Source organism: Abrus precatorius, unplaced genomic scaffold (genome assembly GCF_003935025.1).
Source record: "Abrus precatorius isolate BTA unplaced genomic scaffold, Abrus_2018 Scaffold8, whole genome shotgun sequence".
NCBI lineage: Eukaryota > Viridiplantae > Streptophyta > Magnoliopsida > Fabales > Fabaceae > Abrus > Abrus precatorius.
The window spans coordinates 9949908-10021996 of NW_020874428.1; the positions used below are offsets into that span (position 1 = coordinate 9949908).

Below are 72089 nucleotides of genomic sequence, written 5' to 3' on the forward strand. Positions count from 1 at the left end.
CTGATACCAAAATTGTAATGCCTTAATTTTATTTTCAAATAATTAAATTTCGCAAAAATAGGGATAATAAAAATTTTCATTAAAACAATTCCCAACATATGGTTTTATCAAAGTATTTCAAAATAAAGGAAAAGGTTACAAGTTTATATCAAATAACTGTTACAAGACCAATTCAAATACATCATAATTCAAAATAATATTCTAAGTCTTATAACAGCTCCATCCGTCCCTTCACTTAGCCCGATGCTGATTGTCTTGGTCACCTGAAAAATAAATGTAAGGTTGAGTACTCTACACTATCACACACAAGCACAGAGACTCACTTTGCATGTTCCAAACATTACATAATTTAGTATAAATCATTCATCATACAAACATAAGCAATAATTTTAACATTTCATTCTTATTCATACACAGGTGTGCTCACTGCACCATCAAACAATTCACACCCACGTGCACTCATTGCATGCTAGTCATGCTCACTGTGGCATTGTGATAACAGTTTCTTGATGCCCTCAATCTCAGGGACTTACTTAGTTTCCTGATGTTCATTGTGGCATTGTGATCACAGTTTTTGGATAACTTCCGCCTCACGGGCCCCTTAGCAAAGGTGTTAGCCAGAGGCCGAGTTAGGAGGAGAGTGTGTGGCCTGTTGTGCACCCACGCTCACTGTTAGTGTTACTACCACCCTTTCTTCCCCAAGGTATCTTTACCGCCCCTATCTTCCACACCCCAATGTATCGCTGAACCATTCATAGCTTTCCAACATATTCAACCACAATCACAATCAACATCGACATGTCATTTCAACACATATTCAACCATTTCACATTATTCAATATCAATCAATGACATGTAACCACGCACAGTCACCCACAATGGGTTCAACCATTTCATCACACATTATATTCAACAACAATCACATTGTATTCAAACACACAACTTTTCCCATCACAAACCATACCAATCAATGCATTCCATCATAAGCACTATTCAACATCCACCACTATCTCATGGCAAATAATGTCATTTCATCACAAACATATTATCCAATGTCTACCGCATCATAACTAGCATGAAATTTCCATCAATACACACAGTTCTTACATTTTATCTCAATCGCAATCCATTACATAGCATTATAAACAAAATTTAAACACAATAGATAGGGTAGAGTCCTCCTTACCTCGAGTTGAAGACCAAAACACGAAATCTACATTAGAATAGCTCCTCACACGAATTTTCATCCCTAAAATATGAAAATCCCTATGAGAAACTGAGAATACAAGGAAGAGAAACGAAAAACCAAAAATCCTAACTCATAAACTTACCTCCAAGTGCCCCAAACTCGATTTCAACCTTCAGTCTAGTTTTCAAATGGCTTTGGAGGCAATTTAATCGCTAAGAACGAGTTTTGTGTAGAGTGAATCAAAGGAATACCAAAGGAAGGAATGAGAAATAAATTTTCCAAACCTTAAACCCCTCAAATACCCCTCTGGTCGCGACATTCTCACTACAAAGAGCCATTTCTCACTACAGCGAAAATCTCAGACGATTCTGTACTCTGGTTTCTGCAGAATCTTGCTACAATGAGACATTCTCGCTACAGCTAGACTGCAACCCAGAATGCACCCTTCTCTGTTACCTTCTTGCTACAGCAAGACCCCTTCTCGCTACAGCAAAAATATCAGACGATTATGTACTCTAGTTTCTGTAGAATCTCGCTATAGCGAGACACTCTCGTTGCAGTTAGACTGCAACCCAAAATGCACTATTCTCTGTTGCCTTCTCACTACAGCGAGAATGCAACAATTGTACCCCTTCATTCAAGACATTCTTGCTGCAGCAAGAATGCCTCTATAGTTCACACTCACTTAACCTATTCTCTAATTCCACAAAGTCAATCACAATTCAATCATCCTCGTCCAATTCACATATACTCTTACACTTATTCACATTATAACACAGTTAAGTACGCATATCCACATCACATTTCAATGACATTATACAAATGCACATTCAATTATCAATTTACACATATATGTTAATAATTAAACAATATTACAAAATTTGGGGCGTTACAGAGTATATTCTAATGGTGAGGGACTTCTTGGAAGTTTTCCCTGATGATGTGTTTGAGTTACAATCGGAGAGAGAAATAGAGTTCACAATTGACCCCATTCTGGGAGCAAGCCTGATTTGTGGTACCATATAGGATGTCACTGGTAGAGTTGGCAGAGGTCAAGAAACAAGTGGAGGACTTATTGCAAAAATAGTTTGTAAGGCCAAGTGTGTCGCTATTGGGAGCACCAGTTCTCTTGGTGAAAAAAATGATAAGAGTATAAGGATGTGTGTAGATTACAGGCAACTGAATAAGGTGATAATAAAGAATAAGTACCCTCTTTCCAGAATTGACGATTTGATAGACCAGTTAAGGAGAGCTTCAATATTTTTGAAGATTGGCTTGAGATTAGGGTACCATCAAATCAAGGTGAAGGATAAGGATATGCCCAAGAAGACTTTTAAGATGCGTTATGGTCACTACGATAATGCGCAGACTCACTCCTTGTGTGTGACTACTATTTTAAAAGAATTTGATCACGCGTAAACCCTGATGTTCTTTTACTCATGTGTGTGGCTACTTTTTCTAACCAAAGGAGTAACGCGCATATTCTTACCTCAATCTTACCTGCGTATGGTCACTTTTTTCAAGAAAAGTAGTTGTTCTAGAGATAGGATCCTTCCTTAGACTTTTGTGTGATCATTTTTTTAAAGTAAAGTGATAATTCCAGAAGGCAACGTCACTTTTGAGCCTCTGTATGGCCACTTTTATTTAGTAAAGTGATTGTTCTAGACAACAACTTCTCTTCTAGGTCTCTAAATAGCTCCTTTATTGAAAAATAATCATTACTTTCATTAATCAAAACTCTTTAAAACTCACATGGCTCACTTATTCAATTCTAATCTTTTCATCATACACACACAATAAAAAATTCAGTTTATTCAACATATTGACATCTGAATGTAGAATAATGCAGAATTAAAAAGATAAAATTTCAAAGTGAAATGGAATTAATATCAAAATTCAATAACAGTCAAAATTAATGAAAATAGTTCAGATGTGTGAGTTGCCTCTCACAAAACACTTTTTTAATGTCACTAGTCTGACGTTAAATGTTCCTCACTGCTGAGAAACCAAGTTAATGCAAGAATTGTTTCTTTTGACTTCTCTTCCATGATAGATTTTTAACCTTTGGCCATTGATTTTAAATTCTCTCCCTTCCTTCTGGTCTTCAATTAACACTGCACCAAAGGGAGAAACTTCTTTTACCATGAAAGGTCCTGACCAACTTGACTTGAGCTTTCTAGGAAATAGCTTTAGTCTTGAGTTGAATAGCAGAACCAGCTGTCCTACTTTGAACTCTCTTAGTCCTTTCTTTATACAATTTTGCATTCTCATATGCAGCTTGTCTGAATTCATCTAGCTCACGTAATTGAAGTATTCTTTTTTCTCCAGCATTGGTTAAATAAAAATTTAACCATTTAGTAGCCCAATATGCCTTGTGCTCAAGTTCCATAGGAAGATGACATGTCTTTCCAAACACTAATTGATATGGTGACATACCAATTGGTGTTTTGAATGCAGTCCTATATGCCCACAATGTGTTATCTAGTTTCCTTGACCAATCCTTCCTTGAGCTATAAGCCAATTTCTCCAGAATTTTCTTGATTTCTCTGTTGAAAATTTCAACTTGTCCACTAGTTTGAGGATGGTAGGGAATTGTTATTCTGTGTTTAACTCCATACTTTTTTAGGACATATTCAAGATATCTGTTGCAAAAGTGAGATCCTCCATCACTTATCAGAATTCTTGGTACTCCAAATCTTGCAAATATGTTCTTCTTTATAAATGAAATCACTACTTTAGCTTCATTTGTCCTGGTTGGTATAACTTCTACCACTTAGACACATAGTCCACTGCCATTAATATGTATTAATGAGCAAAAGAGGTTAGAATATGTCCCATAAAGTCTATTCCCCAGACATCAAATAGTTCCACCTCTAAAATGTTGTTCAAAGGCATTTCATGTCTTCTAGAAATGTTGCCTACTCTTTGATACTTGTCACAGCTCTCTACATAAATCTTTGCATCTTTGAACAAAGTAGGCCAAAAGAAACCTACTTGTAAAACTTTAGCAGCAGTCCTAGAACTTCCATGATAACCTCCATAATCCGAATTATGGCAGTGCCACAAGATATCAGCTTGCTCTTTTTGTAGAATGCATCTTCTCAACAAACCATCTACTCTAATTTTGAATAGATGAGGATCCTCCCAAATGTAGAACTTGCTGTCATGAAGAAATTTCTTTCTTTGCTGCCAACTCATTCTCTTTGAAATATGCTGAGTGACTTTAAAGTTTGCTATATCAGCAAACCAAGGTAACTCCTCCATAGCTAGCAGTTTTTCATCAGGAAACTCCTCATTAATGTCCAGGTAATTTGATTGTAGTGTTTCTAAAGGTATTCTGGATAGATGGTCTGTAACACCATTGTCCTTCCCTTTCTTGTCCTTGATTTTCAGGTCAAATTCTTGCAGCAGAAGGATCCTTCTCAGCAGTCTTGGTTTAGCATCTTGTTTAGAAAGCAAGTATTTTAAAGCAACATGCTCAGTATATACCATAACCTTAGATCCTACCAAATAAGATATGAACTTATCAAAAGCAAAGACTATAGCTAGCAGCTCTTTTTCAATGGTTGTATAGTTAATTTGTGTAGATTTCAGGACTCTACTAGCATAGTAAATCACATGCAATCTTTTATCTTTTTCTGTCCTAATACAGCATTTACTGCATTGTCACTTGCATCACACATTAACTCAAATGGTAAAGTCGAATCAGGCTTCACAAGTATTGGAGCAGAAATCAATTTTCTTTTAAAGTAGAAAAAGCATGCAAACATGATTCATCAAATACAAATTCTGCATCCTTCATAAGCAAATGACTAAGAGGTTTAGCAATTTTAGAAAAATCCTTGAAGAACCTCCTATAAAACCCTGCATGGCCTAAGAAACTTCTAATTCTTTTTACATTCACAAGTGGAAGTAATTTACTAATCACTTCTATTTTAGCTTGATCAACCTCTATCCCTTTCATAGAAATCTTACGGCCAAGTACTATGCCTTCTTGAACCATAAAGTGGTATTTTTCCCAATTCAACACCAAATTAGTGTCTTGACACCTCTGCAAAATAATGGACAAATTAGATAAGCAATCATCAAATGAATCTCCAAATACAAAAAAATCATCCATGAATACTTCAATGATTTTCTCAACTAAATTAGAAAAAATAGTAAGCATATACCTTTGAAATGTGGCTAGAGCATTGCAAATCCCAAAAGGTATCCTTCTATATGCAAATATCCCAAATGGACAAGTAAATGCAGTTTTTTCTTGGTCAATTGGATCCACAGCAATTTGGTTATAGCCAGAATATCCATCTAGAAAGCAATAAAACGCATGACCAGCTAATTTTTCTAACATTTGATCCGCAAAAGGCAATGAAAAATGATCTTTTTTGGTCACTTTATTTAATCTCCTATAGTCTATACACATCCTCCAGCATATAACTGTCCTTGTAGGTATTAATTCATTTTTTTCATTTGGTACCTGATGAATCCATATTTTTACTGATATTTTAGCATAATTCTAGCTCATTTAATAAGGAAAATATATGAAGAAAGCAGAAAAACTCAGAAAAAGAGAATGATTGAAAGTTTTATTTCAATTTGTAGTTATTTTCGCATTTGTAGAATTTATGCTTAGTTCTTAAGGAATTTATCTTGTTTTTGAAGGAATAATCTGAGCAAAAGTCATGGAAATGGATTATCAATGGAAAGGAAGAGGAAGAATGGCAATGTTGGACTCCAAAATACAAGAATTATGGGTTGCAGCCTGGGCATGATCACTATTGTTAGTGAAAGTGATCATTCCAGAGCCTAAAGGAGAAGAAGAGCCTGTGCGTAATCACTTTTATTTATAAGAGTGAGCGTTGCCAGTGTGCGTTATCACTTTCGCCAACGAAAGTGAACGTTCCAAAGAGACTTCATTCCTGATGAGCTGCGCGTTGTCACTTCGCCAACGAAAGTGAGCGTTCCAGAGACACTTGTATCAGGACAGCTTGCGCGTGGTCACTATTACTCACGAAAGTGATCACGCGCAGCCCTTGACCTCCTGCGTTGCCACTATTATGAATAAAAGTGAATGTTCCAGAGAAGCCTTCAACTCTGCAAGTTGTGCGTGGTTACTCTTGCTCTTGGAAGTGAACACGCGCACTACATAAAGCTTCTGCGTGGTTACGCTTGTGAAGAAAAGTGACAACGCACAGAATTGGGGTTTCTATATATACATGATTGAAGCGCGAAAACTGGGATCTTTTGCTCATTTTCTGTTTTGTTAGTTAGATTCTCGTTGAGAGAGAGTGGAGAGAAGATTGGGGTCGAAGCTTGAAGCTCCAAGAAGAGGGATTGGATTGGAGCTCGTGGCCATGGCTGCTCTGCATCCTTCTTCATCTTCTTCTTCTTCTTTCTCTGTTTTTGTTGCAATGTGTGCTTAATTTCCCATAGTTAGGGGTTTATAGAACTCGAATTGATGTGTTGATTCGACTTTATCTTATGAACTTTAAGTTCTTGGATTTATTGAGTTGTTAATTCTACTTTTCATGCAATCTTTGAATGGAAATTCATTTGATTAATCAAGAGGAATCTTTACCAATGGGAATTGGATTGTTTGCTCCGATCTGAATTAGCAACCAGAGTTTAGGGATTCTTAGGGATAAGGAGACCTAATTCTGCAATCTTATAGTTCTAATTCTTAATGCAACTTGAAATTGAATCTCACCTACGGGATTAGGGAGGTTTAGTGGATTGTTAGGGTCAATGAGTTAAGGAATTAACCTTTGGCTATTACTATGCAAAACTGATTGTCAATTAACCAAGTTCTTGAATGTTCAGAGGCGTAATTGAATTAATACTAATATTCTTGTGAAGTAAATTCCTAACTATTCTTCATTCCTATCTCATTTCATTACATACTCTATTTTTCTGCAAGTTCTTTACTTTAATTGCTTTTGTTTACTGCTGTTATATGTTACAAATCTCATTCCAAAATTCATATGGCTCAAATGGTTATAATTCTGTGAAGTGGTACTTGAAACCTAAATTCCCTGTGGAGACGATATTCTAATCTTAAATTTACTCATCACTTGCTGCAATCCTAGTGCACTTGCTAGTGTTAGATTGCAAACAACAAGTTTTTGGCGCCGTTGCCGGGGAATTAGAGTTTCAATATCATTAGTAACATAAGAATAGCTAGATTGAGTATTTTGTTTCTCTGAATTTCTGTAGTATTAGTCTGTAGTTAGACATTTTGTCCATTCTGCATAATTCTGCAACTTTTAAACTTGTGGTTCAATTACTTTTACTGATATTTGCTGCATAATTTTCGCGGTGCAGTTCTGAATACTAACTTGTAGTTTACTTTTGCTTTATTTTGATTTGTATATGCATGGCAAAAACAAAAACAAATCAACTCTAGTCTTTGATCCTGACATAGACATAACCTTAAGGAGATTGAGAAAAGAGTCTAGACCAGAAAAAGTCATAGGGAGTGATAGTGAATTAGAAGCTGTCCATTCTCCAGAATTTCAGAACAATCCTAGAGTGAAAAGAACACCTACATCTTTGAGACAACTAAATTCAGAAATAGAGATGGCAGAACAAAATAGAATTAGAACATTAGGGGACTATACAATTCCTAACATGCAAGGTTTTAACTCTTCTATAATCAGGCCAACTATTCAAGCCAACCATTTTGAGATTAAACCTGCTTTATTACACTTAGTCCAACAAGATCAGTTTTCTGGTGGAAATTCTGATGATCCTAACCTACATATTTCAAATTTTCTATAGCTATGTGACACCATAAGAATAAATGGGGTTAGTGAAGAAGCCATCAGACTGAGACTATTTCCTTTTTCCTTGAGAGATAGAGCAAAATACTGGTTACAAGCTCAACCACAAGGAAGCATTACAACTTGGACAGAACTTGTGAACAGGTTTCTAACCAAGTACTTCCCTCCATCCAAAGCTGCTAAACTGAGAGGAGAAATTACATCCTTTGTTCAGCAAGATGGAGAATCATTGTATGAAGCTTGGGAAAGATACAAAGAATTGCTAAGAAGGTGTCCACATCATTGTATTCCAGATTGGATGCAATTGGAAACTTTTTATAATGGGAAGAATGCAGTAACAAGAACAATGGTTGATGCTACTGCTGGAGGTTCATTAAATACAAAGTCCTTGGAAGAAGCTCAGAGGATTATTGACATGATGGCATCTTCAATGTATCAGAATTCAAACTCAAGGAATCAAGGAAGAAACTTTGGTCATGAAGCTAAGGTTCTGGAAACTTTTCTTGCACAAAATCAGCTACAAAATCAAATGTTTTCAGAACAATTAGCTGCCTTAACACAACAAATCAACAATCTGCAAACAGGGAGTATGCCTACCACTCAGCTAAGTTGTGATTTTTGTGGAGGAAACCATGTGAATGATGCATGTGAGGCATCCACAAGTGAACCACAAGAGCAAGTGAATTATATGAATAATTTTCAGAGACAACAGCCATCATATCCCCCTGGATTTCAATTTTCGAATAATAGAACTTAGCAGTATTCTAATTGGAATAATCAATATTCTGCTGCAAAGAATTCTAACTCAAATTTTCCTTTTTTTAATGCAAGTCCAGCAACACAACAGCCTTATTTTCAGAGGAATTCATCCACTCAATCTCAAGGAAATCAGAAATTTTTCAGACCTATGAATGAGAGGTTGACTGAGATGGAAGAAACTATGCTACAATTCATGAAGGTGACTCAAACAAGCTTCAAAAACCAAGAAGCCTCCATGAAGAAACTAGAGACACAGATCGGACAATTAGCTGAACAACTATCCAGCAGGGATGAGGGAAGATTTCCAAGCAATACAGTAATCAATCCTAAAGAGCAATGTCAAGCAGTAACTACAAGGAGTGGAGCTGTAGTTACAAGCCCTAAACCAGCAGAAAAGAAAGTGAATGATGCAGCAGAAAGAAACATTGAACAAGATCTGCAACAAGGAAATTTTAAGCTATTGAAGAAAGACCATTCAGAAGAAAAAGAAAAAGTTCCCATGAATTCTGAAAGGAAAACCAAAAAGCAACTCTTTGAGGAAGCTTGTAAGCCAATAGACCCAGAAAAATACAAGAGGATGCCTTATCCTCAAAGAGTCCAAAATCCTAAACAAGAGGAACAATTTGAAAGGTTTATGAATGTCTTTAAGAAATTACAAATTAACATTCCTTTTGCAGAAGCTTTGGAGCAAATGCCTTCATATGCAAAGTTCATGAAAGAACTACTTTCCAGAAAAAGGAAGCTAGAGCATGACAAAACAGTACCTTTGACAGAGGAGTGCAGTGCCATTCTTAAGAGAAAGCTTCCCCAAAAGTTGAAAGATCCTGGATCATTTAGCATTCCTTGTGAAATAGGAAACTGCACTGTGGGAAGAGCATTGTGTGACTTAGGAGTAAGCATAAATCTGATGCCATTAGCTGTTCTACCGAAACTTGGCATAGAGGAAGTGAAGCCTACCAACATTACACTGCAGCTAGCTGATAGATCATACACTTATCCATATGGAGTTGTTGAAGATTTATTAGTTAAAGTTGATAAGTTCATTTTTCCTGCAGATTTTGTAATTCTGGACATGGAGGTGGATTCTAACATTCCTTTGATCCTAGGGAGGCCATTTCTTGCAACTGGGAGAGCTTTAATAGATGTGCAAAAAGGTGAACTTATACTTCGAGTTCAAGATGAGAAGGTAATATTTAATGTGTTTGAAGCTTTAAAATATCCAGTTGAAGATAATACATGTATGAAGATAGATATACTGGATACTTTTATTACACAACACCATATGAAAGAATTTGATGAAACTACTGTGTTAGAAGAGATAATATCTGCAGGGAATGACAAATCTGAAACTCTGAATGAAGAAGATATCATGGAAATGCAGCAGCAATTGGAAGCTCTGCCGATCCAAAAACCTGCAGAAAATTTAGTGAAAGAAGAGCTGAAAAAGGACGCTAAAGAAGAAGAAAAGCAGAAGTTAGAACTGAAACAACTCCCTTCACACTTGCGGTATGTATTTTTGGATGAGAAACATGAAAATCCAGTCATCATCAACAATGAACTTAAAGAAGAACAAGAGGAAAAATTGTTAAGAATCTTAAGAGAACACAAATCTGCAATTGGCTGGAGTATTGCAGATCTGAAAGGTATAAATCCTTCATTTTGTAAGCACAGAATTTTATTTGAAGAGAATTTTAAACCTGTTGTGCAGCCACAAAGGAGGTTAAACCCAGCCATGAAAGAGGTGGTTAAAAAAGAGGTCATAAAGCTGTTAGATGCAGGAATAATATACTCTATTTCTGACAGCAATTGGGTAAGTCCAGTCCAAGTTGTTCCAAAGAAAGGTGGTATGACAGTTGTACCTAATGAAAAGAATGAACTTGTCCCTACTAGGACTGTGACTGGATGAAGAATGTGCATAGACTATAGGAAATTATATAATGCAACCAGAAAAGACCATTTCCCACTACCATTTGCAGATCAAATGCTAGAAAGACTTGCTGGACATTCATTTTATTGTTTTCTTGATGGGTATTCAGGATATAATCAAATAGCTATGGATCCTTTGGATCAAGAGAAAACTGCATTTACATGTCCATTTGGAGTCTTTGCATATAGGAGAATGCCATTTGGTTTGTGTAATGCCCCTGCCACTTTCCAAAGATGCATGCTTTCTATTTTTTCTGATTTGGTAGAAAACATCATAGAAGTGTTCATGGACGATTTCTCTGTTTTTTGTGATTCTTTTGATGATTGTTTAGCTAATCTATCCACTGTTTTGCAGAGGTGTCAAGAACTAACCTTGTGTTGAATTGGGAGAAGTGCCATTTCATGGTACAAGAAGGCATTGTCCTTGGTCACAAAATTTTAGAGAAAGGAATGGAGGTGGACCAAGCTAAGATAGAAGTCATTAGTGAATTGCCTCCACCCATCAATGTTAAGGGAGTTAGAAGTTTTTTAGGACATGCTGGTTTTTATAGAAGATTCATAAAAGATTTTTCCAAGATTGCTAAACCCTTGAGTAATTTACTTGTAAAAGATGCAGATTTCATATTTGATGATAATTGTTTGCATGCATTTTCTATTTTAAAAGAGAAACTGATTTCTGCACCTATTCTTGCAAAACCAGATTGGAAATTACCTTTTGAACTCATGTGTGATGCAAGTGATAGTGCAGTGGGTGCTGTTTTAGGACAGAGGAAAGATAGGAAATTACATGCTATCTATTATTCAAGCAAAGTGTTAAATCCTGCACAAGTGAATTACACAACAACAGAAAAAGAACTTTTAGCTGTTGTATATGCTTTTGATAAGTTCAGATCATATTTAATGGGTTCAAAAGTGATTGTATACACTGATCATGCTGCTCTTAAATATCTTTTGACAAAACAGGATGCAAAGCCCAGATTATTAAGATGGATTCTACTCCTCCAAGAATTTGAGCTAGAGATCAAAGACAAGAAAGGGAAAGAAAACAGTGTTGCTGACCACTTGTCCAGACTTCCTTTGGAGAGTTTAACCACTGAATCAATCGAAATAAATGAAGAATTTCCAGATGAAATGCTGTTTGCAGTGGAAAACATGCCTTGGTTTGCTGACATTGCAAATTTTAAAGCCACTCAATTCATTCCAAAGAGGTTTACTTGGCAGCAAAAGAAGAAGTTCTTACATGACAGCAAATTCTATGTGTGGGAAGACCCATACCTGTTTAAAATTGGAGTAGATGGGTTAATTAGAAGATGCATTCCACAAAGTGAGCAAGCTGAGATACTATGGCATTGTCACAATTCAGAATATGGAGGCCACCATGCAAGTTCAAGGACTACTACAAAAGTTTTCCAAGCAGGTTTCTTTTGGCCTACACTCTTCAAAGATGCCAAGAAGTATGTGGAAAACTGTGATAAATGTCAAAGAACTGGAAATATTTCAAGAAGACATGAGCTGCCATTAACAAACATCCTAGAAGTGGAACCATTTGATGTATGGGGGATTGATTTCATGGGACCATTTCCCCCATCATTCTCACACGAATACATTCTAGTTGCAGTGGATTATGTGTCTAAATGGGTAGAAGCAATTCCCACCAGATCAAATGATGCAAAGGTAGTGATTTCTTTTATAAGAAAGAACATTTTTTCAAGATTTGGTGTGCCTAGAGTGCTGATAAGTGATGGAGGTACTCACTTCTGCAACAAGTATCTTGAAGCTGTATTAATGAAATATGGTGTGAAGCATAAGGTTGCTACTCCATACCATCCACAAACAAGTGGACAAGTGGAAGTTTTAAATAGAGAGATCAAGCAAATTCTAGAGAAAGTAGTGAACAGTTCAAGGAAGGATTGGTCAAAGAAACTGGATGACTCACTGTGGGCATATAGAACTGCTTTTAAAACTCCAATTGGTATGTCTCCATATCAGCTAGTATTTGGAAAGGCTTGTCACTTACCTCTAGAGCTGGAGCACAGAGCATATTGGACTACCAAGTGGCTTAACTTTGATTTGTCAAGTGCTGGAAAGAAGAGAGTTTTACAGTTGCATGAATTGGAAGAATTCAGACAACAAGCTTATGAGAATGCAAAGTTGTACAAAGAAAGAACCAAGAGGATCCATGACAAATTTATTCTGCAAAAAGATTTCAGACCTGGCCAGCAAGTACTATTATTCAATTCAAGATTAAAATTGTTTCCAGGGAAACTGAAATCTAGATGGTTTGGACCGTTTTTAATCAAGGAAACTTCTCCCTTTGGAGCAATTCTTATAGAAGATCTGAAAACAGTGAGAGAATTCAAGGTCAATGGCCAAAGATTGAAGATCTATCATGGAGAGGAATTTACAAGGAACATATCATGCATGAAATTGGTTTCTCTTGAGTGAGAAACATTTAATGTCAAGCTAATGACATTAAAGAAGCGCTTTGTGAGAGGCAACTCACATTTCTAACCCAATTTAAGTTTTCTGCATTATTTTTGAATTAACAGTATTCATAGAAGTCAAAGTCTAAACTTTTCATCTTGGTTACCTTGCTAAATCTGATGTTCGGAATAAATCTGGTGGCTGAAACAAGAATACAGATTGGAATTAATTAGAATGCTTAAAGTTCTTGTACAGTCTGAATAATAGTTATCAAATTCTGCAAATTTTCTGCAAAATACAAAGTTCTGCATCATACTCATCATATTCTGTAATTTTGGTGCAAAAGGTAAAGTTTGAAGCATGCTAAATCTATCATTTGTAGTGAATCTGATAAATACAATTGGACTTCATGCTATAATGTGTTATGGAAAAGTCAGAATTGCATTATGAATATGTTAAGCAGAAATTCTGCAGAATTCAACTGTGATGTTTGTTGCATCTGTAATTTGGAGCGAAAATGATGAATGAATTGAGAGTTCATGATAGAAGTGTGTAATGTAAAAGTCAAAACTGCATAAGTAGGGAGTGAATACATGTTCTGCAGAAATTCTGCAGAATTCAGCCTTGGATGAATGTTGCATATGTAATTAAGGGTGAACATGATAAGGGAAGTAGGTATTTTATATGGTAAGTGTGTATTGGAATGATTATGATTTGTAAGTGAGCCAATTAAAGTTTGGAAAACTTGGATTGATGAAAGGAATCACTCTTTTGCAGGAAAGCAATCACGCAGAGATGGAATTCTGAGATTTCCCCTCTGGAACAATCACTCTCGCTGATGAGAGTGATAACGCAAAAACTGACTAGGAAACACAGCTCTCTGGAACAATCACTCTCGCTGATGAGAGTGATAACGCAGAGGCAGATGGGAAAAACACACTCTTTGGATCACTTCCTTTCCTTGTCAAGAGTGACCACGCGCAGGTAAGTATGAATTATTTCTTAGCGCGTTACTCCTTTTAATGAAAAAAGTGACCACGCTCAAGCAATAGGCTTGCGCGTTATCACTTTGCCCAGCAATAGTGATAACGCGCATTGCATCCAAAATTTCCAAGCTCTCTGGAACACTCACTTTGTTCGACAAGAGTGATAACGCAGAATTTTATTAATAAGGAAACGTTCACTTTTCACTTAAAAAGTAGGCACGTGCACACACGCGTGACCCCAGACTCAATATAAAGGAACCACGCTCACATCCATTTAAACCTAAATCCCCATTTCCCTCTGAAATTCCTCTGACTTTAAATCTTTCGTGAAGCAACCAGCAAGCAATTGCTCCTTCTTTTTCACTGTCATTCATATTTCTGAAGCTCAAGGTACGTTCTCTGCATTCTACGAAATTATATTTAGGGTTTTTTCTTTGCTGCAACTCTGGAAAAATGTCAAAAATGGCAAATAGGGAAATATCTTGAGCGTATTTGATTTAAGGAACTTTAAATACTGTGAATAGGTTTTAAAAGTCATTCAATCTCCTCTGTTAACATATGCACATCTGCATTATGCGAAAAATACGAACATGACTTTGAAAGAAATAGAAATATCCAGTTGCCATCAACGAAAATACTCTTTGCATGCAATATATGAATGTTGATGTCTGAACTGAGTTGTATGGAATGAATTACTGTTGTATATTGCACTGCCTGATTGTACAGATAGCATACTGATAATCCTGCATTAAGCTGATATTTAGTCTTTGATGATAATGAATGAGTGCACTGTTCTAATTGTATGTGATTCAAAGAAACAATAGGCAATATTCTAGATGGAATTTTACTGTCAGAAGATAATTTCTTTTAGGAACCATTAGTAGTTGAAATTTGGTTGAAAATTGTGATTCTTTTTCTGCATTCTTGGTGAAATTGTGAACTCTGAGGGAACAAATTATGAAGGCCAATTTAAAATCCCCTGAATATGGTTTGATTAATTTTGTACCTAAGTTCTGGTATATCTAAAAAGTTAAGAGAGCATGTAAAAAATATGTTGATGACCTATAATTGCATCTCTGCGTGAACTTGATGTGCTTTGAAAGTGTGCACTCTAAACTACAAATTTAAAGGTTTAACCAATTTTGACTGTGATTGCTTAGTAATTTGCAATATTGCTTGTGTTTATATGATTACATTCTCATGACAGCAACTGATTGTAAAAAGATACATACTGCAAATTGGAATTCTGCACATGGATTGATTGAATTTATCTAGTAAAGAGATGTATACTGTCACAATTCTGTGTCATGAATTTTAAACTGTCAAATTACTTGCTTGTTTTTGCAGACACTTCAAAATGGTCAGAACTTCTTTGAATACACCAGTTGGACCTTCTAAGAAGACCAAAGCTGGATCTGCCAGCAACACTCCAAGAAGGAGATCTATCAGGAATATGCAAGCTGGAACAGCCAGAAATTCTCCAACCACAAAAAGAGGAAGAACTGATGGTGTCTCACCTGCCTCACCCATTGAAATCGCTGACCCTCCTCAGCCAAGAGTAACCACACCTGCAACCTATTCACCACCTCAACCGACCAGAAGAAATGCTCCTTCTACCTCTAACCCTACTGATCATGATCCAAGGTTCAGGAGTATTGCTCACGAAAACTATTTGAAGGCAAATATTCTGAGGAGGAAGATTGTCCCAGATAGAGCATTTGAAATTGCTGAAGGCAACTACCCTGAGTACTCAGAAGAAATTCAGAAAAGGGGATGGGACAACTTCTGCTCCTTGGCTGATAATGGTTAGAGAGAAATTACACAGGAGTTTTATGCAAATGCAATGCGGTTCAAGGGAGACCAAATTCCCAAATTTCACACAATGGTCAAGGGTATGAGGGTGGATTTCACTGCTGCCAACATCAATCGAGTGTTGGAAATTTACACTGAAAGGCAACCTGGGTAGATGGACTTCATTGACTTTAAGAATAGTCCAGACAAGGATTATATTGAAATCCTGCACAGAATTGGAAGGCCAGGCACAACTTGGCAGCTGAACCTCACCCAGAAACCCAAGTGTATCACCACCAAGAACCTGCTACCATTTGCTAAAGTCTGGAGTACTTTTTTGTTGAACTCTTTCATGCCAGTCAAGCATAGTTCAACCCTGGCAGAAAAGAGGGCTGAATTATTGTTTGCTATTGTTAATGATATGTACATTGATATGGGGGAAGTAATTAGTGAATGTATCTTAAATATTCTGAAAACAAAAAGAGATTCACTAGCCTTTCCCTCATTAATCACTTTACTTTGTGAGGATGCAGGGATTGAAGTTGGAGACTACCAAGAGAAAATCATATCTGCTCCCCCTATCTCTATCTCAATGGTAAAGGAAATCTATGCCACCACCTCCTGCACTTCAGCTGCACCTATCCCCACCCAGTTCAGAAAGGAGAAACCAATGAAGATGAAGGACATCCTACATCTTTTGGTTGAAAGGCAAAATCAATTGGCTGAACGACAAACTGAGCTCCACAGCAGTTTGAAGGCAGGAACTATGCTATTGAAATGTGTGTTGATGAATCTTGGTCAGAAGATGGGAATGACCAAAGATGAACTTTATCACACACCAGATTTGGCCGAGAATGCTCAATGTCTACGCTCATCAGTCTTTAAAGACTTGCCAATCTACAAGACTCATTTTCCACAGCCAACTGAAGAAGTGGTGGAGGAAGAAGAAGATGAGGAGGATGAGGAAGAAGATGAAGATGAAATTTCTGATGAAGAGGATGCCCAAGATGACTAGTTTAGGATTTTTGTTTTCTTTTCTGTTAATTCGAATTTTCTCTTGAAGGTCTTGTAATTAAGTTTCAAACTTTTTGGTTTCATTTCAGAATTTGGGTTTGTAATTTGCACACTTGGTATATTTTGGTTTCATGCTAATTCTGAACAATTATGTTCTGAACACACATTAATTCTGCAGAATTTAATCCCTTTTCACTTGATAATTGACAGAATTTTTGGTGTTTTGTGCAGAAAATGTCACAACCACACAACACTCACACACCATGGAAGCTGACACTTGCACAAGCTGCCATGAAAGGGGGGGTTTCATTCTCTACCTCTTATTCATGAGTTAGCTTCACATTACACTGAATTATTTCTGAAAAACACTAAAATACTAGAATAGATAATAAATTGCTGGCTGTTAGTCAAATAAAAATGATTGACAATTTTGTGAATTCTGTGTGAATTTCTTTTTAAGTTTTTTTCCCATTCTCAAAATGAGATCACACTTGTATTTTCAAAAATGAGGAAGTTGCCACTAGGTGCATAAATTTCTGAAAAGTGCATTGTGTTTTCATTAATCCACATGATCACTTATAAATACCTAGTGAGATTTGAGCTGTCTAATTCTTTTTCTTGTGTGATTAATCATATTTGGCTGCATTCTCTAGAACTTGCCCTTGTTCTTAAATTGAATATGCATGTTACAGTTTTCACCCACATGATAGAGGCCATGATTGATCTCCTAGTCAGCCTAAATGCCTTCCTTTATGATTGAATGTCTTAGTTCACCCTTTTGAGCTTAATATCCCTTTTCTTGAAATTACCTCATTATAAGCCTTGCTGAAAAACCAATTTTTACCATTCAAAAGATCAAAGGCATAATGAGTTTAATCAAGAATGAGTTTTAAAACTAAGTTTGGGGTGGCATCCAGATTTTAATTGCTTGAGGACAAGCAATGTTCTAAGTTTGGGGTGGAGGGAAATATCTAAGTTTGAGTTCAACAAACCAGAAAGAAAGAACAAAAGTGCTGCAACAAAATGAAAAATTTATGAAGCAAAGCTGTGAAAAGAACAAAAATGTGAGTTCAAAAGAAAAAAAAAAGTGCAGCAAAGTGCTAAAGAAAAAGAATATCAACGAAAAGAAGATAGTAACTGAAAGCAAGAAAAGAAGAAAAGTATCAGTAAAAATTCTGCTGTAAGAAAAATTCTGTTTGCTGCATAAGTGAGAGAATTAAGGAGGAATAATGCAGATCCAGGCTAGTTTTAAAACAAATCACTCAAAATGCCTCTGATCTTTTGAAATTGCATGTATTGTTTTCCATTTTCTTTGATACCTACCTTAACCTTAGCCTTGTTATAACCTGAAAAATTCCTCTAGATGTGTGATTAATTGTACTAAGCAGAGGAGATGGAGAAATTGGGCAAGCATATGGTAGAGTGCAGTGAAATTGATGATTTAGAGTGAAAACAGCACCTAAACACTGTTGAGTGATGGGAGAAACACTTCCAAGTGAGCTGTGATCATGTTGATTAATTGTACTCACATGAATTTTGATGAAATATATGAACTTAGGTAGCAATTCTTACTCAATGATGATTATGCCGTAGGAATATCATGATGAGTATTTGGAGGAACAACTTGATTGAAAATTTTGCAGAAAACACAGAATTAGAAATTAGAAAAATCTGAAATAAGCAGTTTATGAACTGAAATTGAAAATGGAGGAACTTACCCTTGGTTTAGTTTGATTTGCTTGAGGACAAGCAAAAATTCAAGTTTGGGGTGGTGATGAATCCATATTTTTACTGATATTTTAGCATAATTCTAGCTCATTTAATAAGGAAAATATATGAAGAAAGCAGAAAAACTCAGAAAAAGAGAATGATTGAAAGTTTTATTTCAATTTGTAGTTATTTTCGCATTTGTAGAATTTATGCTTAGTTCTTAAGGAATTTATCTTGTTTTTGAAGGAATAATCTGAGCAAAAGTCATGGAAATGGATTATCAATGGAAAGGAAGAGGAAGAATGGCAATGTTGGACTCCAAAATACAAGAATTATGGGTTGCAGCCTGGGCATGATCACTATTGTTAGTGAAAGTGATCATTCCAGAGCCTAAAGGAGAAGAAGAGCCTGTGCGTAATCACTTTTATTTATAAGAGTGAGCGTTGCCAGTGTACGTTATCACTTTCGCCAACGAAAGTGAACGTTCCAAAGAGACTTCATTCCTGATGAGCTGCGCGTTGTCACTTCGCCAACGAAAGTGAGCGTTCCAGAGACACTTGTATCTGGACAGCTTGCGCGTGGTCACTATTACTCACGAAAGTGATCACGCGCAGCCCTTGACCTCCTGCGTTGCCACTATTATGAATAAAAGTGAATGTTCCAGAGAAGCCTTCAACTCTGCAAGTTGTGCGTGGTTACTCTTGCTCTTGGAAGTGAACACGCGCACTACATAAAGCTTCTGCGTGGTTACGCTTGTGAAGAAAAGTGACAACGCACAGAATTGGGGTTTCTATATATACATGATTGAAGCGCGAAAACTGGGATCTTTTGCTCATTTTCTGTTTTGTTAGTTAGATTCTCGTTGAGAGAGAGTGGAGAGAAGATTGGGGTCGAAGCTTGAAGCTCCAAGAAGAGGGATTGGATTGGAGCTCGTGGCCATGGCTGCTCTGCATTCTTCTTCATCTTCTTCTTCTTCTTTCTCTGTTTTTGTTGCAATGTGTGCTTAATTTCCCATAGTTAGGGGTTTATGGAACTCGAATTGATGTGTTGATTCGACTTTATCTTCTGAACTTTAAGTTCTTGGATTCATTGAGTTGTTAATTCTACTTTTCATGCAATCTTTGAATGGAAATTCATTTGATTAATCAAGAGGAATCTTTACCAATGGGAATTGGATTGTTTGCTCCGATCTGAATTAGCAACCAGAGTTTAGGGATTCTTAGGGATAAGGAGACCTAATTCTGCAATCTTATAGTTCTAATTCTTAATGCAACTTGAAATTGAATCTCACCTACGGGATTAGGGAGGTTTAGTGGATTGTTAGGGTCAATGAGTTAAGGAATTAACCTTTGGCTATTACTATGCAAAACTGATTGTCAATTAACCAAGTTCTTGAATGTTCAGAGGCATAATTGAATTAATACTAATATTCTTGTGAAGTAAATTCCTAACTATTCTTCATTCCTATCTCATTTCATTACATACTCTATTTTTCTGCAAGTTCTTTACTTTAATTGCTTTTGTTTACTGTTGTTATATGTTACAAATCTCATTCCAAAATTCATATGGCTCAAATGGTTATAATTCTGTGAAGTGGTACTTGAAACCTAAATTCCCTGTGGAGACGATATTCTAATCTTAAATTTACTCATCACTTGCTGCAATCCTAGTGCACTTGCTAGTGTTAGATTGCAAACAACAGTACCACAATCATTCCTCTTTTTTTGGTACCACTTGTACAGGACTAACCCAACTGTTGTCTGAAATGGGATATATAATTCCAGCATCTAATAGTTTCATAACCTCCTTTCTTACTACCTCCTTCATGGAAGGGTTCAGTCTTCTTTGAGGCTATACAATATGTTTAAAATTCTCTTCAAACAAAATTCTATGTTTACGAAAAGCTAGATTGATACCTTTTAAGTCTGATATACTCCATCCTATTGCTGACTTGTGTACTCTCAAAATCCTCAATAACTTTTCTTCCTCTTCTTCCTTGAGTTCATTACTAATAATGACTGAATTTTCATGATTTTGGTCCAAAAATTCATATCTCAAGTGAGAAGGTAGCTGTTTGAGTTTCAACTTCTGAATGTGTTCTTTTTCCACTTCATTTTTCAGCTTTTCTTTGACTGATTTTTTTGTAAGAGCCAGAACTAGCAGAGTTTCCAATTGCTGCATAATTTCCATGAGATGTTCTTCTTTGTTCATAACAGATTAGGAACTACCTGTAGCTATGGTTTCTCTTAACATAGAAATTTCATCAAATTTATCAAAATGATAAGAAGTAACAAGAGAATCCAGTACATCAACTCTTATACACATGTTATCATCACTTGGATATTTGAGTGCTTCAAAAACATTAAATATTACCTTTTTATCTTGCACTCTAAGTATGAGCTCTCCTTTTTACACATCTGATGAATCCATATTTTAACTGATATTTTAGCATAATTCTAACACATTTGATAAGAAAAATACATAAAGAAAGTAGAAAAACTTAGAAAAATAAAAGGAATTGAAGTTTGTTTAAATTTGTAGTTATTTTAGTAATTGTGAAATTTTTGCTTAGGAATTAAGTTTTTAATCTTGTTTTTGAAGGAATAAATTGAGCAAGGATCATATTCATGGAAGTTTGATGACAAGGAAGAGGAAAGAAGCAAGTCTGGACTCCAAAAACACAAGAATAAGAAATTGCAGACTGGGCGTGATCACTATTGTCAGTGAAAGTGATCACTTCAGAGCTCAAAGAAGAAGTGAAGCCTGGGCTTTACCACTTTTATCATTAAAAGTGATAGTTCCAGAGAGGCAAAATATCAGGGAAGCTCTGCGTAACCACTATTGTCATCAAAAGTGATCGTTCCAGATAGTCTTCAACTTGGCGAGCTGCGCGTAGTCACTTTTATCAGCAATAGTGACAACGCGCAACTACCTTGGCTCTGCGTTGTTACTTTTATCATCAAGAGTGATAGTTCCAGAGAGCTCTCAATATCAGGAAAATGCGCGTGGCCACTATTTCTGGGAAAAGTGTTAACGCGCAACCAAAAACTCTCTGCGTAACTACTATTTCTCATAAAAGTGATGACGTGAAAATCTGAGAAATTTTATAAATACCAGAAACGATCCGAAAATGGGGGATTCTGTTCATTTTCAGTTTTTTTTAGTTAGTTTCTGGTTAGAGGAAGTGAGAGAGAGGAGTGGGGATTCAGATCTTGGAGCTTCACGAAGAGGAATTGGAGTGGAGCAAGCTTCCATGGCGTTTCTGAGTTTCTTCTTTTCTTCTTCTCTTTCTTTTTCTTCTTCTGTTGCCATGGCTGTGTAATTCGTTCATAGTTAGGGATTGTAGATCTGAAATGAACATGTTGAATTGATTTGGATCTGAATTTCAAGCTTTGGAATAGATTGAGTGATTGATTCTGAACTTCACGTGGAAATTGAATGGAAATTTGATTAACTAAATTCAGAGGAACCTTTGTCAATGGAAATTGAATCTGTTCTTCAGATCTGAACCAATCACCGAGATTTTAGTTTTCTTAGGGATAAGGAACTTTGATCTTGCAATCTTTTGGTTTCTTACACTTAAAGCAACATTGAATTGAATCAGATATAAGGAATTAGAATGGTTTAATTGAATGTTAGGTTCACTGAGTTAAGGAATTAACCTCTAAATAGTATAATGTGAAACTGATTGTCATTCTTTCCAATTGCTTGTTAATTCAGAACTTTATTGATTAAACATTGGAGTTTTGGTGAAGCAATTCCCTAGCTATGGTTTCTTCTTCTGTTATCACATAATTGTGTGTTCATTATTCTGTTTTCTGCAAGTTCACTTTACTTCTAATTGTTCTAGTTTTCTGTTACTACATGGTACCACTCTCCTTACAAATTCGAAAAAGCTTAAATGGTTATAATTCTATGAAGTGATACTTGAATCTAAATTCCTTGTGGAGACGATATTTGGATCTTAAATTTACTCATCACTTGCTGCAATCCTAGTGCACTTGCTAGTGTTAGATTGCGAACAACAACATCAATAAGAGCTCTTCTAGTTGCAAGAAATGGTCTGCCCAAAATTAATGGTATGTTTGCATCAACTTCCATGTCTAAAATGACAAAATCTATAGGAAAAATAAATTTATCAACCTTAACCAATAAGTCTTCTACAACTCCATGTAGATATGTATAAGATCTATCAGCTAATTGTAGTGTAATGTTGATTGGTTTCACTTCTTCTACTCCCAACTTCTTCATGATAACTAAGGGCATGAGATTAACGCTTGCTCCTAGATCACATAAGACTTTTCCCATAGTGCATTTTCCAATTTCACTAGGGATGCTGAAAGATCCTAGATCCTTGAGTTTTTGAGGAAGTTTTCTTTTAAGAATAGCACTGCATTTTTCTGTTAATGGTACTGTCTTGTCATGTTCCAACTTTCTTTTCTTAGATAGTAGCTCCTTCATGAACTTGGCATAAGATGACATTTGTTCTAATGCTTTTGCAAAAGGAATATTAATCTGCAGCTTCTTGAATACATTCAAAAATCTCTCAAATTACTTCCCTTATTTAGGATTTTGCACTCTTTGAGGATAAGGTAACCTTTTGTATTTTTCTGGGTCAATTGGTTTACAAGCTTCCTCAAAAAGTTGTTTCTTTGTTTTTCTCTCAGAATTAATAGAAGCTTCATTTTCTGAATGTTCTCTTTTTAACAAATTAAAATTCCCTTGCTGCAAATCTTTCTCTATTCTTCCTTTTTCTGCTGAATTGCTAACTAACTCCTTTTTCTGTAGGCTTTGGACTAGCTACCACAGCTCCACTTCTTATTGTTATAGCTTGGCACTGCTCTTTAGAATTTATTACTGTGTTACTGGGGAACCTCCCCTCATCTCTATTTGCTAGCTATTCAGCCAACTGCCTAATCTAAGTTTCTAGTTTCTTCATAGAAGCTTCTTGATTTTTAAGGCTGGTTTGGGTGACCTTCATAAACTGCAACATAGTTTCTTCCATCTCACTCATTCTCTTATTCATAGGTTTTGAAGAATTCTGAGTTCTTTGAGGTTGAGCAGAAGAATTGCCTTAAAATATTGATGTTGTTGCGAAGTTCCTGCATTCGAAAATGGAATAGATGAGTTAGTATTTTTCACGGCAGAATTTTGAGGATTTCACTTGTAAAATTTGATTTCTGTTGGTTAGATATTGGAAACCAGGGGGAAAGGATTGTTGAGTAAAAGATTGCTGCTGCCTTTGATAATTTTCCATATAGTTGACCTGTTCTTGTGGATCTGGTTTAGGTACATCACAAGCACCATTAGCATAGTTGTCTCCACAAAAATCATAGATTAGCTGAGTGTTTACAACATTTCCAGCTATTAAGCTGCTGATCTGCTGAGTTAAGGCTGCAATTTGCTCAAAAAATAATTGATTTTACAACTGATTTTGTGCAAGAAAAGTCTCTATAGTTTTAGCTTTATATCCACTATTTCTCCCTGCATGTCTTGAGTTTGAATTCTAATACATAGAGGAAGCCATCATCTTAATAATTCTTTGAGCTTCTTCTAAGAATTTCGTATTCAAAGAGCCTTCTGCAGCTGCATCCAACATGGTTCTAGTTACTGCATTTATCCCATTGTAGAAGGTTTCCAGCTGCATCCACTCTGGAATACAGTGGTGTGAACATCTTCTCAACAAGTTTTTGTATCTCTCCCAAGCTTCATAAAGTGATTCTCCTTCTGCTGCACGAAAGATGTGATTTCTCCTCTCAGCTTGGCAGCCTTTGATGGAGGAAAATACTTAGTTAAGAATTTATTCACAAGATCTGTCCATATGGTGATACTCCCTTGGGGTTGTGCTTGTAACCAACAGTTGGCCTTATATCTCAAAGAGAATGAAAATAGCCTTAGTCTTATAGCATCTTCACTTACTCCATTCATCCTTATAATGTCACATAGCTGCAAAAAAATTGGAGATATGCAAGTTAGGATCATCAGAAATTCCACCAGAAAATTGGTTCATTGTACTAAGTGGAGCAAGGCTGGTTTGATTTCAAAATGATTAGCTTGGATGGTATGTCTAACTATTGAAGAATTATAACCTTGCATATTTGGTATTGCATAATCTTCTACTGTTGTCATTCTATTTTGTTCTGCCATTTCAATTTCTGGAGATGTTTGTTCTAGAGGTGAAGGTGTTTTCTGTGAAAGAGAAGTATACTGAATTTCTGGAGAATGTATAGTTTCTAAATCAGTCACCTCCTAAAGAACTTTTTGCTCTAGCCTCTTTTCTTAATCTTTCTTAAGGTTTTATCTATATCAGGATAAAAAACAAGAGTACCTTTATTTTTATTTTTACCATGCATATACAGTCAAGATGAGATAAAAGTAGGAAGAATTAAAAATTGCATTATTTGTACACAATTACAAAAGTAAACACAAAAACATAACTGCACTATTTTAATTATGCAAGCATAGTAACTACCTAAGAGAATACAAAAATCTATCAGAAATTAAAACTATGAAAGTACAGACTTAAACATTAATTTGAATGTAAAACAGAAAAATTTCAAATGTAATTCTGATATTGCAAAAAAAAAAAAAAATAGTTGCTAAATCTAGTTATCTTCTTATTACTAATGATATTAAAAACAATTATTCTCCGGCAACAGCGCCAAAAACTTGTTACTTTCTCAACAATTGCACTAAAAGTGAAATTGACTAGCAAGTGTACTAGTATAGTTGTAGCAAGTTATAAAATCTTGGAATCAAGTTTGAGTCCCAAATATTGTCCTGAGGGAATAGTTTTCTCAAGTATTACTTTACAATTCAACAATTAGTTGAACCTAACACAATTCAATTGGAGTTTGTAATATTTGAAAACAAATTAACAAGTATAGAGTTCAAAAAACGTAACAGAATAAAAGCTGCGAAATTTGATATTGAAGCAAATTTGTTTTGTTCTAATTCTCTATACAATCTTTGGCTTTGAACAAAAAGATTATTGTGTTTTTTTTTCTTTTTTTTCAATATTTTGCTACCTCTGTTGTCTGGTTCGATAACATAGTTTATGCAATACTTATTGTTTTTTTTAGGTTCTTCAAAATGATATTGATTTGATGAATCCTCCAGCGAAGTTGGAGAAGAGAAAGCACAAGCTCGCTTGTCTTGTTCATTCCCCAAATCCCTTCTTCATGGTATTCAATGCCTTTTTCTTTTATACTGTTATTATTATTTCTTGATTTGAAATGTAAAATTGCTTTGCTGCATAATTTTTCAATCAATGTGAAGTTTTGATTATTTGTTGCAGGATGTTAAATGTCAGGGTTGTTTCAACATGGGATATTTCTTTTATTCCACTTATTGTGATGATATTTAAATAACTTAAACGTGAATTTAATTATGTTATATTTTTAACTTGAATGCAGAACCTCTGTGTTTAGCCAATCTTAGACAGTTGTGGTATGCGGTAATAGACTGTATTGTGCCAACCAGTGGTGGACAGACAAAGTTAACCGAAGGTTGCTCGTCTAGAAAGAAAGAAGACTGAATGGTGCCATGACTTCTCTTTAAAATTATATTTTTTAAAATGATATAATTGTATAATTTTAAAAAATAATTTTTACATATGCATGCCATGATTATTATCTTACAAAGAGACTGAATACTTTTTTAGACAAGAAGCACGAAGCGGCGTGGGCCGTGGTATAGAGATAGAAAAATCGGAGAATAGAGACTGAATACTTTAAAATTCTTGTTCACTTGATATGATGAGTTGTAACACAATGTGATGATAAACCTAAAGTGTTAACCCTTATCTGTGCTAGTAATCCTAACTAGATTAGGTAACAAATCATAATTCATTGGAAAAATGGAAACTAAGAAATAGGGAAACCAATCAGAAGAAATAATTTCTCAGATAATCTAAAATAGTCTTGGATAGGAAATTGATTTTATGTGATATTCCAACAGTCAGTGTGAACTGCCTGAGGCATCTTTTTGCTACCAAGGTTGCTATAATTTCATCAAAAGGTCCTTGACACATTATTCTATTCCCATGCATAGTTTATAAACATAGGATTTTATGCTGGCCTCGAATGAACGTGTGGATGTCATTCATTTTTATGTTTTGGTCGTTGAATCATTGGTGGGGTTCACACAGTTAAAACTTAAAACATGAAAATGCTTAGCCCTGTTTGTGCATTCTGTCATGCTCTTCTCTTGCCCTCATTGAAGCTGTTATGGGAAAGTTGGCATTCTGCACTTGTGCCTGCAAATTACTTCCTGGATGTTTTTTGCTGTATTCTTGAAGTGAATTAATATCACGATGAGCTTTTCAATTCTGAAACTTTTATTCTGTTAATCTTGCTGTATGGATTAGAGCTGATGCTGCTTGTATTTGCAAAATTTTAATGGTTTTAATTCCTTCTTCATTTTATAATTCTTTTAGGTACTGTTGCCTGCTCCTGCAACTTTTGTAAGTATTCATGTCCAATTCCTTTCTCATCTTTCTCAGTATTGATGGCATTGATGGTCCTTGGCTACCAGTTTCTAATGTGGTCATTCCTATTTCGTAGTTCTTGCTTGTTTTGAAATTCAAATATCAAGTTTACAATTGCATTAAAGTTTCCTGCTGTGTTTCTGATGTTGAATGTAGGTGTTGGTTAGGACAACATTTTCATTATAGGGTTCTTGGCCATTGTTGTTTCTTCTTATTTATAAGCATGGTGTTTCAAAATAAAATAGAAATAATAGGACTCAGTTCATATTGTCTGAATCTGTTTTATATTTTCTGTTCAATTTGCTCCATTCCATTTCCCATGTCAAGTGGGTTTTTTATTTAGCATTCTGAAAGAAATTTTCATTTATATTTTGGGTACACTTCTCTCTCTTTTATTTTTTTCTTAGAAAGTCTTATGTTGTATACTTGGTTCATACGTTGTCTATGTCTTTTGATTGAATGACTTTTTTCTAGCAAAACCCAATTGTGTTTGTTGTTCGGTTTTACATTAACTAGTTTATGCTTTTTCTTCCTTGCACAGTGTAAGTGCACTGTAGGGCCGTAAGCAAATTATTTTATATTCATATAATTTTTATAAAATTAATGATTTTTTGTTATTATTAAGTAGTGTCTGCATCCAAAATCGTGTCACTTTTCTCAACAGAATATGCCTTCAAAACACAATGAATCAAAAGTGGATGAAGAGGATGATAATTCAGTGGTACAACTTCCGGGAATTCCACTAGCACCTCGTGACCAAAGTTAAAAAAATGGAGTGTATTTCATTCTTGAGAAAGCTTCACTGGTTGCTGCATATGTTGGCAAAGTTAGTTTTCTTTCCTAACTAGGCCATGCCCCTCTCTATTAGTCAGATTCATGTTCTGATGAATTTTTCACTGAAAAGAATAAAAATTTGTATTTTATAAATGTCAATAGCATTTTTGAGTGTTTATATTGGTAAGCGTTTTTGCATTTAAAAATAAGAAATACAGTATTTAAAATCAACATCAGCTTCAAAACAATAGTTTTTGAAAAAAAAAAAAATGCTTCTATATTCAGATTGTGTTTGAATAGAGAAACATTGAGTGAAATATATATATATATATATATATATATATAGATTTTCGAATTCTAATTTTAGCTTGATAATGTGCTTTTAAAAGTCATGAGAAGCTTGTCCATTGATTAGAAAACAAAAATTTAACATCTTTTCAAACTCTACCTTTAAGTAGTTTTTCTTCCTAATCATTGCAATTACATGGCTTATTTCAGAAATACCAGATTTTGAATCCAGATGAGCATGCCAGTTTTTTGCGGAGGAAAAATTTGAATCCTTATGATTATAGGCCTGATATTGTTGACTGAGGTTAGCTACTGTTTTCATTTCTTGATGCTGAGCTGGTGTCTTCATTTTATGTTTTCAGTATTTTATTCTTGAATTGCCCAAAGGCAGCAATGTGGAGACAAGGGCTATAGACTCCTTGTGACTTATGACTTATGAGTAACATGAAATTGGTAGAATGGTAATTTTTGCACAATAGTTGGATGTGAAATAATTCCTACTATGAATTTTCTGGTCTTGTATTCTGTATGAGTCTAATTACAACCTGGCTGTTGGTTGGTTCTCTAACTAATTTTATTTTGTATTCTATTCCATTGTAGTTTTTCCTTGAATAAGTATTGTATACCACCTCTCAGGGTTTGAAAGTTTTTATCTTGTTTTTCTTGATTAAGTTGACTCTAAATGTTAATGACTATAGGCTTTCCTTCAAATTATGAGTAGTCGGCTTCGCATGACTGGTAGATTACGCGCTGTATTCATCAGGACTGATGAAGGAATTCTTATCAGAGTCGAACCTCAAACTCAAATACCAAAAACACTAGGAAGCTTTTGTAATATGATGGGTAAGTTTTTCTATTCATAATTATATTACTGTATTTGTTAAGACAGCAGTTGAGAATATGGACTCAAATGGTCAGTTGGTCTGTCAATTGGCCAAGCCCAGGAGAGTTTACACTAGCAGAAATAAGAAATGTATAAGAGTTTGTTAGCTGAGTGAGGAGGAGTCTGTGAGAGAGGGGGTATCTTTTCAAAATTGAGAAGTTGGTTATGGATGAAAAGGATTAGCTCTCTGTAGAGCGTAGCTCTTTGCCAGTAGTACTCATTCTATTGATTTTCCTTTTCATATCAAATAATACCAATTTCATCTATTTTCCTTGTTTGAATTGCTTTATTTTCCTGTTGGTTTAACCAGTTTGCATCAATATTACTACATAATCCATCCATATTCCTGATTCTTGTCATCATATTAACATCTTTGTCTATCCCTGTTTTGAAATATTCAATAATTATTACAGCGGAGTTGCTGCAAAAGTTCAGTATCAAGTCAAAGAATGGTCAAGGAAAGCTTTTAAGGTTAATTGAAAACCCTGTGACTAATCACTTTCCTGTCAACTCTCATAAAATAGGTGAGCACTAAAATTAGGCAAATGTTAAAATGCCAATGTTTTTTATGCAGAGATTTTTATGCGTTGCACTTGTAATGTTGTAGGTCTTTCTCTCAGTTCACCTAAGGCAGATCATTTAAGGGACTATGCTAGTGCCGTTAACTGTGATGAAAACCTTGTATTTGTGGTAAGCTTTTGTGAGCCATCATGTGCATTTTTAAGATGAGGCTTATTCTGTTATTTCACTAATTGACTTGTCTAACAATTATTTAGGTTGGTGCAATGGCTCATGGAAAAATTGATGTTGACTACATTGATAATCTTATATCAGGTTATTCTTAAATAATTCTGTATTTATTTTAGATTCAAGTTTTAACTTGTGGCTGCTTTGTCATATTTTATAAGACAGAATAAATGATGTGTATTGTTAATAGTGATTGGTGTGTGTTTTCTATATTATCCATCAATCTGATTAGTGAATGTATTGTTGTTTCACTGTTTATCAATTCAAATAAGATTTGGATAGGAAAATTCAAATTTCTGAATAGATGCATCATCTGTAGTTTCATGGTGAAATTCTTATAATTTCATGCTTGGGATGGGAACAACTTCCATAATCACATGTTAATAACAGATCTATTGTGATTATGTACACAGAACATAAAGTGAATTTTTTTTTTCTTTTTAAATTAGTTGCATGTTCATAGGACTTAGTCCTTATGATCATGGTAGTTAAAATTGCAAGCTGACACATAATTGCATGATTCTATGATCCTAGTCCCTCAACCTGTGGGCTTGCTTGCAAGTAGAATTGGAAATTACTAGCATTTTGGTTTCCATCAATAATACTTTATTGATTTATATATTTAAAACTGAGCATACTTTTTATTTTAAGATGGGGAATACATGTTGATTCTTGATTTTTGGAGGGTATATAGTTGGTTGCATCACATTCTTCTGTTTCTCTACTTTTGTGATTAAAGTGTTTTCAGCTAAGTTTTATTGATATTTCTTTGTGCTTATGCTAATATTATCATTCTTGTTTATCTCCTAGTTAAAGTATTATTATTTGATTTCTAAAGTTCTTTGTTTTGTGTTGTATAGTTTCAGCTTATTCGTTGAGTGCTGGGACTTGTCTTAGGCAGATCTGCATTGCGTTAGAGAGAAATTGAAAGATCCAATGAATCTGAAGTTTTTATTTTCTATTAATGAGTATATATAAGGCAAAAGGGTTTTCCTTTATTGGCATCTATTTTCATTCTAAAATATTTGACGATGATCTTTATTTAAAATTGAAAATAACCCCATCTTTCCCCATTTCTCTACAAATCTCTCCATCTAAACATACTCTTGTGGGCGGATGAGTGGTATTCTTGTCGATGCATATTCTCTCTAGTTTGATAAACAAAGTTTTCTATCTAAAATCAATGTATAATTAGAAAGTTAAAAAGTGATATCAAAATAAGATTTATATAAGGTTTTAGTTTCTTAAAAATTTGTTAATTTTTTATTTGGTCCTCCTTTTTATTTTTCATCCAGTTCTTCTATTAGTAGACGGAAATTCCGAAATCTGTGACAAGATTCATAAGATAGATTTAACTCCCTCTTGCATAAAGGAGCATTGGTCCACACAATGTAAGGTTGGTCTGAACAGTTTTTCATAAAAGAAATAACTCATTCAATCGAGATCACTAACTAATACGAATATAGTACTAATAGAATAGAAATATTACTATATTTTCTGTATATTTTCCTTGGTTCCATTGCTACTGCTTGCTTTATGCAATTGATTAGATTATATAGATAACTTTTTAAAATAGCATAGGTCATCGAAAGGATTTCAAAGTTCTACCAATGCATGCATGAAAGTTGAGATTTTTCAGAAAAAGGAATTTTTTTTCAAAGGATGCATAATTGTAATTGTATAGATAATAAGTTCACCCTAACGTATTGTTTGGGATCCGATTTGAGATTTTCTTTGGAGGGTTTTGAGAAGGAATTAGAATGGAATAATATTGATTATAAAAATATAGAAGAAAGGGTGGTTCTTTGGTGATTCATTTCAGAGAGTACTTTAAAAAAATCAGTCTATATATTTTTTAACTTTTCGCTTAATGATTTTTAAATGATCAAACATGTGGAACTTTAGGAACGATGAAAATAAATAAATAAATGAAAGTGTAGTAGAAGAGTCTACATTCTAAACAAACAAATTTAAATTTAATTCATTTTTATTATATAAGATTGTGATTGAATTTACATATGTTTGGTAAAAAGAATAATCTTCTTTTTTATGAATTATAAAAAAGAAAAGTATTCAATTGGAACATGAAAATATGACGGAATGAATCTTAATTACTTTTCAGAATAAGATGTATAAAATGAAAATTTTACTTTCAGTTCTATAGTAATAGCAAGGGTGATTTATTTGTCATTTTTTTACTATTACATCCTAAAATCAAACTTTGCCTAAAGTAAAGTTTTTAAAGTGCGCTTAATCTTTGAATTTGAAATTAATACTTGGTATTAGTCATAATTTACAAGATCATTTGGTAGTCTTTGTAAGAGTTATTACCCTAAAATTCAAACTTTGTCTAAAGTAAAGTTTTTAAAGTACGCCTAATCTTTGAATTTGAAATTAATACCTGGTATTGGTCATAATTTACAAGATCATTTGGTAGTCTTTGTAAGAGTTGAAAGGGTAAAAGATTTAACTAGTTTCTTCAAACTCTTATTCATATTTTTCATAGAGAAATAATTAATCAAACATAGAACAAGATCTATTTTGAATCATATTTAAGGGATTCATTGATTAGAATCGAAAAAATAATGTCACTCGATCATTATTAAACTAATTATTATTTTTTTTGTCCACGAGGATCCCACCAAAGTGTCTTTTTACTTCTAATAGGCTATGAATTAGATCATAATTATTCTCAACGGGTAGAGATGAAAGGTTTTAAGCGACCAATCCAACAAAACAACTCAAGATAAAACAATATTGTTAATTTCTTTGTGTTCCTTCTAAACTCAAAGTATCATTTGTACAAATAAAAAATCTGCTCATTACATGATTTCTTCTTCATATAGATATATATAAAGAATGAAACATTGCAAAGAATGATGTAATAAAGAAAAAATAAAAAAGATTTGAAAAATTAAAAAGGTATGAATTTTTTAAACACGTTTATTTCTCAAATATTGCCACATATATCAAATGATATTGATGAACAGATTTTCGTTTGCAAAAAGATTTGTCGTCAATCTTATCAAAATATGCAGAATTTTTATGTAGTATTGTCTCTAATGACTTTGGTTGAAAATATGCACTAAACATGTTATAGACATTCAACTTGAAATCAATTAAAATAGGGAGTTTTGTGTGATTCTAATTTTAATGTAACAGCAAATGATGAAATTAACGAGTTCAATCAATGAAATGTGCAATCCTTAGTTTGTTCATGTAATTTTATTCCTATTCCTCTCAAGATTCAATACTTTTCCTCTTCTTCTGAATTAGGATAACTTAACAAGCGAGAATTAACATTAAAATCCCATACGAATTTAAGCAAATTCGTATGGACTCCAACTCTTTTCCCCAAAATTACGCAACCGCAGAAATTAACTTAAGATTTAACAAATCAAATTAAGAATTTCATTAAAACAAATTAGGGTTAATTAAGCAATGTCCTCCTCATTCAAACATTAATTTAATTCAAAGAGTTGAGAAATATGAATTCATGAAGAAAAGAGAATTATATTGACATTCATACCCAGAAATTCAAGAATCCATGAACTCACTAAGGATTACAAGAAAATTTAGCCCTCTATGAGGATGGGTCTTACAAATTTAAGATGAAAGCAAAAGGAATTCAATGACATCAATACAAGAATTAAAAGAAAGTGAAGATAAATTGTAAATCAAACCCTAAGATTGGCCTTGGCTGTCACCCAAGGATCCTAAGCTCTGCAAAATGCTCCAAAAGTGGCAAAAGAATATAAAGTTATGAAAAGATCCGTACCCTAATTTCTAAAAATCTATATATACTAAGTCTGACACAACCTCATAATGATCACTCTTGTAAATAAGAGTGATCACGCGTAGCATTCCTTAGGCTTTTCCCCTTTTTGTAGTGATCACTCTTGTGTATAATAGTAGTCACTCTAAGCGCGCGTAGTTACTCTTACTTATGAGAGTGAACACGCGCAGAGTGTCTGGTTTAGGTTTTGCTAGAGTGATCACTTTCACTTATGAAAGTGTTTACGCGCAAGGTTCTACACCCTGGAGTTTTCTGAAGTGATCACTATCACTTCTGAAAGTGATTATGCGCAAGCACTTCATCCTAGAGCTTTCTAGAGTGATCACTATTACTCACGAGAATGATTACGCGCATGCTCTTTAACTATGGAGTGATCCCTGTTGCTTCTGAAAGTGGATACTCTGGCCTATCTCTTAGAATCAACTCCCTGGAGTGATTACTGTGGTACTTGAGAGTGAATACTCTCACTTCATATTTTTTCCAAGAGCAAAAAATTCATGAAATTTGTCTAGAATTTCCTACATAATTATTCAAATGATCAAAATTGTAAAATATATTCACAAAAATTAGTGGGACAAAAATTAAGAAAACTATAATATTTGACCTAAATGAGGTTTTTATGTTATTTACAATCTCTAAGTCTATTTTTCTATTAAAACTCTATGAAAAACCAGACAAAATATCTATAAAGTGTAGATTCATCGTATTTTTAAACACGTTTATCTTTCAAATATTGCCACATATCAAATGATATATAGCTAAGATACAATTGCTTAAATTGATACTATGTCAATTTAAAAGAAATCATGTTCAAATGATCCTTAATAAAATTGAATCTTTCTTCAGTTAATGGCTTTGTCTCTAGTTAAATAATTTGTGCTTTAATTTCCTTGGCATGTGAATGTTGAATAAGACTTTTTAACAAGTTAACAACATTAGTATTATTAGACATAATGAGAATCTCATTTTTGTATATCATAAGATTCTAATTGATATTTTATCCAAAAAAACTGTGAATAACATCCTACTCATAGAGTTATAATGCTTTGTTTTGTGCTTGACTATGATATAAGATTTGTTTTAATGAAATGACATCTTTCATCGGTGCCTTTTCTCTCTATTTTGTCTGTAGTATAATTAGTATCACAGTATTCTAACTTTTGTGAAATACTAGTAACAAATCCTATTATAGTTTTATCACCTGTGTGTCTATGAATTTTTTAATCTTGTTTAGATTATCAATTCCACTAACAAAGATGGAAATATCCTCAGTTAGTTCATTAATTTTCTTTTAAAACTTAATAACTTTTCCATACGATTGATTCTTACTAAAGTTTTTGTCTTCTTTAAGTAGTTCATTTTTATTTTTTTTGCAACTCACAGTTCTCAATCTTTCAATACTTCAACTTTGTCTTCTTTTTGCTTTAAAGTAGAGGGCAAGTCCTCATTCTTTTTCTTTATTTGACAATATTTAAAATAACAACATTTCAATATTTTAAAAGAAGTTGATAAGAAAATTGTAATTTAAAATGTTCATTATTTACTAAACTTCTTTTATTTCCTCACAGTTTAAGTCAGAAAGTTATTATCAAGTCTGTCATTTTGAGAAAATTCTTATTTATAAGAATAAGAATAAACTAGATATGGCAATAGGAAAGGTATGGGTAAGATACTTTAGTACTCATCCCTATACTTGCGTTTTAAAAAAATACTCGTACCTAATCCCATATCTGCATGAGTAGTAATTTTAATTGTCATATTCATATCTTCTAGTACCCGGATACCCTTATTTGCCCTTATTACCCAGACTTGTCTAAGAAAAAAAAATACTTATAAAAAATATGCTTATATAATTTTACATAAATAATATAATAATACAAAAATTTAATACATAAATTCCAAACAAAGTTCAATCATAGAAAAAAAAACAAATATTCAAAGATCACAAGTACTAAGTGTATTCTAATACATCAACTTGTTAAACTAAAGTACTTAAAAATCATAAGCAAAATTTCACACATAATCTTCAAAATTATCTAAAACAACTAACTTATAAACTCGAGAGTCATGTTATAACATCATACTTTTTCAATTCTGAAAAATAAACAATAATTTATAATAACTCAACTTAACAAACTGATTTCTTAATTAAAACTAGTAATTTAAAATAGTTTCAAATTTCAAATCAAACGAATAAATTAGTTCTTGTCCAAATCAAATATTTTCAATATGTGAGAAGTCTAAATTTTTCTCTTTCAAACATATTTACAACTTATTTAAATAGTAAAGAATCAAAATCTAATTGTAATTTGATAATATTACCAAATTAAAATAACATAAAGTACATAGGCATTGCATTTAACTTGTATAAGTATGTAAGTATACTCTTTCCAAACTATTAACTAAAATATATACATATAATGTAAAATACTTAATTACAAAATCATCATGAACAAAATTTTCTAAGAACAGTGTTGATCCATGCCCAGACGCTTAAAATTTGTTCCTAACTGTCATTCCTGTTGGCTGAAATATTTTGTAAGGATGAGTTCATTTCTTATCATTAAAACATAACAAGTATAATTTGTATATTAGAAAATATATTTTTACAATTCATATACAAAATGAATACATTAGTTCCTATAAAAATTTTCATATCATATTTACATACAATTAATAAAATACACGATCATTGATCATATTCCAAATACATCAATTTGTATAATAAGGCTTATATTGAATTCAAATAAAACACCATATCATTAATCATGATCCAATCATCTCATCGCTCTTATGCATATTATTCTCATGATCAATTTATTACATTTCCAACTTAACAATTTCGTATACAATGTGATCACATTCCATAGTTACCTCCAACATTTCATGAGATCTTACACAATAGGTGAATAGTTGCCAATTAACTCATGCATATGGATACAACATATACACTTATAGGGCCCCTTAGCAAAAGTACAGTCAAGAGTATTAGTCAGAAAACGCGTGTCTGACCATATGATGCATTCGCAACTTTATAAATTGTGCTCATTTAGCGAATGTCATCCATCACCTACATTTCTCCTAAGACTTTCATAGTCGGCTCCCTATTCCATACTCCCAGTGTATCGTTGTGCCTTTTCACACTAATTTCTTTCTCATCAATTAATACATCTTTCACAAATCAGCATGTTACAATACATGTATTATATAACCTTTAACTCAATGTATTATGATACATATATTGTGAATACACCTATCGATGTCTTACAATACTTGTATCATAATTACATCAATTCACAGCTACAATTCTTGCATTGTAAACACACATCTTCTAACTTCACAATCTCATCAAAATTTCATACTTCTCAGACTTAGTTCCATTCAAATATTTCCACAATAGTACATATATTTTTCATGCATATTATTCATCATTTGACTCATTTTCACATATACTTAGCTTTCAACCAAATTACACAACCACAACATCATACTATTTGCACATATAATTTAACTATCAATTAAACAATTTTGCCAGAGATCGGATATCTCTGGACTCAACCTAGATCGAATAACACAATCAATTATATTTCATAATATCTCAAAATAATCAATTATCATCCATTAAACCTTCTAAATTCAAAGAAATATACATTATCAATCTATCATAATACTTAAAATTTTCATATATATATATATATATATATATATATATATATATATATATATATACATACATACATATTTTTCACAATAGAAACAAACACTACAAGGATTTCAAAAGTATAAATCTTTCTATGTTCTATTGATAGAATTGAACTCTCCTTACCTCGATATGAAGATCTAGAAGGAGTTTGATGAAGAGAATCATTTAGAACGAAAGTTCTTCCTATACAATATGAGATAACCTTTTAAAATAGAATTTGGATATAAACGATCGGTAAATCTAAATATAAACTCAAGGAAACTTACTTGGGATTACATAGATTAGGCGTCCAAGCTTGGATTCGGCTAATAATCGCAATTTAAAGGGGATTTTTAAGAAGAAAAAGGAGTGAGAACTCATAAAGAACAAGAGAAGTTGAGACAGAGATTGAGAGAAATGAAAATTTTACGCTTGAGATTCCTTAAATAACCTTGACCTCGCGTGCTCTCGCTTAAGCGAGAGATTTTCGCTTAAGCGAGGAGTACCTCGCTTGGGCGAGACATATCTCACCTGGGTGAAATATACAGACGGTGGTTCCTTACTCATTTTCTGGTATTCTCGCTTGAGTGAGCCCTTCTCGCTTGAGCGACCTAGGTGTCCAGAGAGTTCCATATTTTCCTACGATTCTTCGTTTGGGCGAGCTCCATCTTACCTGAGCGAGGTGGCAGTTGGGGCAACCTAATCTAGTCTTGCTTGAGCGAGATTGATCTCGCTTGAGTGATACTTCAGAAAGGGATAATTCTGGGCGTGCAATCTCACCTAAGCGAGGTATATCTCACTTGAGCGAGATTTCCTTGCACCAAAACTCTACTAAACACTTTAAAATCATCCTTAATACTTTCCAACATCATCCAACATCATTTAATAATCCATCACTAATACCATTTTGAAATAAGAATGTTACACATGTACTGTCACTCTCCAAGACCTAAAAAAAAGAGCATTAATTAATTATTTATTGTAAAATCAAAATAATAGATATAATTAGTCTATTTTACCTCTTCATCAGAATGGGGCTCTCTAAATGAGAACAAACACTTATATTTTAGGTTTACATATTATTTTGATCTAGTAATACCAAAAGAAACTAGAACATACAAATATATAACAATAATTAATTTTTATATCAACTATATAATAATGAAATTGTATTAATCTAATTAAACAATATAAAATAGTAAATAAATTTTTCTATTAAAAATATGAAAAAAAAATTATTTTTATGGTTTAGTTTATTGGTAAATATATTTTTATGTTAATCTTATACAACAAATTTAATTAGATAGATTTTTACATTTTAAATATGCATTTTTTTATTTGAATAACATAAATATTTATATTAAATTTCTTTTTTATTTTGCATAGAAAAAATTTTAAAAATAAAAAATTATAAATTGAAAGATAATATTAGTCAAAAATTTAAAATAAAAAATATTCATTGAAAAAAATAATTATAACTTATAAAAGAATTCTGAATTAAGTAAAAAATATAAGACATGTTATATAAAATAGTGATATCTTGACTAAAATTTTATAGAAGCAATCACAAAAACTTTTTAAAAACTAAAAGTGAGTTAGTTTCTAATTTATTAAATTCTTAATTGCTCCGTTATAAGTAAAAAAATTATAATAAAATCATAGCATTTTACTAATCATAATTTATTAAACAACACATAAAAGAGTTCATAATAAATTATTGTTAGTCCAAGTTTTTACCCATTGGTGCATAAATAAATTACGATTAGTAAAACACAATGTTCAATTACTAACTATTTATTTTAAAATAGTTAAATTAATATTTTAAATTGGATAAAAAATAATATTTAAATGTAGTAATTAATTTTTTCATATTTATTAAAATGATTAAGAGAAAGTTAAGCTAAAATAAATTAATATTCTAATTTTTATTTAAAAATAATTAAATAAATACTTAATTAACCTATTAGCAGCTAGGTTATATATATATATATATATATATATATATATATATATATAATGGGATATATGTAAATTATGAGTGCTTAGGGTCTTTTCGTCTGACCTTCACTTTCCTTTAGTTTGTATTATATATATGCCTTCATTTATATTTACTTAACAAGTTGAATTTATTAGTTTCTCTAAGTTGGACATAGTAATATAATAATTAGGATGAAACTGTTAATAATAATGGGGACATTTCACATGTGATCTATTTAGCTCAGCATGTGATCTATTCGACACATGCCTACCCTACTTAGATATGTAACTAGGGTTTAGAATGATGAATATCAACATGATAATACAGCTCAGTCACAATCATTTATAACTTTTAATATAGCATTAAATCAACATTTATTCATTCATTTTGGCACACAGGATTCACAGTATATGTTAAATATTTCACAGTCTTTATTCCATATCTCAGCCTATTTGTTCCCAGCACAACAATCCAATTTTCACAACCAATCACATAGATACTTGGTGTTCTACCTTAGGGTTTGTCCCTAAATCAATTCATTCTCAACTAAAACAAAATTATACATCTAAGCATCTCAATATCTAGCGAATAAATAAAGCCAGCTCAGGTAAGCTCTTCTTACCTGTAACAAGATTTCTTAGGTCGAAGCTTTCGTGAGCTACAAATAGGGAATAAAGTTTAAGGTCCTCATATCTCCCTAGATTCATACTAAGTGGATGTTACTTGAATTGGGAAGGAGTTCAGCCTTAAGAAGACTTTCTCTGAGGGAAGAAAGTGAAGGAACAAAGAGAAAATGAGAGAAAGAGTTCGTTTAGGGAAAAAATGACTTTTTTCTGTGCTAGGGTTCCTTAAATATCTCTTCAGGTTCATGCGCTCTCCTTTTAGCAAGCTAACTCTCACTTAAGCAAGCCTTGCTTTCGCTTGCGTGAGCTCATCCTTGCCTGAGTGAGCAAATGCTGTTTATAATTCTAAACGCTAGCAAGTGCACTAGCAATTACAGCAAGTAATGAATAATTTTTAAGATCAGAGTATCGTCTCCATAGCGAATTAGGAAATCAAGTACCATTTCACAGAACAACAACCAGTTGAGCTAAACAATTTTGGAAGAGTTGTATCATTCAGAAAGTAAAAATTAAAAATTATTAAAAGGTAAGAAACTTGCAGCAAAAACAGAGTATGACAGTTATGTTGAGATGAGACAAGAATGAAAGACAGTTAGGAATTTATTTCACAAGAATGTCAATATTAATTTAATTATGCCTCTGAACATTCAAGCAATTGGTTAATTGACAATCAGTTTCTCTTATTAATAGTCAAAGTTTAATCCCTTAAATCATTGATCCTAACAAGCAACTAAACCACCCTAATCCCTTAGGTGAAGTTTAATTTCGAGTTGCATTAAGGCTTAGAACCTTAGGATTGTAGAATTAGATTCCCTTATCCCTAAGAAATCCCTAATTCTGGTTGCTAATTCAGATCAGAGAAGCAAACCCAACTTCTATTGGCAAATGTTCCTCTTTGATTAATCATACGAATTCCCATTCAAAGATTGCAATAACAGCAGAATTAACAACTCAATTAATCCAAGAACTCAAATTTCAGAAGCAAAAGTCGAATCAATACATCAATTCAAGGTCCATAACCTCCTAACTATGAAGAATTAAGCAAACATTGTAACAGAGAAAGAGAAAGAAGGAGAAGAAGAGAAGAAATGCAGAGAAGCCATCTCCACTAGCTCCAATCCAATGCCTCTTCTTGGAGCTTCAAAATTTAACCCCAATCCTCTCTCTCACTCTCTCTCAACGAGAATCTAACAAAAAACGGAAAATGAACAAAAGACCCCGAGTTCTGAGCTTAAAACAGGTATTTATAGAAATTCCAATTCTGTGCGTTATCACTCTTGCTGATAAGAGTGGCCACGCAAAAGCTCATGTAGTTTCTGGAAACTGGAACTATCACTTTCGCTGCTGAGAGTTGCAATGCAGGAAGTCGAGTGGTTGCGCGTGATCACTTTCGAGAGCAAGAGTGACCACGCACAACTTGCCTTGATACACTCCTCTCTGGAACATCCACTTTCTCTGGTAAGAGTGACCACGCAGAGTTTGCTGAAATTTTGCCTTCTCTGGAACACTCACTTTCGCTAGCAAGAGTGTTAACGCAGAGCTTGTTCTTCTGAGTAACTCTCTGGAACACTTACTTTCACTGATAAGAGTGACCACACCCAGACTACGTCCAGTGTGTATTCCTCTTAAATGTTTGGAGTGATCACTTTCACTGACACTAGTGATCATGCCCAGCTTGCATTCCCTTGTTCTTGTGTTTTGGAGTCCAGAATTGTTATTCTTCTTCTTCATTTCCATTGATCTTCCATTTCCATGACTTTTACTCAGATTATTCCTACAAAAACAAGATTAATTTCTTAATATCTAAGCATAAATTCCACAAATGCGAAAATAACTACATATTAAAGAAAACTTTCAATCATTCTATTTTTCTGAATTTTTCTACTTTTCTTATATATTTTCCTTATCAAATGGGTTAGAAATACACTAAAAATATTAGTAAAAATATGGATTCATCAGCAAACCAAACACTTCTCTGATTTATGCTGTTCTCGCTTAAACAAGAGACATTTCGCTTGAGTGAGCTGCATCTCACCTAAGTGAGCAACATTCTCACTTGAGCGAGATTGGGTCCAGAGAGCTACCCATTTTTCCTGTGACTCTTCTCCTGAGCGAAATACTTTCTCACCTGGGCGAGGAGACAGTTAAGGCGATCCTATTTATCTCGCTTAAGCGAGATTAATCTCGTTTGAGCGGGATCACTCTAGAATTTTCAATTCTACACAACTTAGTCTCACTTGAGCAAAAATTACCTCACTTGAGCGAGACATCCTGCACCTAAGACTCCTAAATAAGGCAACACACTAAATGAATGATCACAACCCGCTCTGCTAATCATATTTGACAAAATCATTACACAGCACTACAAATACACTGCTCTTTATCCAGCAATCATACAACTTTTATATTCATACTCCAGCATTTGAAAATCCATATCATTCAAGACTCACAACACAAAGACGTCATAGATCAATTACAACATTGCCTTAAAAGAAAAATAAGTATACATATAACACAAACCTGACACAATGCAATGTTACAAACAAAATAATCTTTATTAATTGAATCAATGTCCATAATATTTCTAACCTCTAAAAGAATGCCTATGCTATGGTCTTTCTTATCTTAATTCATACCTTTGTCTTTAGACTCACTTAGACCTAGGTAATTTTTTAACATGCCATCATTTTTAAAATATAAATAAGTATCTTTTTCAACATTTTTAAATTTCAGACCATCATTCCTATATTGTTTCTTATTTTTGTCTTTCAAAATAGTAGGATAAGCCATATTCTTATTATTAATGAATTCTCCTGCACCTAAATGCTTCTTATTATAATCTTTAAGATTAAAATCATTTTTATGCATCTTAACATGCATTATGTTCTCATTATTTTACAACTGTGGCAATCTTTTATTTCATCTTCCATTGACTAATTACTCTTATTCTTGTAAGGAAAATCTTCATTATAGAATTCTTGATTTAGAACTTAAAATCTACATCCTACCAACCCCTTATTCGTAGTGATTAGCTCAGGAGAATCTTGACCTCTATTCTGATTATTATTTTTCTCTTTTGTGGTCTTTTCACCAACATCTAGAGACAAAAGGCACTCTCTTCCTCTTGATTAACTTTGTTAGGTTCATCTACAAACTTAATTTCATCATGGCTTCCATCTTGACTAGACTTAGTAGTTTTCTCAGTTTCCCTCATCTTATGAATATTTTGCTTAGTTTTAGGCTCAGTTGTACAAGTTTATGGGAGTTCTAGGCACTGTTCAAACCTATGACCGTATTTACCACAAGAAAAACATATAAGGTGTAATCCTTCATATTCAACTTTGAATTCTTGACCTAGCACTTTAAAAGAACGGATAAGTTTTCTTCTAAGGTCTAGCTTTATACATATTCGAGCAAACTTTCTCTGGTTAGAACTGAAGTATTGATATCTATTTTTTACATTGTACCTAAACTAGACCCAACATGCAATAAGAATTTACTATTTTATAATTCTAAAGAGAGATTAGGAATTGTTATCCAAACATCAACCTTTTTAAAAGAGTGGTCATTTAGTTTAAACAAGGGTCTCCAACGTTGAATCAACAAATAGTAATCTAAAATTAACCTAGGCCCTTCAAACAAAACTTTTCTATAATCTTTTAAATGGTCAAACTTAACAAGAAAGAAGTCTTCATTAAGATCTAAAACTTTTATATCCTTAGTTTTACCTCTAATGTTTTTCAGTTTATTATCAAGGTATTTTACACTGACCTTCTTCCTTAAAAGTTTCCCAATCAAGGTATTTTTCCATGGATTACACCAATTTTCATAATTTTCAAGAGAAACCCTAATCTCAAGGCAGATATTATTTTAATAAAATCGATAAAGTCATTGTCTTTTTCCATATTTAGGTTAAAATCTTCCATTATAGTGTTAATAATGTCCTTATCATTCAAGACAAGATTTTCACATTCAAACTCAAGAACTTTCTCTTTATAAGACATGGATTGAGAAAAACAAGGTTTAGAAAACACCTAGGAACTTTCTTCCATCAAACCTTCAAACCCTAGTGATAAGTTTGTATGTTGACTCACTTTTATAGCCCATATAATTATGTTTGGCCTTTATTTTATTTGAATTTTCTCACATCCTTCGTACATATTTTCTCATTGGATCTGTGGCACATTCTTGGCGAAACTTGGAGCTTTAAGAGATTGTACTTGAAGACCAAGAACTCTTCTCATCCCCTATCTTCGAAGATAATCTAGTTTACTTTTCTCTATGACTTTGTTTATTATTGTTTTAGTTCTTTCCTTTAACATGAGTAATTAAATCCATAGCTAGGGCTATGAGAATTCTTGTTTATAAGTTTATGTGATTTTGATGCTTGAATCTAAATTTGATTTCTATCTATAATTAGTGTTTATCCTTTTGTACATAATTATATATTATGAATTAACCACTCATAATATAACTGTAATTAATTATATCATTAAGCGACTATACCTCAATTAGTTAATAGATTTACAGGATAAAATGAGACAAAATTAGGTGGACCAAACCAATCTTTTTTTCCAATCATTATTAAATTAACAAGTTCATAAGTGCTTTATGCTTACCTGAATTGATATCTTTCATGACCATTGTGGATGTTAGTTTAGATAAAAGAATATTAATGTTACATAATCATTGGATATTGATAGTATTGGTAAGAATGATTGATAATTACAAGAAAATCAGATTTAGAGTTAAAGAGAAAAATAACATAAAGGATTGAATGAGAAAACTCATATGTTCTAAGTTCCTCTCTTATAAGTTCAACTAAGACATGCATTATGTTACTTATTTTTAATAATAATTAATTTTATAATTGAATTCTTGTTGTTTTTTTATTTTACATCCTTTAGGCTCAAAGAATTAAACTAAGAAATTATTAATAATTAGAAATAATATTTATAGGACGATAATTCAGAAACTTATCTTAAGAACCATTTATTACTTTTTGATGGTACACTTGCACTGGAACAACTAGGTATATGTTGTCCTAATTGTCACAACCCCTTTTTGGAAGAGATCTATGACATATTTCCCAATTTAAAACCTGTATAAAATTTTCGCATTTTAAAATAATCAAAACTTAACTTACATCTCAATAATAAAATAAGACCTCAATGACATCATCATAAAATTATGAATATATACATATAAGTGGTTTGTAACAATATCTACATAAGAGTTGCTCATTGTGAAGCTCAAAATACAAACTTCATTTTCTCTAAACACTCTCTATAATTTCTTAGATAAAACCTCTCCAAATACTTATTATTTTTCAAATCTAAGGTTATACGTTCGTTCTAAGCGATTATAAGTAAGTTTCTCTAAGTTTAATCATGTTTTTACCGTTCATTTTCTTTGAATCTTGTTCTTAAGAAATAAATTCATGTTATCTAGGTAGAAGTGCCATTTTAGGACGTTCTTTATCATTAATCTCTGTTTAAATCTTTATTATAAGGTAAGGGGAGCTCTATTTTATCATTATGTATTATAGGTTATGTGTTGAGTTTCAAAGGGCATGTTTATATAATATCATTGATGATATATGCGTGAGTAAAAAGTAATAAGAAAGATTGCTCATATGAATATGTTTAATGTTTTGGTTTACTGATTATACTATGTAAATATGAAATATATGATGAGAAAACATGGTATTATGGTTGAACAAGTTTTGATGAATGTACTAAATGTGATATGACTTTATTGTTAAAAAATATTTGAATATGATGAATGAGTCATCAATGGTTTATTAAATAGTGTGGTTATTGAGACCATAAGTTAGTGATATGAGATTGGTCTGGAAGTGTTATTAAGCATAATCTTGAAATGGAATTGGGAAATGAATATAAGAGCCAGATGAATTGGTATAAATAGTGACAGATATATACACTGGGGTATGTAACACCTTAAATTAGTTTCAATAAATAAATGATTTTGCAAATTTTTAAAATAATATAATCTCCATTTTCAATCCAAGTTCGTTAAACATTTCAAATAAAGAAAGAGGTTACAAATTACATCAAACAGTTGCTACATGACTTATTCAATTACAACAGTTTTCAAAATACTATCCTAAGTCCTATAGCAGTTCCATCCACCCCTTTCACTGAGTCCGGTGCTGATCGTCTTGGTTACCTGAAAAATAAATGTAAGGGTGAGTACTCTACACTACCCAAAAACACACAATAAACGTAGAGTCTCACCTTCAGAACATTTCCAATACATTAACCAAGCACAAACACAAGCAGCATTTCACATCCATAAGTATAATTCATAAAGCCAATGCATATGCACGTCAGTCACATTCACTACAGCACTGTGATCACAGATTTACACCATGAATGGTCGCCAGTTACCCCCGCCTCACGGATACCACGTGGGCAGTCACGGGTCACTCAGCAAAGGTAATGGTCAGAGGTCTAGTCATGAAGAGAGTGTGTGGCCTGTGGTGCACCCGTTCCGCAGTCGATGTCACCACCACTCCCTCTTCCCCAAGGTATTTCTACTGTCCTCATCTCTCACACTCAGTGTATCGCTGACCATTCACAGCACATTACAACGGCGCTAACACGCCCATTCACACATATTCCATTCACACATGTAATAATCATGCTTACACACGGCACACAGCCCATATTGCATTCAAATACACGGCACTAGGCCCACATTCATTTCACATTACACGGAAAATAGCCAACATTCATCTATATTACATAGCCCTTGGGCCCACATTTGTTCACACACCGCAATACATAACAAAATTTCTTCAACCACACTCTCATCCATACACATAATATTCATATATCACGGCATATGGCTCACATCATATTTCACAGTAATTTTCTATCCTCTAGTCAGCCACATCACAATATTCAACTAAATAATGGTAAATCGCATGAAAAGAGTAGGGTAGAGTCTCCCCTTACCTCGGATTGACGTCCCACACGCTAAATCCACCAAGAAGTACTTCCCATCAAAGATTTTATCTTAAACACATGGAGAAACTCCATGAGAACCCAGAGAAACCATGAAAATAGAGAAAAGGGATGTAAAACCAAAACCCTAACCATTAAAATTCACCTCCAAGCATTCCCCACACTGATTCAACCTTCAATCAAGCTCCCGAACGACTTTGGAGGTAATTTAATTGGTGGAAAGGGCTTTGGGCATGAGAGGATCAAAGGAAGAGGGAGAAATAACTCTTCCCGAACCCTAACCCCCTTTAAATCCTTTTCTGGTTGTGACATTCTCGCTATAGTGAGATATTCTTGCTGCAGCGAGGTCTCCTCACTGCAGCGAAAAAACCAGAGAAAATTGCATTCTGGTTTCTGTAGAATCTCGCTACAGCGAGACTGCACCCAGAAATGCACCCCAAACTATCGCTTTCTCGCTACAGCGAGACGTCTCTGGCTATAGTGAGAAGGTGACAGTTTTAGTCCTTCCTCTCAGGGCCCTCTCGCTGCAGCGAGAACAGCCCAGTATCTCGCCTTGTACTTAGGCACTTTGTCCATTTCAGCCCAACCAGTCATGCACACACACACACACACATATATATATATATATATATATATATATATACACATACATATTCACAACATATATCTAAAAATACACATATGAATATACATTTAGATTTATATAATTATCAATAATTAATATTATAAAATTCAGGGCGTTACAGGGTATAAAGTCCAAAGACGATAAGGAAATATTAGGGGAAATGTAGAGTAGTGAGTGACATTCGCTATTGTGCACAAATTATTGTTAAATGTGAATGCACCACATGGCCTCACACTCATTTCTCGACTTCCTAACTATGCCTTTGCTAAGAGGCTCGTGATTGCATATGTTGTAATCTATATTGCATAAGCTATCTGGCAACTATTTACATGATTGAGTAAGACCTCAAGAACTGTTGGAAGCATTGAATGACTGTGATCATAGTGTACTAAAAGTGTATATTTGGATATGAAAATGATAAAAGTGTGATGAGATTGTGTGAACATGTATGTTGGTATAAGAATGACCGATATGTAGTCATGTATGAATTAATATTTAATTATATAATTATGTTATTGTTATGATAATTATTTTGATATATCTATGTTGTAATTGAAAAATAGAATAGACACTCACTCTTACATAACCTTGCAAGTAGTAAAGATGACGATATGTCTCATGTTGATTAGTGTAGTTGATGTCTATGCTAGTAGTAGGCTAATGTTTTTAGTGAATATAGACGTGAAATACATTTGAATTTTAGAGTGTATTTTGGGGATGGTCAGGAATATAATTTAGAAGTAGTTTATAATTATGCAGTTTCTTTTGATTTATCAACTAGCGGTCAAATTCATCTGTCACTTAGTTTTTATCTATACTAGGGAATAAAAAGGGTTTCTCGAATTTACCATGATCATGATTTGTTATGAAGGCCTAATAGCTACACATTTGAGAGATTTCCTTGTATAGAAATAGTGGCGTACTCTGGTAACGTTTGTAACACCATAATTTAATTTTCTAAATAAATAAATTTTGTAAAATTAGAAATAATAAAATTTTTCATTCAGATGGTTCCCAAAGCACAGTTCAATAAAATATTTTGAAATATGGATGGATTACAAATTTGTATTAATGATTGCTATAGGACTTAATTAATATATCAAATTTTCAAAATAAATTCTTAAGCCATATAGCAGTTTCATCCATCCTTTACTGGGCCCGGTACTAATTGTCTTGATTACCTGAAAAATAAATGTAAGGGTGAGTACTTTATACTTTCACACACATATAAACAAACATAGAGTCTCACCTTACCCATCCCACATATTATCTAATATATTTTGATCATGTGTCAACAAGTATAAGACAATTCTCAATCACAAACAGATGCACTCACTGCACCATCAATCAACCCACATACTCACACACGTGTACTCACTGCACATAGCCACACTCACCAGGCTCGTTCCTAACTTTTTTTGAGCCTTAGGCAAAATATTAAATTGGGGCCCTTTCAAAAAAAATTATATGACATAATACAACAAAATAAAAGCATAATTCTATTAAAATAATAGGTTTTTTAAGTAAATAGAATTTTTTTCCAATAAAATTACAAAAAAAAAATCCATTCAAATAATTTTTTTAACTTTTCAGCACGTTTTCTTTTTTATCTTTTTTCACTTCCAGATAAATGCTTTTTAGGTAACATTGCATATAAAAGATAAATAAGACAATACAATCATAAAATAAGGGAAAAAGAACAATAGCACCTGGTAGAAGAATTCAACTTAAATGTTTGCTTTCACATATGCAAATTCCACAAGCATAATCCAGTCCCTAGGAATCTGAAAATATAATTATGATAATCAATTAGGGAATAAGATGATAATCAAAGGCATAACAACATATTGTAGACTTGCAGACTATAATTATAATTCGTATGCAACATGCTATATATAATATATAATATACTATATTTCATAAAGGCATAACCTGAAAACCACAATGCAAAGGATTATAGTAAATCAAATCTCCTAATTAATGTGATGATTATTCCTAATTACAGCAGTCGCTAGTTTTGGATGCCAAACAGCTCCAGGAAACTCACAAATATTACACATTCAATCATGACATTGCAACCAGTACAAATTCTGCAATAAAACATAGCTGTAACAAGAGTTAGGAGATGAAACATAATTAATAAACCAAAAGAAAAATAAAAATGGCGCTCCTTATTCATAATATAAATATTCCTACTAAAGCATTTATATAAATAGCGAATTAATCACCTTCCCAAAGCGAAACGCCTAACTGGGTTTGAATTGCAGAATAGCTCTTTTAGCTCCCTTACTTTTCCCACTAAAAAGAAAAGCAAAGATGTCTTTGGAACAAATGTAGGTAAGTGGATTATCTGTACATAGTAAATAACAAAATCAATTTTTTAGGTAAACGATTTTTTTAACATTTGCCGAATAAGGATTGAGGAACAGGGAGGAAGAAAGAAAAAAGAAAGAAACGTGAGGAGGAAAGAACTACCTGCAACAATGGTAGGTTTTGTCTTTTTTATTATGATAAAATACAGAATTGCACACACACTGTTAAAAGGTCTGGAGAAGTCGAAGAAGTAATTACGTTTTTAGCAAACAAAGTGTGATTGTGTGAAAAATTGAAAAGTCTTCTTTATTTTTTTATTTTTTTCAACTGCAAATTACAAGTAAGTATTATAATTTTTATTTTGGGCCCCTTTTAGGTCTGGGCCCTTAGCGATCGCACTCTCAGCCTACCCTTAGAACTGGGCCTGACACTCACTGTGGCACTATGATCATAGTTTCTTTGATGCCCTCAACCTCAGGGATTTATTTAGTTCACACCATGTATGGTTGCCGGATAGCTCCTGCCCAGGCAAAGATGTTAGTTAGAGGCCGAGTCAGGAGGAGAGTGGGTAGCCTGTGGTGCACCCACACTCACTGTTGGTGTCACCACCACCCTCTCTTCCCCAAGGTAGTTCTACTGCCTCCATCTTCCACACCCTACTGTATCGCTGAACCATTCACAGTATTACAACACATTCAAACACAACCATATTTACATTCAACATACCATCACACACTCGTTGCATCATCTCATATTATTCATCCCAATGTTCCTACAATCATTCATTTCATCACACACAAAACACTCATCACAACTATCACATTACACTCAACATCAATCACACTATGCTCTGTACAACTATTTCACCACGATCTCGCTACAATAAGATCAATTCCAGTAAAACACATATATTCCCAGCCATTCACATAGCAATACATAGCAGAATAACAAATTCAAATGTAATGAGATAGGGTAGAGTCTCCCCTTACCTCAAATCGAAGACCTACAACGTAGATCAACAATGGAAGTGTCCCCTATATGGATTTCGTCCTAAATATAGGAAAAATCCCATGAGAAACCAAGAATTCAAAGAAAGGGGATAAAATCCAAGAACCATAACTCCCGAACTTACCTCCAAACGCCCCAAACTTGTTTTTAATCTTCAATCTTACTCCCAATGGCTTTGGAGACAATTTAATCAGTAAGAATGACTTGAGAATCGAGAGAAATGAGAGAGGACTCGAAGGGATAAGTGGAAAAAATGATTTTTTGAAACCCTAGACCCTTTAAATACCCCTCTGGTCTCGACACTCGCTAAAGCAAAATATTGACACGTTATCTTGCTACAGCAAAAATCTCAGAGAAAATTGCATTCTGGTTTATGTAGAATCTCACTACAACGAGACTCTCTCGCTGCAGTGAGACTACAACCAGAAATACACCATTCACTGTCACCCTCTTGCTACAGCGAGAAAACAACAATTTCACCCTTCTCTCGCAGTGCCTTCTCGCTACAGCGAGAATAGTACAGTTTCATGCCTTACGCCTAGAGCCTTCTCACTACAACGAGAATCTTCTCGCTATAGTAAGAATACCCTGCAGCACCCACATTCAACCTGCACACACACACATACACACACACACACACACACACACACATATATATATATATATATATATATAATATATATATATATATATTCAATCAACTCTAACCCAGCCAGAATCCACATTACATTTCAACCACAATATATAGACCTCTTCACAACCATGTTCACACATTCATACATATCCACGTCATACATATATATGCACATCATCATATACGTAAATCAAACATACAAACACTTGAAAATACACATATAAACTTATATTAACATATTAAAATATTATTACAAAATTCGGAGGTATTACAATGTCCACCTTGAAGAGGATGATGAGTTAACTGCTGAAGATTTGGCAAAAATTGAACGCTGACATGATATAGATGAATAATTTCAGGTCTTCAGTATGTGGGAATGAGTATGAACTGTTGTAAATTTTAATATATTTTGAATAATGATATGCAAATGCAATATATTAAGTATAACTAATATCTTTCAGTATGTAAATATTAATTTTTAGTATATTTTATTCAGTTTATTTTCTTAAATTTGTCTTATATACGAATTGACTGTTACAAAAGATTTAATCTCTAGAAATTTTAATTAATCGTTATAATGAAAGTTTGATTATCCTTTATAATTTTTATAAACTTAATATATTTAAAATAAAGAAATGTAGGACATTACAGAGGTGAAGGAGAGAGATTGAAGATAACATGGCAAACTGTGAGCCATGTCATCATTTAATTGACGAAGGTTAAGGTCAAATACAAAATTTGAAAAAAAAAATTAGTTAAGCATTAAAATAAAAAAAATATAATAGATAGTAATTTAAAATAAATCCTATTTAAAGTAGTTAAAATATATTTAAGCCTAATATGAATAAAGAAATATATACACACCTAATCATATTTCCAAATCATCTAAATTGTATTAACATAACATGTATACTAAAAAAAAGAAAATACTCAAATTGTTACGTAACAATAACAAACATGAATCAAAATATAATTATCTGTATATATGCCTCATGACATAATTCTAGAGTGGATATGCAAGTTGATTCATTAAAATTTGTAAAGAAACTAATGTTCAAGACATTTTTAATTCATTGAGCTTTAAATTTGCTTTATTAATTTTACCTTTTTATGTATTTAGGCCTTGTTGGCCATGTAACAAATTAAGTATTTTTAAGTTTATTTTTAATGATATTAATTAATTGAATTAAATGAACTAAACATGAGTCTATTAAGCCTTTTGTTTTAAATGTATTAACTAGGTTTATATTGGGCTGGGCAAGATATAAACTTGTTAGGTTTTCAATAATTTAATTTAAAAGTATTTTCTTAATAGAAAGTGTGTGGTACTTTTTTTGGTTTTTAGGGTGAACCAAAAGCTTTGATCTTTTCAAGAATATCTTTACTTTTATGAAAACTTTTACTAGACTTATCATTCTATTAGAGATTACGACACCTATTTTATCTTCTTAATAGAAAGCTATTTTTTTTTCTTATTCTTGCGTTTTGTTTACTTTTGTTTAAGAATATTTGATTTTTTATCAGCTTTTCTTCCTTGTTTATATATGATTTTGATTATTATCAAGTGTGTAAGGTAGTTTCACGCTTGCTTTCCTTTTTTAATACAAGATTGAGTATTTTGATGATGTTACGAAAAAAGGTAGAAATTTAATTAAACATACATTTAGCAAGAACATCAGTCCTTTTTTATTTTAATATTTGAGTTAAAGAAATTTAAGTGCTTAAATTGGAAAGATTTAAAAAGATTATTTTAGATGTTAAAAGCTTCTCCGTGAAAGAACTAATAAAAGAATAATAAATTTTTTTTTTCTTCATTTCATTTAACTAATTTTCAATTAAAGGTAATTTTTTTTTCAATTTAAGGATGATTTTTTTTTTCCAAGAAAATAGTAAAGACGTGATTTTAACCATAAACTTAAAAAGTGGAAAAGCAAGTGTGGAAGTAGAAATTCTCACTTAGATTCAATCCCCACTTAAAAGTGGATGAAATGAAAAATTAGGATTTAAAGACAAATCTTCTAAAAAAAACACTAATTTTTTAAAAAGAATTTTAATATTTTATTTTAGTCACCAAAATATTTATCATTTAACAATAAACATGATGAAAGACTAATTTTTTTATTACTTAAAAAATTGGACCAAAATTCAACTATATATGTTGAGGACAAATGTCTCGTGGTCATTCATTTTCCTCGTATTGAAAAAAAAAAATACTTTTTCTAAGAGATGTTTAGTGTAATTTATTATAATTACATTGCATAAAAATAATATTTCATGAAAATATTAAAAATACATTTAATACCTCTTAAATATTTTTTATAAATATTATAAAATAATTTTTACTTGTTTTGATATTTTATTTGGTTTAAATATTAATTTTTAATAATATTAATATTTCTTTTAAAAGTATCTCTTTACTTTTTGTGATAACTAAAAATTTAAATTTAAAATAAAAAATAATATAAGGCAAGTATAATATGAGAATGCGTATGAAAAATAAAATTATATAGTTATATTAGATGATCTTGTTTTCAAAGTTGATTAACATGAGTAATAAGGGTTATGAAATTTTAATTCCAGTAACTTCAAATAATCTAGAATTATAATAGTGAATTAATAATAAAAGTTTTGAATAAACAATGATAAAATGAAGAGATAGGATAAAGTGATAAATAATGTTTAAATTTATTTATTTTTTAAATCATATATAATTAGGTAGAAATTCTATAGATAAGATTTCCATAAAATGAAGACAGAGGATAAAGTGATAAATTATGTTTATATATATATATTTTTAAATCATACGTAGTTAGGTAGAACTTCTATAGATAATATTTTCTTTTTTTGAATATTTAATACAATCGAATTTTGTCTGTAATTCAAACTTAAAACTATAGATTAATTTATACGAAGTTTTTATTAATTAATCTATCTAGGTAAAATATATAATTGCACTTTTATATTATACATATTTTTGTTTTTATATAAATCTTAAGTTTGACCCTTTTATGAGAATATATTTTTAAAAGACTTAATTAAAAAATATTAATTTTACTTTATTGTACAAATAAAAGTTGATACAGATTAAAAAGAAATGAAATAGATTAATATCAGTGATTAAAATATTAAGTTAAAAACTGAAAAAAATAGGAAAAAGACAAATCATATTGGCCACATCATTCGAATAATATTTGTTGAAAATTTTCATATTAGGCTGAAATTTTGAAAATATATTTGTAAAAATGTTATCTTTTAATTTTTTTTATGTATTTGTATTAAATATAAAAAATTAATAATTTTAATTTAAAATTCCTAAAGAATATAAGAGAATTCTCTTGATAAATAATTTTTTAAATGATATTTTTCCTTTCAAAAAGTTTTATATTAATAAATACGTGTACATTTATTTAAATTAAATTAATAACTAAATACTTTAATCTAGAGAGTATTAGTTGTTATAAATGTTGGAAAAAAAAAAGTTAAATAACAAACAACACACTAGGTGAAAATAAAGTAAATTCTTTGTGTGTAATTAAAATAAGTTTCACAAATATTTTATGCAATAAATGATAATATTTTTAAAAAAATTCATAAAATAAAGTAATAAACGAGAGACAACAAAATTAGTAATGTAAAAAATTTTCTAATATGAAAAAAACAAACCATCAAGCCTAGTCTAATAAGAACTTTCTACCAATAAAATTAATGAATACATACAAGTTCTCCTGAAACTATAAAAAAAAAAAAAACTGAAATTTTAAACTCATTAGAAAAGTAGATAACAATACAATAAAATGCTTATAAAAAAAATAAATACTAAAGTACAGTAAAATACTGATTACATACTAAATTTTGAGTCAGAAATAAATTAGTTTGCGCACCTCTAACAAAACTCATTTTCCTTTCTCAAACTAAATAGTGTGGTCTTCATCTGCAATTGAATATTTTAAATTTAAAAATCATTTGAAAAATGAATGAATAATTTGTGAAAAGTAAGTTTATAATTCTTATAAGCTATTTTTAACTTATTTCAATAAATTTCTTAGTATAATTTATTAAAATAAAATATTTTTAATTTATTTTTTTAAAAATTAAATTTGTGATATAAATTATTATTTTAAAAAAATTAAGTAAGTACCTAAATAAATGATTATCTAAATGCTAATTGAATGATTTTTGTAGCATTAAACCATTTTACCTCTTTGTATTATACTATTACAAGTAAACCTAAGCTCAATTGAGTGATTGACCTGTCGGAGATAACAAATAAAAAAAAGTGGAAAGCTCGTAACTTTCTATTTATTATGTGGAGAACACATTTCAGGCAAAGCTATTAGTCTATTTTTTGTATGAGTATAATAAATAATTAAAATTGCACAAAAGTGAACACTTGTGTGATAAAATATGTCTTAAAATTCTTTTCTTTATATATTTAACATTTTGTTTGGATTTACATTTAAAAAAAAAAACCTGATTTTTTTAATAAATTTTTTTATCACATTAATTTCTTTTGTGTGCTTGACAAAAATACACTTAACTCTTTATAATTAGAAATGAAATAAAATAAATTTATGTATCATTTTTAAAAAAATTTTATTAATTAGATTATTTTGTGATATATTGTTATTTATAATTTATTCTGTTTGATATAATATATATATATATATATATATTAATTTTTTCCTATCAAATAGTCTGACACATCAAATAATATTTTTTTAAAAAAAACATAACATAGTCAACTTGTAATTTTCTTTTAAAAAAAGATTTAATTAAAATGATCTAACATACAATCAATTCCTTTTTATGTATTCCTATTTTTTTAATTATTAGTTTCTTTCGTAGAATTTTTTTGAAATATTTTTTATATGGGATTTGTATTCGTCATTGTAGTTTAGACTATGTGTCTTTCTAGTTTCTACCTATGCTAATTTAATTTACTTTTGGCATTATGCATCCTTCCTCCTTTTGTAATAATACAGTGTTATCAAATTCTTAAAAAAATTATACTTTTTTTAAATTCCTATAACTAATTAAATTAAATTAAATTTTATTTATTTTTTATTTAACAAATATTATGTGACATTTTTATTTAAGATTAATGTACAATCAAATACTTTTCAATTTGTATAAATTTTAGTGTACTTTTAAAATTTAGATAAAAATAAAAATACTAATATTAAATTTTAAAAATGAAAAAGAATTAATAAAGATTGATTAAAATAAGCTGGCCATAGATTATTACCAACCGATATATTTGACACCATCTGAACCAAAGCAAATCACAATATGGTTCTGCTGCAATCACACTCCCTCTCAGAATAGAATCAATTCTGATTCACCTAGACTGGTACCTCACCAGAAGTTGAACCGGTTTGCCCGTGGATTAAAGGCTCCTCTTTTTCCTAAAATAGAAAAATATGACATTTTATTTATGTTTAATCTATATAATAAATCGTAATATTTTGATGCACTAATTTACATATTTAAACCATTTAACCCTATCTTTTTATTAGGGCCCATAAGCAATAACGCGGAAGCCTGGGCATAATTATAAAGATGGATTACAGTCCCGAGCCCAAATGAATAAACGAAACTTTAATCCTAGTACCCTAGCTTTAGTTGTAGTCTGTGTGGGGGGTTTATGGCTGGTCACGCATCTGCAGAAACTAGTCATACATAGTCTATCTATGGTCATCACTCAGCCGTACGACCGTAAATAGTAAAACCACCTCAAATCTTCTCTCTCTTAATTTCATTCTCAACACTCACTCAGGTTCGGTAGGAATAAGTAAATAAAAACAGAGATGTGTGAAAGTGGGAGAGTGACTTGGGAAGGTTGCAGCGTTTTGCTAGACATCAACGACGGTGACCGTCTAGTTTTCGCCCGTCTCTCTCCCGCTGCGTAAGTTTTCACCCTTTCCTTTTTCTTTTCATTATTTACTATTTATTATTATTAATTCTAAATAATGGAATTACTTTGGTTGCAGAAAATTGAAGATTGGGAATAAGAACTGCTCTCTACAGCCGTTGATCGGTCGTGCATTCGGTACTCTCTTTCAAGTCGAAACTGCATCAGATGGACCTTTTCTCTCTCCTGCCCAAGGTAGATCTCTCTCTCTCTATATATATGTATATATTTGTTTGTATAAAATTCTGATTTGATACATAATAATGATCATATTGCAATATTGCTTTGGCAAATACATTTAGGTAATGTTACTAACAATGAAGAAATAAGAGACGGTGAAGTAAATGTTGAGTCCAAGGACAATCGGGCTTTGATTGACAATAATTTGGCCCAAAGTCTAACTGGTGAAGATATAGAAGCCATGCGAAGGTGAGTGTATCTTCATTTGTTTGCATTTTGGTTAATATTATTTTATAGGAATTGGATCGTAAACTGAATTTATGTATTTGTTTGGACCTTTGATTTTATGTGTAATGGGAATACAGTTTTGATACCATTGTTTGTTAATTTGAATAAAGCAAACAATGTTTTGCTTGCTTTTTGGTAAGAGTTATTGTTTCTTTGCAATGCTTATGGGGTTCATTAGTGAAAAAAAGTATCCTTATACCTTTTATGCAGGCAGGGTGCAAGAGGTAATGAAATTATTGATGCTCTCATTGCCAACAGCGCAACATTTGAAAAGAAAACATTGTTCTCACAGGTATTTTGATACATGAAAAGCTTTACCTAGTTTACTTTGGAATAAATTTACAATTACTTAATGGTAGTGTGAGCCCCAACCCCAACAGAAATGATGATGTAAAAGTTTAACACTTAACACGCGTAATGCCATTTAGTGGCCTACACCAAAAGCACTATAGCAAGATAGTGCCAGGTGGGATGATTGATATTTTAAATTTTTGTTATACATATAATAGTGTTTGTCCATTAGAATGCTTACATGGGCTGACCAGCCTACCTCCACCATATTTGGGCCTGCATCACCTGACTAGGGTACTGCATGTCTAGCTTGCTGAGTTGATGCAATGGCTAATGGCAGCACCAAATATGATTTTTGGTGGGGCTGTCATTCCATGTTAACAGTCCAACTGTAAATAACATTACATGTGTGTTTAACATTTTACATCAATTTCTCTGTTAGCACTCACTAATATCAAATAATGGAAGGTTGAACTTGTTAGCGAGTTGGCAACTTTAGGGATTACTTTGGATAGATATAATATACTTTTGGACATCAAAATATCATGGTATCATCAATCTGGGACCAAATTGTATATTTATTTTTTATTTTAGAAATGAACTGAATCTTATGCTGTTTTTGCAGGAAAAATATAGACTTAAGAAGCAGAAGAAATATGCACCAAAAGTTCTTATGAGGTGTCCTGTTGCTAGGAGGTGACCTTGAATATTTTTCACTGCTGGCTTTTATCACTAGATTTTGACATATTGATAATGGTTCACATTTCTTTTCTCTCTGCAACCAATAAATGTGACTTGAATATGAAAGATGCAGCTGAAAGATCTTGCCTATTTGGAGCTTCTGGCTTTTGTTTTAATGATGGAAATGATATTCTTAACATTATACTGTTTTGCCTTTTGTCACTGTCTTACGAACTGTCTGACGTGGGACTGGTAACATTATAATGATTGAAGTTCAACAAACAATACAAAGTCACAAATAATAGCATCAAGCTGATATAGCATGCACTTTGAACATTTGAAATAATTTTTTTCATGAATGTATCAAGAAAATATAATATTTTTCTCCTATTAGTAAGTAAATTATAACCAAGTTTATTGCGTAGAATATTTATGGAACTGTTTGTGACATATTTCATCCAACATACCTTTGAAGGTATACACTGTCAGTTTTTGATATTTTGAGTTTCGCTACTCAATGACTAACAATTGGCATTGTTTATTTGTTTTTTGTTCCAGTATATGTGAGGCCTATTTTAAGAAGTATCCATCTAAAATTGGGTGAGTCTTTATGCTTACAAGTACTGTTTTCTGTTACATGTTGACCATTTTTATTTATTTTCTATTAGATCTGAGCTATTCTTTTGGAGCTATAATATCATTATTGTATGTAAGTGCTTAAAATCAAAGAAGAGGAAAAAGAAAAGGAATATTAGAGCAAGTGTCAGTATTGTATTTGTTAAAGGTTTTACTAGAGAGACAAGCTGTACAACTGCTAATATTGTGGTTTTTTTTTGGTAAACCACAACCTTGAGTCCATTTATCTTATTTAATTTTAATCCTTTCTCTCTATATATTTTGTATTCAAATATGGGTGTTTGAGAAGAAGCCAGACTTTTGAATTTATGATCAATGTCAAGATGTAAATATTTTTACTTTACTTATCTTTGTTTTGGACTTGTATATACTATGCCATACATGCTTAAGTCGATAACACATATGTAGCTGTTTATTGATTTAAGAAGGTGGGTTCATTTCTTCTAGTTGAAGTGATGCATGATATTGTTTCTAACTTACAATGAATTATTCAGGTTTTTGCGGGTGGACACATTGTCCCTTCTACTTTCCATGGGTAATGTTTCTTCAAATTCTGACATTCTCATAGTTGATATGGTTGGTGGCCTTCTTACCGGTGCTGTGGCAGAACGTTTAGGAGGTGTGATATGACTTATACTAAGTTTGATCATTTTATGCTATTTTTTTCCCATAACGTGTAATAAACTGAGAATCATAACAAGAAGTCAATGATAATATGAAGTAAAGGGCACTTAAATGCTTATATATATTTAGTATAGTGAGAGAGAGAGAGATGGGATTCGCTAATATTTACACCTACTTATTTTTTAGGAGTATTTTAGCAATGCATTATTATGGCTTCCTTTAAATAGACTAAAGTTATAGCTTGCTAACCCACTCCAACAATAAACTAAGTGAGTATATATTAGCATCCATGGTTATTAATGTATAATCACTTATTTGTGAAAGAAATATGTTAGCATGTTATAACTTTCATTTTCTTAAAATACACTAGCTTATTAAAAAAGGTGTAGCTTGTTAATTTCTCCTAAACAATAAGTGAGTGTACATTAGCAAACTCATATATATATATATATATATATATATATATATATATATATATCATGCTTAACACTCTTTTGACTGAGTGAACTGCAGTATGAATTTTCATAGGTAATTGGCTAGTACATGCATTATGCTTGATGTATTAAACACATTTAATATCGTTACAGGTACTGGTTTTGTGTGCAACTCATATCTTGGGCAGGTACCATATCCCATGGATATTGTGAGGATATTTAACTTAAGTGATGAGATCTGCAAGAGGTCAGATTATGTGATTTATTGCAGTTTATCAAACATATTTTCTTGTTGCAGTCATGAACTTTTTTTTATCACTTGTTGCAGCATTAGGTTACTCATTGCACTAATTTAAATTATTTGCATTTTTTATGCTTATTTTTTTTCAAAAGATAGTTTGGGTGTTCATTGTATTGAACTGGATATTTTTTACATTATTAATACAATTAGATTTTTCTTCTGAATGAGCAGTCTTAGATGCATTTTCTCTTTTAATTTAATAGTTTGTGAACCACAGGAAATAGAGACAATTTTGTGAAAGTTTCTTCAAGGATAATAACCATGTGTTCAATTAATAGGAAAAGCTGTTAATGTTATAGGCTCATTCAACATGTAAAATTGATGTGTTCTCTATTGTATTCATATAGTTAATTTCATGTAACTATATGAAGACCAAAGAAACTGACTTCAAATCACTTGTTTGTTTACAGCCACATCAGGTGGTCAGTTTGAATACATGTGTTCCAAGGTTTTGGTTCTTTGCCTGACTTTATTATCTTTTTTTATTTGTCGCAGAATTGTAAGGTCTCCCATTTCTGACTTGTTGTCACAAAAAGAATACCCTGAACTAAACCTGCAACATGATGGTGTCTGCAATGTGAAAAGCCAATCAAATGTAGGTAACGCTTCCTTTATTGCATAATCGGTTCTATTTTTTTGTTGCACACAATCAGAAGTTACTATGCAAGCAGGATCAAATAAGTGCATCAGCTAGCATGGAGGAAATTTCTTCTCCATCAGAAAATGAAATTTCTGATCTTGGTGCTGAGAATACTGAACCTGCTATCAAAGTTTGTAACAAAGCTCCAAAGGCTGGAGAAAAGGCACAGCAAGAAACCATTGACTTGTGGAAGGAAAATGGTTTTTCCAGGTATCTAGAGTTAAATATTTGCCTTACTGTTCAAAGAATCATTGAGTTGAGGATTTTTCTTTTCCATTTTTACAGCCTAATTATTGCTGCTCCAGAGTTGGATACTTGGACATTGGTTAGAGATCTCTTGCCTCTTTTAGCAAACTCAGCTCCATTTGCTATTTATCACCAATATCTTCAGGTAATTTAGTTCAGACTTCAATCTTAATGAATTGTGATGTGATTTGAAGGTATCCATGCATGATAATATTTTCAATTAATTGATTTATTTTCTTCTAGTTATTAAGTGTTGGGATTCAAATATTGTTTGTTCTTGCTAGCTTTGTTTATAACCTTAGGAACATGTTGAAGATGGATTATGAATACTAGCAACTTTTTAAGGGGTCAAATGTTTTCTGGCTTACATTAATCAAATCGTTATATATATTTAAAGAGGCAGAGTGCTGTTTTACTATTGATTATTGATTAAACAATGCCACACAGATTATCAAATATCCCATACACATGGAAACAGTAGAATTTTTTTTTTTTTTTTTTTGGGTGGATAAGGGGTGGGGGGTTAAAAGCTGAAATGCTTTCTGTTCCCCTAATAGTAGTATAAATTTTGATTCTGCTCATTTGGTTGCAAGAGGAATTGCAAACTTTTTTACTGATATCCAAATGAAAAAATGAAGCCTTCTTTTTATAGAAGAAAGAACTCTAACTAGCAAAAAGACCCACCACTCTCTAAAATTTTCTTGTACACTTGTCTTCCAGCCCCATCCTGATATGATTTCCCTCATCATTACACGTTTGATTCTCCATTTCTCTTTCCTCAAACTCGTAGACCAACTGGCCCTTGCTACTGTTAAGCCCATTTTTTCCCCTTGCTCTTCTATATATGTGGTTCAGTGGCCTTTCAGGTTTACAAAATGTTGTTTGTTCATATAAAATGCAGCCTCTTGCAACTTGCATGCACAATCTACAGCTTGGGAAAATGGCCATTGGATTGCAAATATCAGAGCCTTGGCTTCGTGAATACCAGGTATTATTTATTTCTGTTATTCATATCAACATCATGAAAATAGATAAGTTTTATGAAGTCCTTTGTTTACATAATTTAGAAGGGAAAATAAAAGTATATTCATCTTGTCTACCTTAAGCATAGGAATTTTAGGATCTGTCCTCGCTGCCGAGGAAATGACAAAAGAGGTTAACAACTAGACATTGCCCAATCTGAATGGGGGATGACCCCTGGAATGTGCGTGGGATAAATGTGAGGGGGAGAGAAGCAGGTAGGAAGATTTGGGCAAGAATTGAGTAAAGGGGAGAAGTTTTGGAAAGGGTGTGATATTCTGTATGTCTACTGAATTTCCCCTATTATTTAATTTTTATACCCCTGCATTTTCTTTGTAACTTCAGTTACTACATAGGACTACTCTGCTTGTAAAGAGCTTGGTCTCCATTATTTCTACTTTTACACGAAGTACCTATCAGTCTCAACAATGTTTTTATGGTACAGTCCGAACGGATCTCGTAACATTTTAATCGTGTGCAGGTACTTCCGTCTAGAACTCACCCGTGCATGCAAATGAGCGCATTTGGGGGCTATATTCTGAGTGGAACTAAGATATGCGGCAGCTAATTCCAGTTCCACCAGAATACTTTTGCTTTGATTACCCCCTTTCTTCATCATTTGCAACCTCATATATTGGATAACACAACGCGAATACCAACTCTTTCCGGGACCAATTGTGTTATCATTTCGGCAGCATAACGTGCCAATTCAACATTTGTGTTTCCGACAAGCTGTTGGTCAGCCAAAGGCCTAAGTGTATCGCTGTACACTAGTTATTTTAGTGTTTACTGTCTGCATCATGCAAACCTTTTAACGGGCGCCTAATTTTTATTGCGGGCTGTGGTCTGATTTTTTCTTTATGGCTTTGTTATTTAATTTCTATTCTTTTCCTAAAATCTCAAAAATAGGCAAATTGAGAGTTTGAAACTGTTATTTCATTGGTTTTTTTAACTCTTTGAAATATTGGACCGGGGTTGTGACATCACAAGAGTGAGAGTGGGAGTTGATTTTTAAGATGTTTTTCTGAAGAATAAATTAGGGCAAATCCAATCAAGCAACTAACGAGTTACAAATTGTTTTATATAATTAAACTTCATAATACTGCATTATTTTTTATTGCATCTTAATTTCTTAAAAAAATCTTAATTGGATTCCATAACTTCACATTTTTATTTTAGTATTCATCTCTATTGTTAAATGTGTAAAAAATGAAAAATACAATCAATGGTTGGCTGCTATGGACTGACTAGGTGTGCTCTAAACTCATGATGAGTTGTGTAAGGTACTGGTTCAGTTTTCGGAAGTAGATTCTGAATATGCTTTTATTGAATGTAATCTGGTAGGGCAAAATCTCCCAATTTAGAGAAAGAATCAAAGAATACAAGAATATTCAGGACTTCGAGAGTTTAGTATCTCCCCAACCGACCTATTATTAATTCATCTGCTTAAATTCTCTCTTTGCCCTTCATCCCTATTTATTCTCTGTTATTTACATTTTCCTCAACTAATTGGGCCTCTCTTTTTTTGTTGAGCCTCCTTACATAGACTTTACTAATTGTGGTTTGGGCCTATTACTAACAATACTCCCCTCCCAAAGTTTTACCTTGTCTTCAAGATGGAATTTTGGAAACTGTCCGTGTATAACCCCAAAGGACTCAGTTGCTTCAAAATCAGGTAGGTCCTTCCACTTGATGAGGACCTCGGCCTTTCTTGACAGCCCATTGTGGATTGCTAGGATTTTGCTTACTTCAACTTGCAGCTCTAACTTCTCAGATAGTATTGGTGGCAGTGGTTGGGGTGTAGTAGTTGAGCCAATAACTTTCTTTAGTAAAGATATATGGAAAATTGGGTGTATTTTGCTGTGATTAGGTAATGCCAATTGATAAGCAACTTGTCCTATTTTCTTGTCAATTTGATAAGGGCCATAAATTGAGTTCGTAACTTCTCATTCATCTTTGTTGCAAGAGATTTCAACCTATAGGGTTGTAACCTTAGGTAAACCCAATTGTCGACTCCCAAATGGACCTTTCTTTGGTGGTGGTTAGCAAATTTTTTATCTGATCTTGTGCCTTCAACAGATTCATTTTTAAATAATGTAAAATGATATCTCTTTCACGTGTTAACTGGTTCATGTCCTCTATCACTGAGGGAATTGTAGTTCCCTTTAGAAAATGAGGTGGATCGCACCCATATAGGGCCTTAAATGGTGTAAGCTTAGTGGAGCTGTTATAATTGGTGTTGAACCAAAATTCAGCCCAACTTAACCACCTTGGCTATTGCTTCGGTTTGCTACCCATTACACATTGTAAGTAAGTTTCAAGGCACTTATTAACAATCTTTGTTGGCCATCGGATTGAGGGTGGTAGGCAGAACTGAATTTAAGTTTGGTACTAGCCAATCAGAACAATTCAGTTCAGAAATTACTTAGGAAGATTTTATCTCGATCTAAGACAATAGTGATGGGAAATCCATGTGACTGGACTATTTCCTTAATTTAAATTTTTTTACTATATCACGTGCTATAAAAGGATGGGCCAATGGATAGGAAATGAGCATATTTGGTGCTTCAACCACCACCATGATATTGTCTTTACCCTGAGCTTTTGGAAGACCTTCTACAAAATCCATTGAAATGTCTGACTAAACCTGTGTGGGAATCGGTAAGGGTTGCAAGAAACCTGCAGGTGTTAAAGTTTGGTATTTGTTCTGTTGACAAACATTGCAAGATGCCACATACTGCTAAATGTCTTTCCTTATTCCTTCCTAAAATACAAAGGCTGCTATTCTTTTGTATGTTATGAAGAAACCTGAATGACCCTCTATAGGTGAGTTATGAAATTCAGACAATAGTTCAGGGATTCGTGAAGAGTCTTTGGGTAGAACGAGTTTTCCCTAATATATTAGTTTACCATTTTGTAAGGAAAATCTTGGGTGTACATTTGAATCTTGGAGGAGACCTTGGACAATTGTCAACTTAGGATCAACTTGCAACTCTTCAGCCCAATCTTCTAAATCCTGAAACTTAAGCTTAGAGATGGCATCATAAGTCATTTTTCTAAACAGTGCATATGTAGCCCCATTTTCATAGCCGGGTTTATACTTTATTTCAAAGTCGAATCCAATCAGTTTAGAGGTCCAACGAAGCTGTTCCTCTCCAAATAATCGTTGATCATTCAGAAATCATAAACTTCTTTGATCTGTATGAATGATGAAATGTCTGCCATCAAATAGTGGCGCCACTTCTGTACTGCTAAGACGATTGCCATCAATTCTCTCTCATAGACTAACTTCAATTGGGCCTTATCAGATAATGTTTAACTGAGAAAAGCTATTGATCTGCCCTCCTGTAATAAAACTGCCCCCAACCTTTTGCTAGATGCATTTGTCTCCACAATAAAAGTTTTTGTAAAATCTGAAACAGTGAGAACTGGTAATGCAGCCATTGCACCCTTTAAAATATCAAAAGCTTCCTGAGCCTCCTTACCTTGCTGAAAACTGTCCTTTTGAAGGAGCTGTGTTAGAGGTTTAGCAATGCTCCCATAATTCTTAACAAACCTGCGATAATAGCCTGTAAGGCCTAAAAATCCTCGTAGCGCCTTCACATCTTTAGGGGTAGGCCATGTCATCATAACTTGTAATTTTTTTTGGTCTACAGCAACCCCTTGTTTTGAGATAATGTGACCCAAATATTCTATCTGCTTTTGGCCAAAAGTACTTTTTTTTTTTTTTCTGTTGGCAAATAATTGATGCTCCTTCAAAAGTTGTAGTACTAGCTGAAGATGATTTGCGTGATCCCCCTCATCCTTACTGTAGATTAAGATGTAATAAAAAAAAAAAAACAAGAACGAATTTCTGTAAATAAGGGTGTAATACCTCATTCATTAAAGATTGAAAGGTTGAAGGAGCATTAATTAATTCAAAGGGCATCATCACAAACTCATAATGCCCTTCATGTGTCCTGAAAGCAGTTTTAGGAATATTTTTTTCCCTCATCCAAATTTGGTGGTAGCCTGATTTTAGGTCTAGTTTGGAAAGAATAGTTGCTTCCCTCAATTCATCCAACAATTCATCAATAATGGGAATTAGAAATTTATCTAGAATTGTAATCTTATTAAGGGCCCTATAATCCACACAAAATCTCCACCCCCATCTCTTTTGTTTACAAGAATGACTGGACTAGAATAAGGACTTACACTCGGCCTGATGATACCGAAGACTAACATATCACTCACGACCTTTTCTATTTCTATCTTTTGGTAATGAGGGTACCTGTATGGCCGTAAATTGGCTATTTCAGATCCTTCTTTCAACCTGATGGCATGCTCTTGTCTCCTTGGTGGTGGTAGGCCTTCTGGTTCTTTGAATACTTTCTCAAAATCCTCCAAAATTTTATAAAGTTCATGAGGAATAGTGCTTTGCATCATTTTTAGTATTTAATTCTTCACCTTCGATGAGTTTGCATTCAAGGAGCAATCCTTGTGCCTCATCTTGTAGAGCCTTGACCAGTCCTAGTTCACCTGGATAGTCCTAGTTCACCTTTCAACACCATAGTTCCCCTTTCCACAAGCACTTTCAATGAGAGTTCTCTGAAGTTAGCTCTGATTTTCCCCAAACTAGCCATCCATTCCATGCCTAGCACCACATCCACCTTCCTAGGTCAAATATGAAGAAATCTTGTTGAATCTTTAGTCCTTGAATTTGAAGTACTACCAGAGAACAAACCTCTTTACACTTAAATCTTCAACCATCCCCCACTTCCACGGTGTATGTTGTTGTCTCAATCACATGTAACTATTTATCGTGATCAAATGTGGATGATATGAAATTATGGGATGCTCTGCAATCCACTAATACAGCCACCTTTGCACCTTCAATCTCATCCCAATTTTGATGGAACTTTTTGAAGTTAGTCCAGTAATACTACACATTGACAATTGTAATTCTTTAAGATCTGCTCCGTCCTCTTCTTCACACCCTCCTCCTTTCGCTTCACTTAAATCGTTGCTTAGGATGAGCACCTAGAGTTGCTTATTTCTGCAAATACGTCTAGGACCAAATTTCTCATTATACTGAAAACGTGATCCTTTCCTGGTTTTCTCTTCAAACTCAGCATCTGTCAGCTTCTTGAACCCTTTTTCTCTATAAGAAACGGATGGTTTACTGCTGTTGGACTCAACTGAACTAATTCCTGTGTTGTTCCCAAGATTTTGGTTCTTGGATCCCAACTCCCATGTCACCATTCTTGATGAAGGATAGCTTTTGTATGAACTCCCTACCTGAAACCCCTTGGCTCAACAACAAATTTTTCTCGTCAATTCTTTGGGCAAAATCCATCAATTCTGGTAGAGTGGATAATCGATGCAACTTCAACTCTGCCCTGACTGTCTTTCAATCCATTCAAAAATATCCCTTTTAGATACTTAGCCTCGGTGCCTTTAATGGGTCCTGCATACAACTCAAATTGTTCACGATACTCTTCCACTATTGTCTCTTGTTTGAGACTCAACAACTTTTCATACGGGCTTTGTGCCATTGAGGGCTGAAATCTCCCTATTAACGCAGTGCGGAAGTCTTCCCAAGTAGGGTTCTTGGAACAAAACTCCCACCATTGAAACCAAGTTAGCGCCTTACCCTCCATTGCTACCATTGCTGCTTGCAACTTCTCTTGCTTAGAGATACCCCTTAAAGTAAAGTATCTCTCTACTTGACTAACCCACCTATAAGCGTCATCTCCAAAAAATAGGGGAATCTCTAATTTCCTCCATCTATCTCCCCTGGATTGACGTCTCGACCCACTGCAATTGCTTGGGTTCCCAATGCTCTCATGGTCGCTGTCCTTGGATTTCGTTGCCAACTTCGCATCTTCTTAATTCTTTCGATTGACAATGACCATGACTTCGTCGAACCATTTCTGGGTTTCTTTCTTGTCTTTCTCGAGCTTCTTCAACAGGTTTTCATACCCCCATTCCATACTATCTAGCCGGGCCTCCATTCGCATATACACCATGAATAATCTCCCAGGTTCAAGAGCTTTGATACCAGTTGTAAGGAACTGGTTCAGTTTGCGAAAGTAGAAGTAGGAATACTAAATATGCTTTTATTGAATGTACTCTATTAGGGCAAAATCTCCCAATTTAGAGAAAGAATCAGAGAATACAAGAATGTCTAGGATTTCGAGAGCCTGGTCTCTCCCCAACTGACCTATTATTAATTCACTACCTAAATTTCCTCTTTGCCCCTCAATCCTATTTATTCTCTGTTATTTACATTTTTCTCAACTAATTGGGTCTCTTTTTTCTATTGGGCCTCCTTACATAGACTTTACTAATTCGGGGTTTGGGCCTATTACTAACAAGTTGCTGTCTAAACATTGGATAAAGAGCAAATCTTTTACACACTGAAATCGCTTAAGTTTGACTTAAGTGAAAATTGGTTAGAGAGCATACATTTTCAGCACTTTCAAAATTATTAGAGTGAAGAAGAATGACTTAAGCAAATGTTTAAGAGATAATGTAAAATGACTTAAAGTGAAAATTAATTTGCTTAAGCAAATTGTGTACGCTTAAGCAAATTTGACGCAAATTTGACTTAATCGAATAATTAGATTTAACAAAAGATTTAAATAACATACAAAATATATATATATATTAGGTAAAGTTACAATATATATTTATAACTTTTACATGATTAGAAAAATGTATAATATTATATAATATCATATTTTTATATAAGAGTATAATATATATATTAAAAACATGTTTCATAAATTAAAATTAACCTATACTTTTTTATTTTTTAAAATCTACTCTTATTTAATTTTTTTAAAATATAAAAAGATAAATTATATTTAATTTATAAAAAAATATTTTTTATATTTTTCCTTTTATAAACACTTATTCATAAGTTTTTTTAAAAGAGGGTTGTTATTTGTTTTAAAGGCAAAAAGACCAAGACATGAAGACATGAAGAATGTGGGATGACAATGGGTAAAGTATCTGATGGGTACCTATAAAATTTACCTTCAATTGGTAGGATATTTACCCGCTAAATAGATACGAGAATGGGTATGGAGAAATACTTACAAATTTTAATAGGGATGAGTGTGGATATGGGTACCTAACCCACCTCATACTCATATATATATATATATATATATATATATTATTAATTATGCTACTTATTTGAAGAAGGCCTTAATCCAAAAGTTTACGAGAGAGAATTAGAGTTAAATATTTTACATATTTGGCTAGATTCTTTCTATAATAATGATAATTATATAATCATATAAGTTGCTCTACAACTTGTCCTATCAAAAGTTGTATATTAAGAATATGACTTACAGATAAATATTTAATTTACCACTTCTCATAGGATTTAGAGATTAAGTTTTACAACTTTCATACCAAGTAAGTATTTAACAAGTAAGCCTAAAATTCTATTATAATTATTATTAGTATTCTCAATTATCTTTGTTGTTCTAATTTTATATAATTTTATTTGAATAATTTTTTACTTATAATGGTCCAATTAAGAATTTAATAAATTAAGAACCTAACTCACATTTAGTTTTTAGAAAGTTTTAATGGATGCTTTTATAAAATTTTAGTCAAGATATCACTATTTTATGTAATTTCATGTCTTATATTTTTTACTTAATTCAGAGTTCTTTTATAGGTTATAATTATTTTATTTTTTTGAATGGATAAATTTTTTATTTTAAATTTTTGAGTAATATTATCTTTTAATTTATAATTTTTTATTTTCAAAATTGTTTCTATGTAAAATAAAAAGTTGGAAAATTTTAATATAAATATTTATGTTTTTCAAATAAAAGAATGCATATTTAAAGATATAAAAATTTATCTAATTAAATTTATTTTATAAGATTAACATATTAATATATTTATCAATAAACTAAACCATAAAAATAATTTTTTTATATTTTTAATAAAAAAATTTATTTACTATTTTATATCGTTTAACTATGCTAATATAATTTCATTATTATATAGTTGATATAAAAATAATTATTGTTATGTACTTGTATATTCTAGTTTCTTTTGGTATTGCTAGACTAAAGCAATATATAAGTCTAAAAGATAAGTGTTTGCTCTCATTTAGAGAGCCTGATTCTGATAAAGAGGTAAAATAGACTAACTATATCTATTATTTTGATTTTATAATAAATAATTAACTAATTTTCTCTTTTGTAGATCTTGAAGAGTGATAGTACATGATTCTCAAGTTTATAAGTTTGTTGTTTTAGATAATTTTGAAGATTATTTGTGAAATTTTGCTTATAATTTTTAAGTATTTTAGTTTAAAAAGTTGATGTATTAGAATACACTTAGTACTTATGATCTTTGAATATTTGTTTTCTATCTATGATTGAATTTTATTTGAAATTTATGTATCAAATTTTTGTATTATTATATTATTTATATAAAATTATATAAGCATATTTTTTTATAAGTATTTTTTTTTTAGACAAGTGCGAGTAATAGGAACAGGTATAGGTATGTGGATACCCAGAGTGTACGAATATGAGAATTAAAATTACTATTCATGCATATATGAGGCTAGGTACAAGTATTTTTTTAAAACGCAAGTGTAGGGATGAGTACTATAGTATCTTACTCATATTCTACCCATTGTCATATCTAGTTTATTCTTATTTTTATGAATAAGAATTTTCTCAAAATGACAGACTAGATAATAACTTTCTGACTTAAATTGTGAGGAAATAAAAGTAGTACACATTTACTTTATCAGACACTGATTCAAACAAAGAGGTAAATAATGAACATTCTAAATTACAATTTTCTTATCAGCTTCTTTTAAAATACTCAAACGACGTTATTTTAAATACTCTCAAATAAAGAAAAAGAATGAGGACTTGCCCTCTACCTTATAGCAAAAATAAAACAAAGTTGAAGTATTAAAAGATGAGAACTGCGAGTTGCAAAAAGAAAATGAACTACTTAAGGAAGACAAAAACTTTAGTAAGAATCAATTATATGGTAATCTTATTAAGCTTTAAAAGAAAATTGATGAACTAAGGATATTTCCATCTTTGTTAGTGGTATTAATAATCTAAACAAGATTCAAAAACCTAGAGACACACAAGTGATAAAACTATAATAGGATTTGTTACTAATATTTCACAATAGTTGTAATACTGTGATACTAACTATACTAGAGACAAAATAGAGAGAAAGGATACCGATAAAAGATTTCATTTCATTAAAGCAAATCTTATATCATAATCAAGCACAAAACAAAGCATTATAGCTCTATAAAAAGCACAAGCATAATACATATCTATAGTAGGATGTTATTCATAACTTCTTTGGATAAAACATCAATTAGAATTTTATGATATACAAAAATGAAATTCTCATTATGTTTAATAATACTAGTGTTGTTAACT

The 72089-nt window shown here is 32.5% G+C and overlaps 2 protein-coding genes, 2 non-coding genes and 1 pseudogene across 7 annotated transcripts; 4 read left to right on the forward strand and 1 right to left on the reverse strand.

The window, feature by feature from the left end:
* Nucleotides 1-8149: 8149 nt before the first annotated feature.
* On the reverse strand, nucleotides 8150-8256 carry LOC113848707. The gene has a single exon (XR_003501968.1). It is a non-coding gene; the product is annotated as a small nucleolar RNA R71 (small nucleolar RNA).
* A 15979-nt stretch (nucleotides 8257-24235) lies between these two features.
* On the forward strand, nucleotides 24236-24341 carry LOC113848662. The gene has a single exon (XR_003501926.1). It is a non-coding gene; the product is annotated as a small nucleolar RNA R71 (small nucleolar RNA).
* A 398-nt stretch (nucleotides 24342-24739) lies between these two features.
* On the forward strand, nucleotides 24740-26115 carry LOC113874196 (annotated as a pseudogene).
* A 2744-nt stretch (nucleotides 26116-28859) lies between these two features.
* Nucleotides 28860-30686, forward strand: LOC113874198 (ribosomal RNA small subunit methyltransferase NEP1-like). The gene is made up of 5 exons (XM_027512421.1): nucleotides 28860-28971; nucleotides 29425-29535; nucleotides 29619-29701; nucleotides 29788-29845; nucleotides 30619-30686. Exons 1-5 carry the CDS (start codon nucleotides 28860-28862, stop codon nucleotides 30684-30686), a joined length of 432 nt encoding a protein of 143 aa, XP_027368222.1.
* A 26305-nt stretch (nucleotides 30687-56991) lies between these two features.
* On the forward strand, nucleotides 56992-63611 carry LOC113847165 (tRNA (adenine(58)-N(1))-methyltransferase non-catalytic subunit trm6). Of its 4 annotated transcripts, none has more exons than XM_027476081.1 (13): nucleotides 56992-57311; nucleotides 57397-57512; nucleotides 57620-57746; nucleotides 57996-58077; nucleotides 58702-58772; nucleotides 59316-59357; nucleotides 59888-60012; nucleotides 60605-60698; nucleotides 61248-61347; nucleotides 61424-61602; nucleotides 61678-61783; nucleotides 62540-62626; nucleotides 63140-63611. In XM_027476081.1, exons 1-13 carry the CDS (start codon nucleotides 57214-57216, stop codon nucleotides 63224-63226), a joined length of 1314 nt encoding a protein of 437 aa, XP_027331882.1. In that variant the 5' UTR covers nucleotides 56992-57213; the 3' UTR covers nucleotides 63227-63611. The 4 variants fall into 4 exon arrangements, with proteins under 4 accessions (XP_027331882.1, XP_027331883.1, XP_027331881.1 ...); XM_027476082.1 differs by having other exon boundaries at nucleotides 57038-57311; nucleotides 57641-57746; nucleotides 63140-63524; XM_027476080.1 differs by having other exon boundaries at nucleotides 57038-57311; nucleotides 62540-63524.
* Nucleotides 63612-72089: the final 8478 nt, after the last annotated feature.

Bases quoted from the DNA above. Each gene is read 5' to 3' on its own strand.
- LOC113847165 (XM_027476080.1), top strand. From the start codon at position 57,214: ATGTGTGAAAGTGGGAGAGTGACTTGGGAAGGTTGCAGCGTTTTGCTA. The intron at 57,747-57,995 runs GTGAGTGTATCT...CCTTTTATGCAG, and splicing joins GATATAGAAGCCATGCGAAG to GCAGGGTGCAAGAGGTAATG. The intron at 60,699-61,247 runs GTCAGATTATGT...TATTTGTCGCAG, and splicing joins AGTGATGAGATCTGCAAGAG to AATTGTAAGGTCTCCCATTT.
- LOC113874198 (XM_027512421.1), top strand. From the start codon at position 28,860: ATGACTGGTAGATTACGCGCTGTATTCATCAGGACTGATGAAGGAATT. The intron at 29,536-29,618 runs GTGAGCACTAAA...GTAATGTTGTAG, and splicing joins TGTCAACTCTCATAAAATAG to GTCTTTCTCTCAGTTCACCT. The intron at 29,846-30,618 runs GTTATTCTTAAA...TGTGTTGTATAG, and splicing joins CATTGATAATCTTATATCAG to TTTCAGCTTATTCGTTGAGT.